This window comes from Spermophilus citellus, assembly GCF_964194105.1.
Source record: "Spermophilus citellus genome assembly, chromosome: 2".
Lineage (NCBI taxonomy): Eukaryota > Metazoa > Chordata > Mammalia > Rodentia > Sciuridae > Spermophilus > Spermophilus citellus.
In genome coordinates, this window is record NC_138183.1 from 196,486,162 (window position 1) to 196,547,109 (window position 60,948).

Below are 60,948 nucleotides of genomic sequence, written 5' to 3' on the forward strand. Positions count from 1 at the left end.
GAATAATGTCTCTGATTGTGCCTTTCCTGTGTTTATGTACTATATGGCAGTTGGTATGTGTTGTGTATTTATATGAGAATACTGATATATGCATCTGTATGGTGGGAAATGTCTTTATGTGTGCCTGGTGAGAATGCCACCTCTGTCTTTTCTTCATATTTGTAAAATGTGGGATGTGGTGCACAATCTTGTGGAATGTGTAGTGTTGGGATGGCTGTACCTTTTAGCATGTGTGCTGTTTATCCTTGGGTATATGTGTGTTGTGCATAGAATTTTTGATATAAATTCATTTTATGACACACACAAGTACATCACAAAAATATGGGTTTTTTGATTTATTGCATTGGCCAGGAATACCAGGACACAGAGAAGGTAACTATGAACTGCCTTTATTATTTATCATAGTAAGGGAAAAAATTCAGTCTTTTACTGTTAGGCATGTTCTATCAATTATTGAGAGAAGTATTGAAATTTCTTTACTATAATTTTGAATTTGTTTATTTTTTATTGTAATTATGTCACTTGTTTTTAGTTGTGTCACTATTCTTTGCTCTGAAATCTACTGTCTTGTATGAATAAAACCACTTCAGATGTCTTATGATTGGTGTAACCAAGATCTATCTTTTCTTATTTATTTTAATCTATTTGTGTTTTTATGTTTGAAGTATTTTTCTCATAGATAGCACATTGTTAGTCTTGTGGATTTTTTTTTTTTTTTTTGTATCAAGGATTGAACTCAGGGGCACTTAATCACTGAGCTATATGTTCAGCCTTTTTTATTTTTTATTTTGAGGCAGGATCTCACTAAGTTGCTTAGGGCCTACTAAATTCCTAAGGCTGGCTTTGAACTTGCAATCCTCCTGCCTGAACGTCCTGAGCTGCTGGGATTACAGTTGTATACCACTGTGCCTGGCAGTCTTACATTTTTAACTAAAATGATGATGCCTACTTTTCAGTTGGGTTTAAGATATCTTTCATGTCTGCTTTTAACTTTTTGAACCTATTTATTACAGTTATAAAAATCAATCTTAATGTCTGTGTCTTCTAGTTTTAACATCTGTTTTAATTCTTGCTAGGTTTGAATCGGTAATTACCATCTTCATTATGGGTCATGTTTTTGCATACCTGATAATTGATCCATTTACAGACACTGTAAATTTTACATTTGTGCTAAATATTTTACTCTCCGTATAGATATTCTTGTGATTTTTTTTTCAAGAGGCTTTTAAGTAGCTTGGAACTAGTTTGGTTATTTTGGGTCTCATTCTGAGATTTGTTAGGTGGAACTTGGTTACCACTGAGGCATGATCCTTCTATATTCTCAGTACTGAAGTATGCCCTGTGATCTTGAGGTTTTTCTAGTGTGACTGGTAGAAAGTCACTACCCTTGAGCACTGGACAATGTTAGCACTGATCTTTTTATGAGATTCTTTCCCTCACTTTAGGTAACTCACTCACCTGATGAAGTGATTATTACTCAGATGAATTCTGAAGGAAGAGCCTCTGCTTATCTCTCTCTATGTATCTCTCTATGTGTTCTTTCTCTATGAAGATCTCTCATATCTGATACTTTACCTTCGAATTCTAACTGGCTTGGTCTTAAACCCTTACTCCACCTTCTGTTCTCAGGCAGTGCTGTAGACAGCCTGGTTCCCCTTTCCTGATGGAGCATGGAAACTCTCTTAAGTTCATAAACAGGTAAGCTGTAGAGGTTACCTCACTCGATTACCTTGTCTCATGTCCCACCGTCCTTTGTTGCCTGATGTCTAGTGTCTTGCAAACCATCGTTTTATGATTATTCTATTCTTTTTCATTCCTTCAGGTGGATATAATTCTTGTTCCTTCATCTTGGATGGAAGTAGAAGTTCCTAGATTATTTTTCAGAAAAGTCTTTTCACCATCTAAGCCTGGGGGGTGGTTAATGGAGGCAGCAGAGGTGGCTCTAGGGTGATGACAGGGGCTATCAGGCTACAAGTTCTGCAGACACTGGGAAGATTTTATGATTGGTAATTTTGATAAAATCTGAGACAGAATGGCCTGGTTTCACATGATTTATTTTGGCATAGTTTGAGTTAACATGCCCTCTGTTGTAAATTAAAATGTTCAACTATGACATTGATCAGTGAAAAATAAAGAGAAACCAAATAAAAATCATGTTACTTTATTTATAAACAGTTTTAACTTATTTACAAATTTAAGATATTATTTTCATATTCAAATTACTCTCTAACTTTCTAAAAAATGTTCTTACTACTTTTGCCTTTAAGAGAGACACTAGAGGGCATTGGTCTTACATGGCTGGTATTGCAGGTAGGAGATGGTTAAAAAACCATATCTTCCTGCCTTGGCCAGTAGTTCAGTAGATCAAGGCCAGGGAGTGGTAGACAGAGGCACTGTCCCTGGGGATCCCTGGTATGAGTTAGTCAGACACAGAAGCCAGAACCTTGGAGACAAAGGAGTTCCTAGCACTTTGAGGAAGGGAGGATGGACCTCTTAGGTTCCATGGTCCACAAAAGGAAAGAAGGCAGAGGGTAAAGAAAGTTTCAGGGTGGAAATGGGGTGTCAATCATAGGGTTTTCCTGCAAATTAATTTTGCCTTTCTTCTGTCTGAGTTTGATAAGCCTGTGAAGAAATTGGCAGAAGGATTCTCAAGACGACCCTGGGCATAAAAATGAGTTTCTTCTAAACTTTTCTTGCTTTCATTGCACACTGAGAGCTGACATAAGTATCCAAACTGGCAGAAGCCCATTTGGGGAGGACTCTAGAGACCCATTCTACACATTGCCCCTCCTTCTCTATACCCCCAGGCACGTCCTCCTAGGACTTAGAAGCTGGGAAAGAAACTCACACCAAAACTGGCTAGTGAGGTGCATATGCTGATGGACCCTCTGGACATAACCTTGCATCCCCAGCAGGCAGGAGCAGAAGGAGGAAGGAGGGAAGAGAGAGAATAAATAATCCCTGCAAGAGAGGTCCAGAGGAGGAGGTGGAGACAGGGAGAGGGCAGGGCTTCAGTGCAATTTCCCAGACCTCTTTAGAAAGAGTTCCGGGGGGGGGGGGAAAGGCACACATTCCATCCCTTCAGGACAGCTGAGGTGAGTAGAGACCATGGGGTGTAGGGGTGTGTGGGTTACTTGTGGCTAGAGATCACTTGTTAGTCCTTCTGAGAGACCGAGAAACCAGGCTGAAGAACCAGATGTACAAGGGTGGGGCTGGGGATGTGGGAAAAGCCATCCACTCCGAGGACAGACAGTAATTTCTTTTTGTGTGATGAAGGGAAGTAGGCAGGTGATAAATGTTGCCTAAGGATAGTTTTTAACCAATTTTTCAATAATCAGTGTACTGATGTACCTGTCCAGAGGCTGGCAAGAGTATAAATGTCAGTAGGGACAAAGAACAGATTGAGGTGGGGTTAGATTGGGGTTGATTTGGGTTAGATTGTGTTTTGATGTGTGGACAGGGCCATCCCTAATTTTAAGATTGAAGTTCAGTGTATGACTAGGGATCAGGCTGCAGCTAGGGGCATATGGGGAACTCTGAGTGGGATCAGGGCTCATTCTATACTCTGTACCAGGAGTCAGGCTGTGGCTGAAACTGTGATTTAATAATCTTCCTGGGGCTTCAATGCTGGCTCAGTCTGTGTCTAGGATCAGGGTTCATCTTTCAGTCTATTTAAAAAGCAGCTCAGCATCCACACTGCAACTTCCCCTGGCTTGCACTTTTTACCCCAACCACACTAGAGCCTTGCAGCTTTCCAAACAAGGTCTGGTTTCTTTTACATTGAGTCTTCGCCTTTGCCAGAGGATGCTTTCAAAAACAAAATAGACAAAGGCTGTTTCTTAAATTCCTTTCAGTCACTCACAATTAAGCTCCTTACCATGTCTTGCAAATCATAGTGACACAAGCTGGCCCCTGTCTCCTCTGGCTCATCTTAAACTCTCCTGTGCTGTTGGTGTTCTGGCCATCTTGAGCTTCTCTCTGTTCCCCGAGCTCCCCAAGATATTCTGACCTTAATGCCATTTTCTTCTGTTGTCTCCTTTGCCTGGAAAATGCTTCCCCTAGATCTCAGAGTGGTGGGTATTTTCTCACCACAGGACTCTCAGTCATTTGTCACATCTTTAGAGAAGCTTTCTATTGTGTCTTGATCCTATCTTTCTCTATCCATCTCTCTGGTCCTTAATGCACTTTTTGATTGCTGACTAATAATGTCTTTATATGAAACTTTTTGATTGCTGACTAAATAATGTCTTTATATGAAATTTTCTTTCCTGTTTCTATATTTACTTTTAGTTGTTGTCCTCCTGGTATATGAGGTGCATGAGCATGATCTCATCTGTTGTATATACTGTTTGATCTCCAGTATGTTTCTGTTAACTGAATCCTACTATCTCTGCTTCTCCTGCTCCACATTTGCCTTCAGTTAGGCACAAGCTAGCCTAACTCCATGGGGCACTGATAGATAACTAGGTCAAACTTCGCAAGCCTGATCCTACTTATGAGGAGAATGGAAAGGGACCTGAACCCTAGGAGCTCCTCCTTGGGCTAACTTTAGGGGACCAGTTTGACTTGAGTGAGTAGGATAAGGTGGAAATTTCACTCAACTTTTTGTAGTTATCAATTGCACTATTTCATCTTTCCAGTCTCATATTGGCCATTTAAAAAATAATGGCCAAACTCCTTCAAGGGTTCATCTGCTTGATCAAATCTAAGCAAGGTATGGGGCACATTGGGTGCAGATAATTTGGGTGGATGTGATCTGGCAAGACTGCCCTTATATAGAGTTAGGATAAAGTCTCCTTCAATAATTGTAAAAAGACCCTGCAGTCTTTGCCAGCCACAGTATTGCTTCTGAGATTTGCCTTCCTTCCCTGGGTTGGCAGTGGGAACCAGAGGCTCCCAGGTATGTCTAAGATTCTCTCCAGGAGAATTTGCTTCCAAATATTCCCATTAAATCTGGAAGTAGCACAGTGTCCCCACTTTGTTACTCTAGGCATGAGACATTATGTGTCCAGATAATGACAGACAGCATAAATCCCCTCTCCCATTACCCCTTGTTTTCCTTTCACATTGAACCTAAGTGGGGAGAGCTAGCTGGAGGTCTTGAACTCTAGAGAGGCACCTGGACTCAAGGTCCTCAATTTTGGATTCAATGGAGAACAACATGAAATAGCCCTTAACAAATCACCTATTTATTCTTTTTTTTTTTTTTTAACAATGCCTTTATTTTTATGTGGTGCTGAGGATTGAACCCGGGTCCTGCTCATGCTAGGCGAGTGCTCTACCTCTGAGCCACAATCCCAGCTCCCATCTATTTATTCTTAAGGAAACTGGGTTATGAGCAGGGCAGTAGCCTGGCATTTTGGAAAACATGTAGATTTGCCACTCTGTGCTCTAACCTTTAATGTTTTATCTGCCAAATGGGACTAATAATACTAACTTGATGGGTTGATGAGAAGTTCTAATTAGATAGCAAGGAGATACTTGGCAGAGGACAAATCTTTTAATCTCCACTATGGTTCCTCCCTGTGTCACAGACAGTAGAGTTGGGGCTGGAAGAGGAGGATGCCGCCTCAAGTCCCTGTCCAGGAGAGTCCTCTTTCTGCCCTCCTGGTTTCCCTCTGAGATTATACCTGGGCCAGGTATTACACCTATCAAGCTATTCTTTTACCTTACCTCCTGGGAAGATTTTTTTTTAGCTTTCAGAAGGTATAGCACAGTTAAAGGGAGCCTGGATCAGGAAAAGTGTACAGGTCTTGGAGTTAGTCTAGGTCAAGTTTCTGCTTTACTCATCAACTGTTAAACCCCGAGAATGCTGTTTAACTCCTTGGAACCTCAGTTTTTTTCATCTACAATGTAGAAAGGACACACAAAACTCCTCTCATGCAGAGTTGTTCTTGGATTAGAGATAATAATATACAGTAGGTACTGTGTAGTGTCTGGCATTTTGTAGGTATATAATGAAATCTGCGAAAGTATTATTAAAAACAACAAAATCAGTGTTGTGGGTGATTTCATTGTTTCCTTGGGTGAGAAGAGAGGGTGAAGAGAGCCATCTTCCTCTCGGTGTGCTTTTCCATGGATCTATGAGAAGCGGTTGGATAGGGGATGAGTGCTAAGCTGGCTCTAGCTGGCAGAGTTCTGAAGGTCAGGGGGAAGGAAGGAAGGAAGGAAGGAAGGAAGGAAGGAAGGAAGGAAGGAAGGAAGAGGATTGAGGGCCTCAAAGTGAATCTCTACTCCATAGCTGGGGACTCCCTTGTTACTCATTCTGAGAAAGGGCTAAGATATTCTTCATGGTTCTCCAATAAACATTCCTGGGACTTGCTAAGATAGTTTGAATTTTTAGAGAAAATTTCAAGGGCAGAGTTATTCCTTGGGGGTTAGGGCAGTCAGTGTGTGGGCTTTCTAAAAAAAGAAAGAAAGAAAAAGAAAAAAAAATGATTTCTTTGTTTATTTTTCCTTAATTCTGTGTTTTTTTTTTCATAACAGAGTGATTTAGTTCCAACTTCCTTCTGAGCTCAAAGCATCTTTTGAGTGCATGCAAATGGTTTTAATTACTAACAGATGCTCAGGCTGGAAGGCTACCTGGGAGTTCTCTTTGTCCTCTGCTACCTCTTGGGGAGACTGTGAGATTGAGATGCTTCAGGGCCAGCAGCCTAAAGAGCACTACTTGGGCTCTCTGGCTGGCTCCCTCTCTGTTCCTTCTTTTTCTATTGCTATAGTCTTCTTGGGTCCAGATTGGTATCCAGCTTCCAGCAATAGCAGCCCATTTTGTGCTACTTATGCACATCCACCTTCAAGGTCAGCTGACTCTTCCCTTTTAGATTTTGGGCATCTGTACATCAGTGCCCATTCTTGCCATTGTGAGAGATTAACTGTTATCACTGTGTGTGTGTCTATTGGTGAAAGAATGAGTGTGCCAGAGGTTGAGTGGTAACAAATTGGGCGAAATGAAAAATTCTTGGAAACTTCAAACATTTTCATAGATCTTGTTTTCCATTTTTTTTGATGGAAAAAAGTGCTTGCGTGCTGTGATTGTTTTTACAACACCTTTTGATATGCCTTATAATATAATTTCATGGCAGCACTATGAGGTTATTATTATTCTCTGCATTCTTTAGGGAGAAGATTCTTAGCTCCAAGATTTTGCTCACCACATCACTCTACCCACCATGGTAATGGAGGGGAGGTGGTTATTGAATTCAAGGACACTCTACCATTGAACTGTACCCCCAGCCCTCATTATTTTTTACGTTGAGACAGAGTCTTGTTAAGTTTCCAGGGCTGGCCTCAAACTTGTGATCCTCCTGCCTCAGCCTCCCAGTTAGCTTGGATTATAGGAGTGAGCCACTGCACCAGACCACCAATATGTTGTTTTTTTTTTTTTTCTTTTTTGGGAGAGAGGAGAGAGAGAGAGAGAGAGGAGAGAGAGAGAGAGAGAGAGAGAGAGAGAGAGAGAGAGAGAGAGAGAGAGAGATTGAATCTTTTTTTTTTTTTTTTTTTGTAGATGGACACAACACAATGCCTTTATTTTAGCATGGGTTCCGCCCATGCTAAGCAAGTGCTCTACCACTGAGCCACAATCCCAGCCCCACCAATACATTTTTTTTCTTTCCCTGATGTAAATAGCAAAGAGGTGTTTATTGCGAACTAGCTCGGTCCTCCATGCACACACAGCAACTGGTGACGCTGAGAGGCCCTGAGTCCAGGGTTTGCAGGAGTTTTATACATTATTTAGAGAAGGCAAGGACCCCCACATACATCATAGCATCTCTTAGCAAATCATCACACACCACGGGAAAATCAAACAACAACTCTAAAACATGATTAGCACATTCACTGGCAGGAACAAGTTGGGTAGGGGTGATTGGTTACTACAAGAGGGGGATTCATTTGAACTGATTGGTTTAAGCCAAGAGGGGGTGTTTGTGCTGAACTACATGGTTTCCCAACACCATAAACTACTGGGAGGGTCATCTGGTATCCCAGGTATTTCCCTGTCTCATGCAGATTGGTGGCTGCTAGGGGATTGCTAGCCTGACTGAGTCAGGGACACCTGGTGCAGCAGATCTTTCCTGTTATTTGTAGATAAACAACTTAGCAGGGTGGGAATGTGCCTAGGCCCACCAATACGTTTTTAATGCAGCACATTTTTATTATGGGGATCTGTTTGCTCTACCATGTCTGCTCATGTGAAACTGGTGGATGGCATGGATACTTGGCCCTCTGGAGCATCAGAACCTTCTTGCTAATGTTTTCAGGTGAGGGATCCTAGGTTTTCTATCAGGTGCAAACTATGCTTCATATCCTCTTTGCATTTATTAAAGCCAAGGCATTGCAATTACTCTGTTTTCTGCATGTCCTCTTGTGCCCTCTGGCTCCCTGAGTAAGAAAGGGCTTTTCTGTTTGACCCTAAAGATTCTTGTTCTAAACTTAAGACCACCCTGCTCTGACCTTGCAGACATTCTTTCCTCCCTCTCAAAAGTCTCTAACGTTCCTACATTTGGCAGACCGACCTCCCTCTTAACCGTGTTAACCTCAGATGCTCACTGGGGGATTATTTTGTTGATAAAATTTATTTTTATAGTCAATAAACCCTGACTTAACACTAATAAATATAGTAGGATGCCTGCCTGGCATTCAGCAGTTTAAAATTCAGGGAAAAATGAATATAGCAATAATTAGATTTCTTATTATCAGAAGGGTAAATGCATAAAAAGAGACCTAAGTAAAGTTCTTTGGGAGCACAGAGCAGGAAACATTTAATTATGCCCAGGGGAAAGAAGCTTAGGAAAAGTAACATAGGAGAGAGAAAGTAAGCCAGGACATAAAAAATGAGTGTGGGAAGTTGGAGGGAGGTCTGGGAGGAACCGTTTCTCTTGATCAAAGGATGAGAAATAAAACAGGCAAAATGAAACAGTCACGAGAATCAATTTTACTTTTATGAAGCAGCATGTATTCCAATGTGGCTGGAACATAGGGGCCATGGTGAGAGGCCTAAGGCCAGATTCTGAAAGGCAATTCTTTAGCCACATCCTAAGGACTTTTGTATTTATTCTACAATCCATTTGAAATTTTCAAGCACATTTTAAAAATAATTGGCAGTTAGATCACGAAGATTGTGCTGATGAGGAAGGCTATACTAGAGGCAGGGAAGTCAGGATCAGAGTGTGTAGCTGGTGTGACTGGCGAGGCCACCACAACAGGAGAAAGACATACTGGAGGAAAACATTAAATAACAGTTATGCTTTTTTATGCTTCTTCTGTGATATATTGAGTTAAATGCTTTTCACTCTTCAACTCATTTAATTCTCACATTGACCCCATGAGGCAGGGGCTGTTATCATTTTAAAGATAAGGAAACTGAGACTTAGAAAGTTTAAATGACTTATTTGAGATCACACAGGTCATGCCTCAGATTGGAATGTAGGATTGACTTCAAAGTTCATTCTCTGAATGGCCATGGAAGAGGTTATTTTTTGGACAGGAAGAGTTTGATGTGCTTGAGAGATAGTCAGGTAGACACTTTTAGTAAGACTTTGGAATTATGAATTTGAACCACAAAAGAGAATTCAGCACACACTAAATAGATTTTGGAATTGAGAGTTTATACATAGAAAAATGGATATGTACAAAGCCCCTTCCCAACTCTTAAGGGCCAAATCCTAAAGTTCTGACCATATATATCATAGACACACACACACACACACACACACACACATATACACACACATGCCTGGCCCTCTGTGTCCATGAGTTCTACATCTGGGGACCTGACCAACTATGGATCAAAAATAATAGAAAATACTGAACTTTTGGGCCATTAAGTAAAATAAAGGTTTCCTGAGCACAAGCACTTTGAAGCCATGTCAGTAGAGGCAGTAGATCTGATAACTAAGAAGGCTACTAAGTGACTAATGGGTGAGTAAGATAAATAGTGTGGATACACCAGGTAAAAGGAAGATTCATGTCCCAGGTACACCAGAGTATGGTGGCACATTTCATCATAGTACTTTGTATCACATACAATGTAAAGCTTATGAATTGCTTATTTCTGAAATTTTCCATTTAATATTTTTAGATTTCAGTTGACCATGAGTGATTGAAATCATGGAAAGAGCAACTATGAATCATCGCATTGAGGGAAAGATGACGTGAAAAGCATGAGGAAAGCAGGATAGAGCAGGGAAGAAAGCTAAGTAAGGTTGAGGCTTCAGCTGGAGACCAGCTTCAGCCTGTTTCCAGGGGAACTGATGCACTAATTATGTTGGGTGTTGGTATACTAGAGGTGCTGTATTGTTTAATGACTCTTTACAGAGCAGTTACATTGTATTAGGTACTGTAAGTAATCTAGAGATTATTGAAAGTATATGGCAGGATATGCAGAGGTTATATGCAAATATTAGGTCAGGGAGTGGTTTGTGAAGTAATGCCAGCGAGCCATTAAGAGTGGAGATTCCTTATTGGTTGACTGCTGTATCTAGTTTATGCTAATTAAGATAAGCTGTGTGAAATGTATATATACCCCTCCTGTCCTACAATAAATGGCTCCTACTCCTGCTGTATCAATGTACACAAGTTGCTCGTCACTCCCCGGTTATTTTGCTGCAGCCGGACTGTGGCAATTTTATATAAGTAGATTGATCACTCATGGGTTTTCATACTTGTAGGGGTTTTGGAAACAATTTGCTGTGTGATGGCATTCTCTCTCTCTCTGTCTCTCTCTCTCTCTCTCTCCAGTGTGTGTGTAAATATATTTGAAAACTACAATGCACTTAGTCTAAATAAGCTAATAAATAGTAAGTATACATGAATATTTGCTCTTTAAAGGCCGCAGATTGGTTAACTTACTAGAGATGCAATCTGTAATAACTCAAGTGTCTGACATCTCCTCCCTCAACAAAGTATCTATCTCCACCTCTATCTCCATCTCTCTTATCTCTATCTCTATATAACTTTGATAGCCAGGTTCAGTTCAGAGTCAGCCTGAACTCCACTATAAGACTGATTATCTAATGCTATCAGCTCTGGACTAGTGTTCTAATTGTGTCAATTCCTCTGTTTTAGACTGAGTGAGTCTCCTGGAAACAGACGAGGGGTTTCTGATCAAATGACATACTCACCCTTTATCTGTGGGCATTATAGTCAAAGACCACTAATGAATACCTGAAACTGAACCATACATATACTATGTCTTTTTGGATACATACATAACTACAGTAAGCCTTTATCTTTTCACTTAAAGGGAGCCTTCGTGGATTCTGTTTGGCAATTCCAAATTACCAGCATCACTACCTTTACCACCTGGAGTCAAGGAGGCTGACCTTTTGTACCCTTATGTCAGGTAGTCACTGGCCTCTAGATATGCCTCTTTTGGGCCTTGTGAAATCTTCTGGAGGAAGTGCCTCCTATTTGATCAAGGACAAGTCTGTGGATAAAGGGGGAACTGTGAGCTCTTAGCATTTAACATCCACTGCATATTGGAGCTGGTGCTTTGGCTTTGTAAGTGGGATCTGATAAAGTCAGTAGTGATATCTACTGTAGATAATCTGAGTGGTCTGGACAAGTTTAAAACTTTGAACATTTGGGCAAAGTTGAAATGTATAGTTAGAGTTCAGAGTAAAAGTTAATTGGGGTATTTTTTACAGTAGGATTTATCATAGTAAAATGGCTGTTATTAATATCAGGCTAAAATTGAAACAGTTATTATGATTAAGTATTGGGTTAATGTTAAAGGGGTTAAGGCTGGAATGGGGGATGTCATCAGATTAGTGATGAGGTTAAATTTTAATGTGATTCTTTGTTAATACTAACATTGCTATATTTGGTTTGGAATTTATTAGTCTAATGATATGGTAAGAATCACAGTCAGTATTAAGCATAAAAAAGCATAAGGCTGAACAGGATAGAGGAACTGATGGTATTTTAAAAAATCATCTGAAGGAAACCCTCAATGTTATACGAAATCACATATAAGAGGTTGTGAGGGAAAAGGGGGGGGGAAAGGGAGAGAACTGAACAACAACAGATGAGGTAGAGAGGGAAGATGGGAGGGGAGGGGAGGGGGGATAGTAGGGGATAGGAAAGGCAGCAGAATACAACAGTCACAAATATGGCATTATGTAAAAATGTGAATGTGTAACTGATGTGATTCTGCAATTTGTATTTGGGGTAAAAATGGGAGTTCATAACTCACTTGAATCAAATGTATGAAAGATGATATGTCATGAGCTTTGTAATGTTTTGAACAACCAATTAAAAAAAAAGAAAAAAAATCATCTGAGTCCAATGTATGTATACTCAGTTAGTAGCCTTTCTTTTAGAACTAAATAACTTAAAATATGATTAGAATTTTGTCCTAGTATTTTACTTGTTATTAAGATTGACTGTACAGATGAGGTTAGTAAGTAGGACTGGGTGAATCTGCATATGATACTTTTCTATTAGATTGAGGTTAGAACGGGATCGAGAGTTTAGAGTTTGGGTAGGCAATGGAATTATAATTTGAGTTCAAATAGGACATCAGGATTAAGGGAGGTGTGCCTTGGGATTCTGGAAGATCTGACGATGGCTTATCTTTGCATTCTAGCCTTTACCTGCCTGGCATTGGTCACTGCTCAGTTTCTTCACTATGGTGGTCCCCAATGGCAATGAATCTAGTGCCACATATTTCATCCTAATAGGCCTCCCGGGCTTGGAAGAGGCTCAGTTCTGGTTGGCCTTTCCGTTGTGCTCCCTCTACCTTATTGCTGTGCTAGGTAACTTGACCATCATCTACATCGTACGGACCGAGCACAGCCTACATGAGCCCATGTATATCTTTCTTTGCATGCTTTCTGGCCTTGACATCCTCATCTCCACCTCATCCATGCCCAAAATGATGGACATCTTCTGGTTCAATTCCACTACCATCCAGTTCGATGCTTGTCTGGTACAGATGTTTGCCATCCACTCCTTATCGGGCATGGAGTCCACAGTGCTGCTGGCCATGGCCTTTGACCGCTATGTGGCCATCTGCCATCCACTACGCCATGCCACTGTGCTTACATTGCCTCGTGTTGCCAAGATTGGCATGGCTGCTGTGGTACGGGGTGCTGCACTAATGGCACCCCTACCTGTCTTTATCAAACAGCTGCCCTTCTGCCACTCCAACAAACTTTCCCATTCCTACTGCCTACACCAGGATGTCATGAAGCTGGCCTGTGCTGATATCAGTGTCAATGTCATCTATGGCCTCATTGTCATCATCTCTGCCATTGGCTTGGATTCACTTCTCATCTCATTCTCATATCTGCTTATCCTTAAGACTGTGTTGGGCTTGACACGTGAAGCCCAGGCAAAGGCATTTAGCACATGTGTCTCTCATGTGTGTGCTGTTTTCATCTTCTATGTGCCTTTCATTGGATTGTCTATGGTGCACCGTTTTAGCAAGCGGCGTGACTCTCTCCTGCCCGTCATCATGGCCAACATCTACCTGCTGGTCCCTCCTGTGCTCAACCCCATCGTGTACGGAGTGAAGACAAAGCAGATCCGACAGCGCATCCTTCGTCTTCTCCATGTGAACATGCATACTTCAGATCCCTAGGAGTCAGTGATCACATTTCTTTTCCTTCAAAATCCTCCAATTCTGATTTTAATAGAAATATTTTGAAAGATAGTATTAAGGAAAAAGATCTTCTTTAACAACAACAACAACAACAACAAAATACAACTCAGATCCTTTGAAGATGAAACTGGTGGGGGAGTCTTCATGTGGAAAGAGATGACAGGACCATATATCGCCATTCCCCATTTTCCAATATTATCATCCTGTTTGTTTTTCACTTTATAACGAAGACCCTGAGGTAGTCATTGGTGAGTTGTTACTTCCCATTTTGCCATCCAGCAAATTGCTTCCATTGATAGTCTGCTGCATCCTGAAACAAGGATAGTTCATCTAAAGAATACTTGCTAAAGGCTTAAGCCTGACAAAAGAAAATAAACCCAAGAATAAAATAAGGTTAGATAATTTGGCTCCAAAAGATGACTTCCTCTTCAGAATCCCCAATCATTTCACATGCAGGAAAAAGATATACCTGGATTTCCTTCTTCAAAACAAACTCCACAGAGAAGAAATAATTGCTTTTCTTCTGGGTATGAGGCTCTGAGGGGAAGATTGAAAGTAAAGCCTTGAAAAGACTACATTTGCCTTCATTAAAGAGAGAGGACACACATTGTTCTGAGAGTTTTAATTTTCTTTCTTTCAGCTTCTGATTCAGGCAGGGATATTATTAGTACCCTCATTGTATCAATGGGGAAATTGATGTTCTATGGGGACTGGCAAATTGCATTAGACACAAAAACTAAAAAAAAAAAAAAAATTAAAAAAATGGAATTTTCATGCCCAGTCCTATATTTTGTGAAAGGACTGTTTGACCAATAAGATAAGGAGTAAGGTATTTCCAGAGTCTTGCATTTTCTAGAGGAAGTATTTATTCCTGTCTGTCACTAACCCCAATTATTTAACTCCTGTCAATTGAGTTCATGGCCTTAATTCCAATAGCTCTTGCTTACTGTCCTGGTCCAGTTGCCACTGTACTTGTGTGTGGGGAAGCAGGAGTCTGTGTGGGGAGTTCCCAAAGAGTGGCTTATTTGGGAAGGGTATGATTAACACTGGAGGCACTAGGATATCTGAGAGAAACTTTAGGAAGAGAAGCAGCTAAGAACATCCAGGAGCCTGTGACATAATGTCAGGACTTGTTATCACAGACCAGAATCAAGCGCAAAGGGGACCATGAAACTCAGTAGGGCCAGTGGCTCATATGGCTGGCCAGGAAGCAAGGTTAGGGGAAAAATGAGTCCTCAGAGAGTGAGGAGAGCACATAGGTGGATACAACACATCCCTAGGACTTTGAGTTGTCCTGCAGGAGAAGTTTGTCAGATGATTATATAACACCACCCTGAAAGAGGCCAGTAAAAATCCTACAGCTTGGATATGGCCTTGATGTCCACCCAAGAAGCCTACAAGCCAAGCATAGCAGTTCCAGAAATGGGTTGGGCACTGTACAGTTGCAATAGTGGCCTGGGCAGGATTTGAGATCAACACCTGAAGGGAGAGTCCTAGTCAGATCCAAAGAGGAGCAGGCAAGTTTGGGGGGCAGGGAGCATAGTGGGGAGCAGGGCACATGGCTACTCATAATTTTCTGGCTATATTGAGTAGCACAGAGGCCTACCTGATAGAGAGAGCATAGAGGTGGCATATCCAAGTTCTTGTCCAAGAACTCAGAAGAATGAGGATTTGGGGCACTTTGGAATTAACTAAGTCCAGGTGAGTGGTGGTTAATAGAAATGAGAGCATAAGCTGGGGTTATTGCAAGCTATGGTCACTTTAAACTGTATAGAGGATCAGCTGTTGTCCACAAGGGCCTTGGCATTGGAGCTGAGAAAAAGAATGAAAAGAGAAAAGAGATTTTTTTTTAAATGAGGAAAACAATATAAATCTCTATAAACAAAAATCGTAGACACCCTGAAAATCTAAAAGAAATAAAAATGTAATGAAAATCTTCAATAAAATTGTCACCTTTGAATATTTTTAAAACACATTATTAGCACTTTGGTGTTAATTCTTCTGGATTTTTAGTATGCATTTGTGTGAGTGCTTCTCCATGGGCATGTGATAACTGTATGTGTCTGTTTTGTATTTGGAATCCTTTTGGAGGCAAACATAGATGGATACTAGATGAATCAGACAGACATATTTAAAAACTTTTCTAAGGAATTCCTAGTCTCTGATAGCGAATATGCCTATGACAAAGACTCATGGCTATGATCCTGAATGGCTTTACTGTTCTGTGAATGTAAATATACCCACCACCACCACTCCCACCCCTTTCTCCTTTTTCCCAACAAGTACTAAATTCCAAATACTGGCAAAACTAGACCAGATCTCTGGTGATTTACTTTATAAATACTTTCTGGGGTTCCTTGGAAGGGTCTGGAGAAAGAAGTAGGATGAAAGAGAAATGTTGCTTCTTTTAGGAGATTTGGTTGGAAAGTTGGGATATGTTCTGGACAAACCTTCATTACATGCCTTTCCCATGGACATCCTTTTAACCTCCGCTGGGTCCTTTGTTCAGATCTTTCTGCCTCTGGCCCTATAATCCCAGATATTTGTTGGGTCCTGGAGAAGTCAGAATAATACTAAAACTTAGTATCTAAGTCATTTCTAGGATTTTTTCAGGTTTAATCCAGAAATGATTCTTAATGTGTCTTATGTTCTCCATTCTGACTATCAACACTGGGGCCCAGATGCTCATCTTCTACAGTGGCAGTTGCCACAGCCTGCACACTGCTCTCCTGATCTTCAACATCTTTGCTTCAGTCCTAAATCCCATGTAGATTACACAAGTATTTCTAAACACATCTCTGATTATCTTACTACCCTGTTTGGAATCCATTAAAGATTGCCTCTCGAATAGTATAAATTTATTTTTTTATTTTTAATTTTTTTATTAGTTGCTCAAAACATTACAATGATCTTGACATATCATATATCATACATTTGATTCAAATGGGGTATGAATTCTTATTTTTCCACATGTACAGATTGCAGGATCACATTGGTTATACAGCCACGTTTATACATACAGCCATACTAGCAACAGACACTAGCATACAGATTTCTTAGAATAACAGTAGGTTATCATACAGTAGTTCCTCTTCCCTTCCATATCTGTTCTTATCCTATTTTTTTGGTTTATTTTTTCAACATATCATGCATTCTGATACTTTACAATACTTGCTGACTCTCAATGTTTCATGTACTTTAAAGTCTCTGGTTCACTGTTTCTTTTGTCTGAATTGACAGCTGCCATTTTTCTTTTAGCAATACCAAAGAAAATAAAGCTCTTGGTGATTCATTAGGACCCCAAAGCCTTCATGCTATAGTGTTCCCAGATCTCTTTGTTCAACTTTACAACCTGACCATTTCTAGTTCACAAGAATTGGAGAAAACCTGTCATCACTGAGTCTACTCAGGTTAATAAACTGCCTTATTCCACTCCTCAAATTGAAATAAGACCCCCTTGGATGTGATGGACACACTTGAGGAGTGCTATCCCCCTCCATTGTATCTGGGTTTCTGGTTACAGGCAGACCTGAATTTGGGAAAGAACTATGTTATACCATTGATTTAGGGTTTCAGTGCTGATGTGTGTGATCTCTCTTTTACATATGAAACCCTCAAAGTTGGTCTTGCCTGGATTTGTATGGGTTTTTATTTTAGACTTGATTCAAAAAAGGTGAATCTGATACAGAATAAAATTGTGGTCTTGCCTTTTATACTGCAGGGTTTTCAACTCTAGGTAAGTTAAAGTGAAGGATGTGGGTGTGGAGAATCTAGACATCTGAGATAAGGACCCAGAAGAGAGAGCAATCTTCAATATCAGCCTTCACTGTGGAAGCTGAAAGGCAAGGGAGTCTTTTGGAGAAATGGACATTCCCGAAAGAAGTTTCAAGAAGAATCAGTGCTAAGGCATATGACACCATATCATCTGATCAACACATTTATTTATCCACTTATTCAATAAACATGTCTGGAAGAAAAAGCTAATAAGGTGAGGCAACGAGTCAGAGCGGCAAGGGCTAAGGAGAAGAATAAGACAGAGAACCTAACCTTAGGAGACTTTTAGCTACTACATAGTCTCTTAATAGTAAATAGTAATCTTGTGAGCTAGCTTCCTGACTCCAAAGCATCTCTTAATTTCTTCCACTGAAGTTGTAGGGTGGAGTGGTGGTATTAGATAAAGATCGTTCCTCCTGGATCCAGTCTTTTGCATATGCCCAACAAACTTTTAATATACAAACTTCTTAAATACAAAATACGAACTTATTTTACAATAAAATATCTGATAAGTGATTTTTTTATGTACTAGGTACAAGCCAAATTATTTAACATAGTCTGTGCAATTCTGTACAACCTGGTCACGTACCTTTCGGGCTTTAACCCCTTCTATAAGATTCTAAGCTCTGGAGGTATTGTTTAGTTTAATCCTCCTTACTTCTTTGGAAAGTAAATGCTAGACATGGATTTATAACATAACTGAACTTTATGGTATTCCCACTGTCTTAGCATGGACTAGGGATTTTCAGTGCTCGCTGAGCCCTACAGGTTCCCATGAGTCTATAGGAGGGTCTTCTTAGTCTTTCTCTGTTATTGGTGCACATTAATTATAAATAATAGTAGGTTTCACTGTGTCATATTTGTACATAAACATGTCATCCTTTGATTAATTTTACTCACTAGTACCTCCCCTTGCCTCCTTCCTTCCTCTGCCTAGTCTTCTTTCTCTACTTTCTACTTACTTTCCTAAGGGAACAAAAGGGTATACAGGGTTTTTAACTCTAGGTCTTTCTTCTATTTTAATGAGATCCTTTCCCCCCTTGCTCTAGCTTCCACATTTGAGAGAAAAGAGATGATACTTATCTGAGTCTGGTAATTTCACTTAAGAAACTGTTCCATCCATTTTCCTGCAAATAACATAATTTCATCCTCCTTTATGCTGAGTAAAACTCCATTGTGTGTATATACCAGATTTTCTTTATCCATTCATTTGCTGACTGATGTATAGGTTAGTTATATAACTTGCTATTGTGAATTGTGTGTTTCATAAACATGAAAATGCATGAATCTGCTATCTTTAATTATTTAGATAAATGTGGGGAAATGCAATAGCTGGATCATATGGTAGTTCTATTTTTAGCTTTTTTGAGGAACTTCCATACTGATTTCTACAGTGGCTATACTAATTTACATGCTCAACAAAATGGTGTAAGGATTCCTTCCCTGCTCCCACATCCACAACAGTGCTTCTGGCTATTTGTGTTCTTGATGATTACCATTCTGATAGAATGAGATGGAACCTCAGTATAGTTTTGATTCCTGTTTCCCTAATGACTAAAGAGGTTCAACATTTATTTTCATGTAATTCTTGGCCATTTGCACTTCTTTATGAAAAGTATCTGTTTATTTCATTTGCCCAGGAATTGAATGAGTTATTTGGTATGTGGGTGTGTGCTGAGTATTTTGAGTTTTTTAAAAAAATCTAGTTTAGAAGTTAATCCTCTGTTGGAAGAGTAGCTTGCAAAGATTTTCTCATTTAACAAAAAAATCTATTATATCTTAAGTTTTATCACCCTTGGTCTTTCTTCCTCAGAACCCTGAGCATGGCTCCCCGGATGGGCTTGGACTTGACACTGTAGATGATGGGGTTGAGCACAGGAGGCACCACCAGGTACACATAGGCAACAAGAGCATGTACAATGGGGGGCAGGTGTCTCCCAAAACGGTGGATCATGGACACACCTATGACTGGGATGTAGAAAACCAGGACAGCTAAGATATGAGAGACACAAGTGTTGAGGGCCCGGGCACGCTCCTTGGGAGAGGCCAGCCCCATCACTGTGTGAAGAATAAGGGTGTAGGACAGGACAATAAGCAAGGAGTCCACACCCACCGTGGACAGAACCACGTAGAGCCCATACAGGATGTTGACAGTGATGTCATCACAGGCCCTTTTCATGACATCTCCGTGGAAACAAAATGAGTGGGACAGAAGGATCTTGCCAGGGCAGTAGTTTAGTCTTTTCAGCAAGAAGGGGCCTGGGAAGAGGGACAGAGTGGCTCGAGCCACAATTGCCATCCCAATCCTGATGATGACATTATTTGTGAGGATAGCTGCATAGCGCAAGGGGTTGGAGATGGCCACAAAGCGGTCAAATGACATGGCCAGGAGCACTGAGGACTCCACTACAGAAAAGGAGTGCAGGAAGAACATCTGGACCAGACATGCATTGAAACCAATGAACCGATGGTCAAACCAGAGCACAGCCAGGGTTGTGGGCAGTGTGGACAAGGTGAGGCCCACATCAGTGAGAGCCAGCATGGACAGGAAGTAGTACATGGGCTGATGCAGGCTGGGTGTGCTTCTCACAGCCAGGAGGATGAGGCAGTTTCCAGTGAGTGCCACAGTGTACATGGAGGAGAAGGGGATGGAGATCCAACCATGAAAGTCCTCCAGTCCTGGGATGCCAATCATGAGGAAAGCAGGTGGCTGAAAGAAGGAGATGTTGCCATAGGACTGGGAAGGGAGCATCCTTAGAAGGCAGCTGAGGGCTCCTTAGAATTGTGACCTCTCCAATCTGAATAGACACTGTGATGATCTTAGATGACAAAAAAGAACAAGCTAGTGCTAAATCTAAAGTTTTAAAAAATCAAGTTTCAGAGCTGGTTCTACCATTTACTGATATGTGTAAGAAAGCATAATAATGATAATGATTCAAATCCTCGTAGACTATCTGATCTTATAAACTCTCATTTTGAAGATCTGGCTCCTTTCAAACACAGGATTGGGCCCTTATAGCCATGTCAATGCTACTTCCAAAATCTTATTTTGCAACGATTATTATCTCTAAGGTTGACACTGGGTCTGAACTGGTGGGATGAGATTCAGTCTGCCAGGAAATAGTAACTAGAGTTAAGAGAATGTAGTTGGTATGTACTTTTTGCTCAAATTGAGGATGCGTTATTTTCACATGCATAGATGGAAATGAAGAATGCCTGTTTGGAAAGAGACAAAGACAATTGATTCAAATCAGTAGAGAGGAATGAGGAAGGGTAAGAATTCATGCAGGGTATAAGCATAATCTGAGAGAATGAGAAGTTGCCGTGCTTTTTCTAAAGTCAGTTATTCCTGATATCATCTGTTTATCTTGCCCTTGATTTTTCTATAATACACTTTGATATGTAATAAGTTACATGATTTGTGATTAAACATTTTGGGCCAAATTTCTTCATACTCAGAATCAACAGAGACTTTCTGTAAGGCAGATTTTTTTTTTTTTTTTTTTTTTTTTTTTTTTTTTTTTTTTTACGATATAAGGCTGTAGTGACTGACCAATGGTGAGTGACTCATGTGTTATAGTCTTGGAGTTTGAATATGTGTGTCTGGTTCAAAATTTAATATTTTTTCCTCTGATGATGGCCTCTTCTGATGGTACAAAGTATGAGAAAAATCTCCTGAAGTGCAAAACACCCCAAACATTATTTTTAAAATTGTACTAACACTTTGTATTTCTCAAGTTCTTTCATTGCATATAATTCATTTAATCCTCACAGTTATTCTTAAATGTAGACCTGAAAGATTATTATTCCTACTTCAGGGATGATGTAACTAAGATTCAAGGAAACACTTGTCTGTGTTACTCCTCTACTATAAATCTTTCAAGGGTTCCCTTGTGCTCTCTAGCAAAATGCTTAGGATATGACCCATACACTCCAATGATCTAGGGCCTGCCTAGTCTCCACTCTCATTGTAAACTAAACTATCTCTTGCTCAATGATCTTTAGCCGTGCTGCTCTTATTTCAGTTTTTTGGATAGGCCAAATTACTTCAGTTTGGAATTTTGTGCTATCTCTACTCACCTCTTGCTTTTGATGTGGCTGGCTCCTCATTCTTTTAGATCTTAAACATTGTCTTCTCCGAGCCATTTAGGTAACACCAAGTAGATGCTCTGAGCCATACACCCATTTATTATGTTCACTAAATATTCTTAATTTCCTTTATACTACTCAGTTCATTTTTAATTTTATGATTATTTCTTTCTGGAATGTTTTCCTACTTCTTTCACATTAGATTGTAAGATCCATGAACACAGCAACCATATGGTTTTGTTTGCTAACACATAATTCTTGTATAGTGCTGTACCTGGAACAAAGGAAATTCTCAGTCAACATTTGCTTGTTTGAATGAATAAATAATAGAACGAATAACCAAACCTATAAACACCTGAAGGAAAAGGAAGTCAGGATAAATTGTGAGTCCCTAGGTTTTAAATACTAGGTTCAGCACTGGCTTGGAAGATGAGGGGAAATGAGGCCCTATCTCTGAAGATCATGAGTTATTATACACTTGCGATGAATGTGACATACGTTAAATTGATAGGTGATTTCAGACAGAAGAAATTTCCCAAAATGGGCTTAGTTAATTTTCTGAAAAAATGGATTTTTATCAAGCAACAAGGAATCTCAAGTATTTGATGGATCTATACCCTACTCTGAGATGCCTGGTGGGGATGCATCCTTACATAAAAAAAATTTGGTATATATACACAATGGGGTATTACTCAGCCATAAAGAAAAATGACATTATGACATTTGTTGGTAAATGGATGGATCTGGAGATTATCACGAAAGGTTGAATGTTTTCCAGTATATGTGGAAGCTAATCCAAAATAAGGGGGAGGGATAGAAGTTCAGTGGAGTAACAATGGGGATTGAAAGGAAGGGAGGCAGGAAGGAGAAAGGAAAGACAGTGGAATGAATCTGACAGAATTTTCCAATGTACATACATGAATACACCATGGTGAATTTCACCATCAAGTACATCCACAAGAAATTAATGAAAAAGCAACTATAGGTAAATGGCAGAAAGGTCAATAGAAGGAAGGGTGCAGAGGGTGGGGAAAGGGAAAGGGAAGGAGAGGTACTGGGGGGTCTGAAATAGACATGATATATTCCCTGCTTTTATCATTATGCCAAGATGAATTCTACTGTCATGCATAACTTAAAAGGACCAATTAAAAAAGCATCCTTACAGCTTGCTGTCAGATTATCTGCGCAGGGTTAAGGCTGATGGACATCTTCTTAGCAATTCATTTTCTCTGACCAATATGCCTTGCATCTATGCTCTCCTTCCCCTTGTTCAATCCCTAAGTAAACTGCTCATAATTTCATTGTTTCTCTCAGTTTCTTAAGCAGTTGCTTTACTGTTATAATTTTTATCATCAATTACTATGCCAGGCCATCAGTGTCTTCAGTTGGAGCTCAGCTCTGGCACTTGCATGCATTTCTTTGCACGACTCTGGAACTGGGATATTTGAGATGACCCCAGTTGAAGAATCCCTGAGGCTTTCTCTCCATGTCTCACTATGGTTGAGAAACACTAACAGACAGTATGAAGCAGAAGGAATGAAATTCAACACTTTTTACAATGTTGAGAGAGAAGAGGCTGCTGATTCAGTACTCTATTGTAACATTGTTATGGTGGATATATATATATATATATATATATATATATATATATATATATATATATATATATAAAGAATCCAGTTAAGCTTTGAGGAACAATAAATTCAGTGATGCTACTTTCTTTTCAGTAATTTTAATGTGCTTCACATGTGCTACATAACTGCTACAATAACTTCAATATACTGTCCCTCAGCTCCAATGCAGCACTGTATGGTAGATACAAGATATAACTTTCTTTATTTGTACATAAAGACAAAGATGTCAAATCTAGGGAATCAAATGTCTTATTGAATTGGAAGGGCAATTCAATCTTGGTTCTTTTTGACAAAAATTACCTTGTTTTTTCAAATGAACTGCACTGTTTGTTGCATATGGTGCTAGGTGCCAGGATCATTTTCTCCTTATGGTTCTCAATTTCCTTATCTGTAAAAATAGAACTAGGTTTTTCTTTCAACCCCTGGCATTTGGTGATTGCAATATCCTGTGTTCCTAAAATACAATTCTATTTTACTTTCCTACCTCTTCACTTAGCTCTTAATTTTATCCTCTGAGTCTCTTCCTCCTAAGATTTCTTTGCTCATTCATTCATTTATCCATTTTCTTTTCTGTTTATTTTGAAACAAACCTATGAGCATTTTTTTTCCTTCTGTTCATCAGTTCATGACTTTAGAAAACCCTGCATATACATTTTCTCAATAATTTGTGATTTCTCTTTCTTCTCAACAGTTTGAATTTTCTAAAACTAGTATGTCTGATTCTTATTGATAAAGCTCTGCTTAACAGCATATGGTACAGATGATGATTGATTTTGTGTCAATTTGGCTAAGTGATGCTACCCAGCTTTTGGTCAAACACCAGTCTAGATGTTGTTGTGAAGGTCTTTTTAAATATGTGATTATCATATTGTCTCCATTTTTTAGCTTCTGTAGAAAGAACAATTGTGCTCATCCATAAAACAGAATAGTTTGGAAGGTAAATATTTTGTCTGGTAATGATAGTTTGTATTTCACTGATATGTGGAGTGGTAGTCAGGAAGGGCCACACTTGTTCAATGTTCCCCATTTACCCTTCCCAAAGCCACACACTGATGGAGGGTAGAACCTTTCCTGGTGGGTAAAGGAATTGTTCTGCAATAAAAGTTAAATAAGGCCCTGTCCTTCGTTTTTTAATTTTTTATTTATATATGACAGCAAAAGGTGTTACAATTCTTATTATACATATAGAGCACAACAATACAAATACAGATTATGGATAATCTTAGTATATTTATTACTTGTTACAAATAATAACTAACATTTAATATATGCATATGGAATTTGCCAAGCATATATTTGTATGTATTCATTACCTGAATATTAAAAATAATAATTGCTTGTCTATTATATGCATACAAAATTTGCCAGATGCTTATCATCTGAAATTGGGATTAGTATGAAAATCTACAGGAAGTTATCCATTATTTGGCATAGTTTATTTGATTCATCAAATGTTATAGTCTAGGTCTCAAAATAAAAAATAAAAAAGAGCTGGGGATATGGCTCAGTGATCGATCACTTCTGGGTTCAATCCCTGGTACCAAAAACCAACCAACCAAATAAAAAACCCCCTCATAGTCTATAAAATAAAGTATTAATTTATTTAAATGTAACAACAACTCTGTGAGTTAAGTACTTTATTTTATCTGTTTTATATAAATGCAACTGAGACACAAATGCAGCCAAGTAGCTTGCTCAAGGTTCCAAGTGGTTAGGTTTTAGAGGCAGGATTCAAAGCCAGGCAAAGTGCTTCCAGTACCTGTGTCCTTAACCTGAATACATTTCTGCCTCTCAAATGATTGGTGTCTTTTGGTTTGGTCATTTATTTCCCTACCTGTGTATGTTCTGTCCCTAAATTGTTAAAAATATGTCTCAATATCTCTCTTGTTGTACCCCTAGTTAAACTTAAAGCTAATGGAAGCCACTCAATTTCTGACTTTGGTATGAGCAGTGGGAACCATTTTATCTTCTCACTATCTTTGTTCTTTGTTTTTTAGATCTGTTCTCAAATCCTGAAGAAGTTCAACATCACAATTGATTTAGTGATATGACATTTTTATCATTAACAACAGATATGATCTGTTATCATTGTTTACTGATTTCACAAATTGTACCCATACTATGAGACTGAGTTACAGAATTGGGAGACAATTAGAATGAAGAAAGGCACAACTTTGAACAAAACTAAAGAAAACTGAGTTTCTCATTCCAGAATATTCAATAACTAATTCAACTTCAAAATATTTCCTTATGTTCTCTTTATTCTAAATTGAAATTAGATGACATGTAGGATCTGACAGATTAATAGCTGAGAAAGAGAGAGAAATACCTCATTTCCAAATAGCATAACAAAAAACTTTTTTCACATTATCATTCTCACCTTCACTATCAAGTTAAAATATTCATGTATATAGAATGATCAGATCTAATTCTACTAACTTAATATTATATAGTGATATATTATATATAATGATATCATTACTCTATCACACCAATTGGCACAAATTTATCATATTATTCAAAATACTAACATGACAATTTCAAGCAAATAGTATGCTTTTCTTCAATAATTCAGCTCAAGTCAATGAGTTAAGGTTACTGTTCCCATTAGTTTGACTATACAGAGTCTACATGATATGTGTATGTTTAAGATAATCAGAAAGAAACAGGGTCCCATGATTAAGGTGAGATAGTTGAAATAGGTCATATTTGTTAAAAGTGAAAAATAATTGTATAATTTTTCCATGTCTCTATATAGAATTCACATAATTAGGATGTGAATTTAATTTCAAAAAAATTGATTTAATTAAAAAAATCACAATAGTATTTGAACATAATTGGAAGACATAGAGTGGACAATTATAGACCTTGTTTGAACTATTGAATTCCTACAGAATCATACAACTCAACTTAGAAACTATTTCATAATTATTGCAAATGAAAGAATTATGGATGGACTTGAAAACATCATTAATGCCAAATAATTAACTTCTTCAAATAAGTCTTGCTATTTTTATTCATGGCAACTTTGTCCAGAAGCCACTGGACATATGCAGAATCACACATACCTCTTTTCCCAATGTTATGACTTGTAAATATTTGTGGATGGATGAAGAGGATGAAGAGGAAGTGAAAAATTCTGTATTCTTCAGATGAATAATTTACTTGTTTGGGTTAAATAAAACACATTGAAGAATATGAAAAAATATGTGATTATCATACAGGCAATTACTCTCTCTAATGTGGGTGGACCTCATCTAATCATTTGAGGGAAATTCTGCTCCAAATTGCTTTCAGACTCCAGACTGTAACATCAACTCTTCCCTGAGTTTCTAGCCTGCCCAACATATTTAAGATGTCAGCCCACACAGCTGCACAAGCCAATTCATAAAAGCCCATTCAACCCCTCTCTCCACACCATTTATTGGTTCTGTTTTTCTGGAGAGCTTTAATTAATATACAACACCTATCAAAAATCGAATCATTTAAATGAAAGCATAAAAAAATCACTGGAGAAATCTATGGACCATACTTCTGTGTTGCCAATCATGAACAATTATATTTTTCCGGAATACAAGTCCATGTATATAGACTTTGAGTAGCCCCTCAGTCTAACTACTTTGGGTCATCAACATAGGTATCTTGCTTTGAAGCATTGTCAGGGCATCTGAGCACCTGCCTGAGCTACTTTATCCATGGGCCACAGAAAGGGAGCTAGTCTTCTTGGTATTTTTTATTTTTCTCTTATGCAAAGTATGTAACTGCTAACTGGAGATATTCAATACTTAGGTCTCTTTATTTCCCTGATATTTCTGCTTTTTGGCTTTTCTTTTCCTTTGGCTATTCTTTTGAGGGAAGGGAAGAGGATCCCTCCAGCAATCTGGAAAGTAGAGAACAGCCTAAGTGTGGGCTGGGATTACTTACCCTAGCTGCTGGTCTAAGCTGTTCTGTTGTATCACATCTATAGAGGCCAAGGAACCCTGGACAGCTAAGATACTATTTTATTCTGCAACAGGAAAATGCATCCAGTCTCCAGGGAAAACAGGCTTTAGGTCACAGAGAAATTGTTCTCTGCTCACCTTTACTCTTGGGATGGCAATACTTGAGGAGAGGGTAAGGTGGCTTGAGGGAGCAGTGAGGAGAAAAGAAAGCTGAGAGGTATTAGAAATGAGAGCAATCAGAACTGTCTAGCTCAGCTTTCTCCAAGACACAATTCCTGATTCTTTGGTGGCCCAATTAACTTCTTACCTTGGTTTTAGAAAGTATATCTTTCTATTTACTGGAAGAAGGCAGACTTAGCTAACCCTGAAATCAGACTGCATAGGACTAACAATAAAGATTCAATAGGAGTCTGAGGAAGGAAATAATGGATATGCCACAGGTGGAAAAAACACGATGCACCAAAAGAGCTTCAAAACCCAAAGAAACATGATATATCAATATGGACAGGGAGATTGCTGAACAAGGTATCAGAAATCACCAAGTAGCAAATGTCTAAATGTCCCAGTAAGACACTGTTTCGATGAACTCCTCGAAAATTCAGCAGCTTATCACATTAGTGAAGTTCTTATGGGTTCAGTGGTCTTTGTCCTGGTGGTGCACCTTCTTCAGAGTTAGGGGAGGTTATTACTCCTTATACTTCTTACCACCAGGAAAGAGGCCAGGGAGGAGGCACTGGCACATACCTTTAAACCCAGCTACTCAGGAGGCTGAGGCAGGAAAATCATAAGTTTGAGGTCAGCCTGGGCAACTTAGCAAACCCCTATCTCAAAATAAAAAATATAAAACAAAAACCAACCAACCAACCAAACAACAACAAACAAACAAACAAACAAAAAACCCAAACAAAACAAAGCAAAACAACAACAACAAAACTGAGAATGTAGTTCAGTGGTAGAACTACATTCTCAGTTTTGTACACCTTGAGTACTGCAAGAAAAGAAAATGAAAGAAAAAAAAAGAGGCTTAGCCCTTGATAGTTTTCTTTGGATTTCAAAGATAGCATGTAATGCACTTAGAAATAATTCTGTGATTCATTTATCAGGTAATCAGGTTAGTTTTTTTTAAACATCAGAAATTTATTAGTTGCTCAAAACATTACATTGATCTTGACATATCATGTATCATACATTTGTTTCAAATGGGGTATGAATTCTTATTTTTCCACGTGTACAGATTGCAGGATCACATTGGTTATACAGCCACGTTTATACATACTGCCATACTAGTGTCTGTTGTATTCTGCTGCCCTTCCTATCCCCTTCCTATCCCTCTTCCCGTCCCCTCCCCTCTCTCTACCTCATCTACCATAACTCATTTCTCTCTCTCTCTCTCTTTTTATTTTTTTTGTTAGTTTTTAAAGGGCTGAGAACAAGAGAAGGCTGTATATCAGATAAAGTCTGTGGTACAAGCAGTTTTGGTGTTAGTATTATATAGTCTGGTAAAACCATAGCTCCAGTTTTATCTGTGGTAGACAAAGACATTGTGTGGAGTCTTTTTTTTTATTGATTATTTAAAGCATTACATAGCTCATGATATATCATCTTTCATACATTTGACTCAAATTGTGTTTTGAACTCCCATTTTCACCCCAAATACAGATTGCAGAATCACATCTGTTACATATTCACATTTTTACATAATGCCATATTAGTGACTGTTGTATTCTGCTACCTTTCCTATCCCCTACTATCCCCCCTCCCCTCCCCTCCCCTCCCATCTTCCCTCTCTACCTCCCCTGCTGTTGTTCAATTCTCTCCCTTTTTTCCCTCCCCCTTGCCCCTCATAATCTCTTATAATTTTATGTATCATTGAAGGTCTCCTACTATTTCCATGTGCTTTCCTTTCTCTCTCCGTTTCTCTCCCCCCATTCGTCTTTGTTTACTGTAGTCTTTTCCTCATGCTCTTCCTTCCTGTTCTGTTCTTAGTTGTTCTCTTTATATCAAAGCAGACATTTGGCATTTGTTTTTTAGGGCTTGGCTAGCTTCGCTTAGCATAATCTGCTCTAATGCCATCCATTTCCCTGCAAATTCTATGATTTTGTCATTTCTTAGTGCTGCATAATACTCCATTGTGTATAGATGCCACATTTTTTTTATCCATTCATCTATTGAGGGGCATCTAGATTGGTTCCACAGTATAGCTATTGTGAATTGTGCCGCTATAATCATTGATGCAGCCGTATCCCTATAGAGCGCTTTTTTAAGGTCCTCAGGGAATAGTCCGAGAAGTGCGATAGCTGGGTCAAATGGTGGATCCATTCCCAGCTTTCCCAGGAATCTCCATACTGCTTTCCAAATTGGCCTCACCATTTTGCAGCCCCACCAGCAGTGTACAAGTGTACCCTTTTCCCCACATCCCCGCCAACACTTATTGTTGTTTGACTTCATAATGGCTGCCAATCTTACTGGAGTGACATGGTATCTTAGGGTGGTTTTGATTTGCATTTCTCTGATTGCTAGAGATGGTGAGCATTTTTTCATGTACTTGTTGATTGATTGTATGTCCTCCTCTGAGAAGTGTCTATTCAGGTCCTTGGCCCATTTGTTAATTGGGTTATTTGTTATCTTATTTTTTAATTTTTTGAGTTCTTTGTACATTCTGGATATTAGGGCTCTATCGGAGGTGTGGGGGGTAAAAATTTGTTCCCAGGATGTAGGCTCTCTATTTACCTCTTTTATTGTTTCTCTTGCTGAGAAAAAACTTTTTAGTTTAAGTAAGTCCCATTTGTTTATTCTTGTTGTTAACTCTTGGGCTATGGGTGTCCTATTAAGGAATTTGGAGCCCGACCCCACAATATGTAGATCGTAGCCAACTTTTTCTTCTATCAGACGCAGTGTCTCTGATTTGATATCTAGCTCCCTGATCCATTTTGAGTTAATTTTTGTGGATGGCGAGAGAAAGGGATTCAATTTCATTTTGTTGCATATGGATTTCCAATTTTCCCAGCACCATTTGTTGAAGATGCTATCCTTCCTCCATTGCATGCTTTTAGCCCCTTTATCAAATATAAGATAGTTGTAACTTTGTGGATTAGTCTCTGTGTCTTCTATTCTGTACCATTGGTCCACCTGCCTGTTTTGGTACCAGTACCATGCTGTTTTTGTTACTATTGCTTTGTAGTACAGTTTGACCTCTGGTATCGCTATACCTCAGATTCACACTTCCTGCTTAGAATTGCTTTTGCTATTCTGGGTCTTTTGTTTTTCCATATGAATCAAGCCCAAATAAGATATAACTTGGAGGTATGTAGACATAAAAGAGGAAAAAAACCTCTCTTATTTGGAAGTGGTTACAAATTTATAATCATTAGAATACAGAGCAGATGATAGTAAGTGCTTTTTAAAAGAACAAGTATTCTTTTGGGATCCCATTTGCCTTTCAGATGGGATCTGACTAATGAAGCCAGACTGTAGCTCATGTTTAAGAACAGATCCAACTCTCTTGGCACAGCCTGAGAAAGCTCTCCTTGAGCCAGTCTGGCCTTCCACTCCAGCTTCACCCTCTGCCACCTCACTGTCTTCTCTCCTTATACTTAACCACCCATGCAAGTAGGGTACTCACTCCTCAATTTGCAATGTCTTCTCCCTCTACATTTCTCTACTTCTCCATACTACTTCATATCCCTTCATCAGCAAAGTATGCCTTTTTTAAAAATTGTTGTTTCAAGTTGAATTAGAACCTTCAGAACATTTCTGAACTCCATGTTCCTGTTTGCCCCGCCCCATTCTTCTGTTCTCACCCAGTACCATTATCTTGTCATTGTAGTTCCTTACTTATTTCTCTCTTTACTCCAATGGACTATGTGAGTCTCAAAAGCAAAAAACATTGTGTCTTACTCATTTCTGAAGCCTCAGAACCTTAAATAGGTACAAATAAAGTATTTTTTGATGAATGAACAATGAATACAATAAAAAGAATAGAATATCTTTATATTTACTATATGTTATAGGTCACTTAATATAAAATGATCCTCACAAACACTATAAGATAGGTGCTGGAATTGTTTACATTTAATCATAGAAGGAACTAAATAACTTGTTCTTGTGCTTACCTAGAATTGTAACATTGTGTCTATTACACTGTATTAAACATGTACCCATATATATGTTTTGGATGTATAATCAGATTTGAGCTTTTGAGGGGCAAAATAATGAAGAAATCATTTTTGAGATTCTTTTACCTAGCATGGGGCAAGAAAATAGTTGTCACAAAAATGCATGTGAAATAAATAATATAATAAAGAAAAATAATTTTTCAGGGCTAGGAGGGTAGCTCAGTGGTATAGCACTTGTCTGGAATGTATAAATCCCTGAATTGGATCCCCAGCACATATAACCCTGTAAATCATAGTGCCACTTATATCTGATTAGACCAAAGCATTGCATCACACAAACAAAAAAATAACAATAATTTTTCACCACAATCTGACACCTTCCCTCTCATGTACATATAATGAAGTCATGGGTAGAATTTGATCTAACCAGGAGCTGGCTGCTTCATTTTTATTTTTTTTGCAGAGGTGAGGGTGAGATGGGATTAGCAACTTCTTTACAGAGCTCCAAGTCCTGTAAGCATCCTACATCATCATCTCTGGCCTGTCTTCCTCAACACCCTGAGCATGGCTCCCCGGATGGGCTTGGACTTGACACTGTAGATGATGGGGTTGAGCACAGGAGGCACCACCAGGTACACATAAGCAACAAGAGCATGTACAATGGGGGGCAGGTGCCTCCCAAAACGGTGGATCATGGACACACCTATGACTGGGATGTAGAAAACCAGGACAGCTAAGATATGAGAGACACAAGTATTGAGGGCCCGGGCACGCTCCTTGGGAGAGGCCAGCCCCATCACTGTATGAAGAATAAGTGTGTAGGACAGGACAATAAGCAAGGAGTCCACACCCACTGTGGACAGAACCACATAGAGCCCATACAGGATGTTGACAGTGATGTCATCACAGGCCCTTTTCATGACATCTGCATGGAAACAAAATGAGTGGGACAGAAGGATCTTGCCAGGGCAGAAGTTTAGTCTTTTTAGCAAGAAAGGAACTGGGAAGAGGGACAGAGTGGCTCGAGCCACAATGGCCATCCCAATCCTGATTATGATGTTATTTGTGAGGATAGCTGCATAGCGCAAGGGGTTGGAGATGGCCACAAAGCGGTCAAATGACATGGCCAGGAGCACTGAGGACTCCACTACAGAAAAGGAGTGCAGGAAGAACATCTGGACCAGACATGCATTGAAACCAATGAACCGATGGTCAAACCAGAGCACAGCCAGGGTTGTGGGCAGTGTGGACAAGGTGAGGCCCACATCAGTGAGAGCCAGCATGGACAGGAAGTAGTACATGGGCTGATGCAGGCTGGGTGTGCTTCTCACAGCCAGGAGGATGAGGCAGTTTCCAGTGAGTGCCACAGTGTACATGGAGGAGAAGGGGATGGAGATCCAACCATGAAAGTCCTCCAGTCCTGGGATGCCAATCATGAGGAAAGCAGGTGGCTGAAAGAAGGAGATGTTGCCATAGGACTGGGAAGGGAGCATCCTTGGAAGGCAGCTGAGGGCTCCAGACAGATGTGACGTCTCCAATCTGGGAAGAAATGTAAGGAGATAAAATAAGTTATTGACAAAATAAATTCTGATATCTGGTGACATGGGTTCAAGCAGAATAGCAAGTATGACCAATATTAAGCAGATTAAAAATATAGTTTCATTCAAAAGAAAAATGCCTATAAGCATGCTATAAACCCAAATACTACAAAGTATCACATCATTGTGTGGAATACAGTTCTCTCCATAATTGAACAAAGCAACATTTGCTTTACATACATGCAAACTAATTCTGAGGAGCCCAATGAATAACACTGTATTTTGAATAGCAAGTAGTGACTTCATGGAAATAAACCACAAACATATGTGGACATCCAAAGGGTAGATATTAGGGACTTATTTTTCTTTTCTTGGATTGCTTTTTAAATTTCAAACAAGAAACAAGTAAAGAAGAATATAAAAAATAGCTTGAAGGTAGGTCAGTAAAAAACAAAACAAAACAAACAAACAAACAAGAAAACCCAAGGGAAACAGTCACTCTTACATATCTTAGCACATATTTAAAAATATGCCAAAGACAGAATTATAGATCTGTGAGCTAAAAATTTATTATGATCACTGAAGTCTACATTCAATGCCAAATCTGGGCAATGTAATCAGCTTACTCTGAAGGAATGGTAAAAATGACCCATTTTTTTTTTTTTTTGGAGTGTGGGAGCAGAATGATGTAGAGGTTGACAAGCTTTGGTCATCTGGGCCTATGGGATAGAAGTTTGTGTATATATTAGTAGAATTTTAAGAAACATGTAGTAAAATTGCTAGTTGTGTTTGTCCAATCAGAAAGATGGGCAAGGAGCAAAGAACTTCCAATATAGAATTTGTATGGACATTTTTTTAAAAAGCTTAAAAGAGACAAAATAAGGTAACAATATGTCAAAGTAAGTTTTTGAGGTAAAGCAATATTAAAAGAAAGAAGAAATTTCTCTATGTAATTTTTCTAATAAATTAAAGAAAGCATGTACCAAATTAAAATGTGCTATATTAAAGGGTAAAATTGAATTGATAATAAAGAGAGAGAATGAAGATTAACATAGTATGCTAAAGAAAATAATTTATAAGATTCAATATGAAGTTAAATATTTTTATTACAAAATGACACACTGGTTAAAACACTAAGATTTATGGAGAATATGATTGAAGATAAACAAAATAATACCAAAATGATGATAATATTTAAGTTAACATGAGATACATTGAATAGAGTAGAATTACAAATATAACATATATTCCTGAAGAGAATTAAGTATAAAAAATTGACAATATATTTCAATTTTTAATAAGATTTTTCTGAAAAATTAAGGAAATCTTTATATAAATATTCTTATCATATATTGGGAAATAAACACTAATCTAAGGAAAAAAGGATGTGTATTTAAAATCAAACAAGTTAGTTGAAATTTTGTCATCATTAAATCTGTAAAATGCTTTTGGTAGTATGGCCATTTTGACCACCTTAATTCTGCCTATCCAAGAACAAGGAAGATCTTTCTATCATCTAAGGTCATCTTCATTTTCTTTCTTTAGTGTTCTGCAATTTTCATTGAAGAGGTCTTTTATCTCTTTTGTTAAATTTATTTCCAAATATTTTATTTTATTTTTTGAGGTAATTGCAAATGGAATAGTTTTCCTAATTTCTCTTTCAGAAGATTTATCACTGATGTATAGAAATGAATTTGATTTATGGGTGTTGATTTTATATCCTGCTACTGTGCTAAACTCATTTATTAGCACTAGAAGTTTTCTGGTAGAATTTTTTGATCTTCTAAATATAGAATCATGTCATCAGCAAATAGTGATAGTTTGAGTTCTTCTTTTCCTATTCAGAGCCCTTTAATTTTTTTTGTCTGTCTAGTAACTCTGGCTAGAGTTTCCAGGACTAGGTTGAATAGAAATGGTGAAAGAGGCCATCCCTGTTAAAATATTAATGTTGTTCTTCATAGAAATAGAAAAAGCAATCATGAAATTCATTTGGAAAAATAAGAGACCCAGACTAGCCAAATCAATCCTTTACAAGAAGAATGAAGCAGGAGGCATCACAATACCAGATCTTAAACTATACTACAGGGTTCTAGTAACAAAAACAGCATGGTAATGGCACCAAAGTAGACATGTAGACCAATGGTACAGAATAGAAGACACAGAGATTAACCCACATAAATACAGTTATCTCATACTAGATGAAGATGCCAACAACATATATTAGAGAAAGGATAGCCTCTTTAACAAATGGTCCTGGGAAAACTGGAAATACATATGTAGAAAAATGAAATCAAAACCCTATCTCTCACCCTGCACAAAACTCAATTCAAAGTGTAAGAAGAACCTAGGAATTAGACCAGAGACCCTGCATCTAATTGAAAAAAATGTTGGCCCAAATCTTTATTATATCAGCTTAGGACCTGACTTCTTTAACACTACTCCAAAAGCACAAGAAATAAAATTAAGAATCAATAAATGGGATGGATTCAAACTTAAAAGCTTCCTCTCAGCAAAGAAAACAATCAATAATGAGAAGAGAGAGCCTACAGAATGGGAGAAAATCTTTAACACATGCACATCAGATAGAGCACTAATCTCCAGGATATATAAAGAACTAAAAAAACTTAACACTAGCGCACTATAGGGGTACGGCCACATCAATGATTATAGCGGCACAATTCACAATAGCTAGACTGTGGAACCAACCTAGATGCCCTTCAATAGATGAATGGATAAAAAAATGTGGCATCTATACACAATGGAGTATTATGCAGCACTAAGAAATGACAAAATCATAGAATTTGCAGGGAAATGGATGGCATTAGAGCATATCATGCTAAGTGAAGCTAGCCAAGCCCTAAAAAACAAATGCCAAATGTCTTCTTTGATATAAAGAGAGCAACTAAGAACAGAACAGGAAGGAAGAGCATGAGGGAAAGACTAACAGTAAACAAAGACGAATGGCGAGAGAGAAAGGGAGAGAGAAGGGAAGGCATATGGAAATGGTAGGAGACCTTCAATGATAAACAAAATTATAAGAGGTTATGAGGGGCAAGGGGGAGGGGAAAAGGGAGAGAATTGAACAACAGCAGAGGAGGTAGAGAGGGAAGATGGGAGGGGAGGGGATGGAGGGGGGATAGTAGTGATTAGGAAAGGTAGCAGAATACAACAGTCACTAATATGCCATTATGTAAAAATGTGAGTATGTAACAGATGTGATTCTGCAATCTGTATTTGGGGTAAAAATGGGAGTTCAAAACCCAATTGAGTCAAATGTATGAAAGATGATATATCATGAGCTCTGTAATGTTTTGAACAATCAATAAAAAAACAACTTAACACTAAAAATACAAATAACCCAATCAATTAATGGGCTAAGGAACAAATAGATACTCCATAGAAGAAGATATACAATTGATCAACAAACAGATGAAAAAATGTTCAACATCTCTAGCAATTAGAGAAATGCAAATCAAAACTACTCTAAGACTTCATCTCACTCCTGTCAGAATGGCAATTATCAAGAACAGAAGCTACAAGAAGTGCTGGTGAGGATGTGGGGGAAAAGGTACACTCGAACATTGCTGGTGGGACTGAAAATTTGTGCAACCTCTTTGGAAAGCGGTATAGAGATTCCTTAGAAAAGTTGAACTGGATCCACCATTTGACCCAGATATCGTACTCTTGGTTTATACCCAAAGGACTTAAAATTATCATACTACAGTGACACAGCCACATTAATGTCTATAGCAGCTCAATTCACAATAGCTAAAGTATAGAACCCAACCTAGATGACCTTCAACAGATAAATGTATAAAGAAAATGTGGTATATATACACAATGGAATATTTCTCAGCCTTAAAGAAGAATGAAATTATGCCATTTGCTAGTAAATGAATGGAACTGGAGATTATCATGTTAAGTGAAATAAGCCAATCCCCCAAAAGCAAAGGCCAAATGTTTTCTGAGATGTGTGGATGCTGATCCATAATGGGTGGTGGTGGGGCTAGGGAAAAATGGAGAAACTTTTGTTTGGGCTGAGAGGAGTGAGAGGAGGGGAGGGGGTGTGAGGTGAGAAGGATGGTGGAAAGACATGGACATTATTACCCTATGTGCATGTATTATTGCATGAATGATGTGACTCTACATCGTGTACAACCAGAGAAATGAGAAGTTGTTCTCCATTTATGTACAATTAATTGAAATGCATTCTGCTGTCATGTATAACTACTTAGAACAAATAAAAAAGTAAAAAAAATGTTGTCATCATAGAGCAATGGAATGAAACACATTAAATATGTACTCATTAGTCACTCTGCATTGGTCAGTGATGCTAGGAATTCAATACTATGAATACTGGTAAATAGCCAGCCTGCTCTTTATTCTACAAACTGCTACATGATATAAACAAAAAACAGACAAGGGAAATTTTCTCTTTATAGAAGAATTATAACTAATACAAATAATAAAACTGGGTACTTTAGCAAAATAAGAAGTCTGAGTCATAATTAACTACCAGTTTGTGTAAAATATAGGAGAGAGCAAACAATTAGGCATGTTAAAAGTTACTAGCAGATTGAATCAGAAAAATCCAATAGAGTTTTATTCAGTCATAAAGAAGAAGGAAGTTATGTCATTCGCAGGAAGATGGATGGATCTGGAAACCATGGTTTTGAGTGAAGTAAGTCAGGTACATAGAGAGAAGTATCCTGTGTTTTTTGTCATATGTGAAAGCTAGAAAGAAAAACCAGGAGAAAAATGGCATGCCAGGAAAGTAGAAAGGAGTCTATTAGGGTAGAGAAAGGGGGCCACAGGTGGAGAGGTAGGGATGGAAGGGGAGATTTGGGGAATAAAATTGTTCAAATCACTTTTTTAATGTATATACAAACATGCCACAATGAAACCCACCATTCTATATAAATAATATGCACCAATAAACACAAACACACACACACACACACACACACACACACACATACACACACACTACAAACCCAACAAATTTGAGAGGACAAAATGCCAGTTTCTTCCACAAATAAATGACAATAAAATTAAAAATGAAAAGGGAAAGACCTATAGATTTAAAGAGACCTGACTCCTATCAACCAAGTGAGATGTGTGGACTTTGTTAGGATCTTGTTTTGAGCAAACCAAATGTAAAAAAGTGAAAAATGAACAAAGAAAAATACTTTCACAGGATAATCAAGGAAATGTGAATAAATATTGGTTGAATGTTATAATATCTGAAAACATTTTAAATCTATAGAATGACACAGTGACTTGTGTCATAATTTCAAAATAATTGGAACATTTACTACTACAAGAGTGGTGAGGAGCTAATGATTATAGCATTTGCATACAGGTGTACAAAGATCTATTTTATCCTTTCTATAATTTTAATTACTTAATTTTTTGTGTAAAATATTAGTAAAATTAATAGCATCCTCTCTATATAGTAACATTAAAACTCTATAACAAGTAACATCAGTGGAAAGAATCAAATTAGGAGATTTGTACAAAAATTTATCACTACTCTTTCGAAAACCTCATTTAAGTGAAAGTGAAATGTAAAGTCATTAACTCATAAAAACAGGATGGATATAAGGGATGCAAACAACATTATGGCTTATGGATGAAAATAGGAAGAGTGGTAAGAAACTGGCAGAAATAGTCTACTTTCTTGTAGAGAGGTCACACTACAGATCCACTTCAAAAAAAAAATAACTGGATCTTCCATTTTTGCAGAAGACAGAATATTTCCTGGAAAAACTCCACTAGCAAGGCTGTGGGCCCAGAGATGCCAGAATGAAAGGAAAGATACACAATATTAAAAACAAGTGACTTGAGGAAAGGCAAAACTGCCAAGGTCTCCCCACTTGGTTCACAGAGTCCCCACCTGAGGGGCACCTTGGGCCCTCCCAGCTGGAAGAACATGACCAGGAATGCCTTTGGATCAATGCAATTCCAAATAAAGGTAGATGAGATGCTGAACCAGTGCTGAGAATGGCACTCTGAAGAGAATGGAAGAGAAGTGCACATATCCACTCATTTACTCTATGAGGGGCATCTCTCTCCAAAGATATGGTCTGGGATTCCAATTTATATCTGAGCTATAAACTCCAGGACCTTTGAAGGCATTCTCCTTCAGACCTTCTTCTTGGGATAGGACTAACTCTCTCTCATTGTCCTTGATTTTGTATTTCTCCTCTTTTTGTTTTATATCCAGCACTTTCCCATTGATACTGCCATCTGAGGCTGAGATATAGTAGCCATCCATCTGGGAAGTTGAGGCCCCAGGTACTCACCCTTGGCTGCTGTTCCAGGCTGCCCTGACACTCACATCCTGCAGGAGCCCAGGGTGAGCATAGCAGAGAGACTGAGTTTTATCTCATTGCACAGGGCACCTTGGCAGAGCACCTGACTTCAGAGAAGGCTAGGCGTGAGCCACAGAGTAGTAATTCTACTCAGGTCCCTGTGGAGTGGGAAAGCTGAGGCTGGCTTTGTAATCATGGGTCAAGTGTTTGGAGAAATAAAACCATACAAAAGAAATAGAATCCAGAATCATAGGCTGGATAATATTCCATCAAATTAAGTTGTCTTTGGAGACTTGTTATCTTCAATGGCCCCTCTGAATTTGAGATCCTCCAAAGACAATATTCCTGAAGCCTCCTCTGAGCCAGACCACAGAATTAACCCTACAGGAACTTGCAGTTTTTTTGCAGAGGGCAGGGATATGGCGAGATGTGGTGCGGGGCCCAGTGGTGACCTGACTTAGCCTAAGGGAGTCAGGGAGAGCGTTAGAGGAAGTGGAGAGGGTACAGGTTCTGGAAGGCTCAAAGGTCCCGTGACAAATTTAGAGCTCTCATTCTGGGACAGATACCAGGACTGAGAACTTGAGTCCCTGGAAGGAAACTAGCACAGATTCTGCCCACATTCCTCCCTGGGACTGACCCATTGAATCAAGCAGTTCAAAAATGAGAGAATTTGGACAAAGGAAGAACAATTACACACAAGTAATTCTGGATTCAAACACTTCACTCTGTTTCTGGTACACATATGAGGGTTTTTCCCCCCATCCTGCCTCACTTTCTAGAGAACTTCCATAATAGCTCTGACCTTAGTTCTTTGCTAAATCAAACAAGACCATGGCTATTCACCTGGAACTGCTTTCTATGGGCACATTTGACATACTCTCGTCTTTGACTTTGGCAATACGCTCCCAGGATGAATGAGGCCTGTCCTGGTTACCTTTCTCTTTATGAAGAGATAAGTAAACTTACAGAAAAATCACATAATATTGAAAAGTTATATCAAAGGCTTGAGCTGAGATCTTATAGTTACTTCATAATTCTTTTCTTTCAATCTCTAGACCATCACCATTTTTCTCAAACTCTTTACCCAACTTGCCCACTCTTCTCTCAGTAGCTAATTTAGTATAGCTCCCATTTCACACAGAGTGGGCCTTTTCTAAACTTCCTGCCCAACCCACCTGATATTTATTTCCATTCCTATATACACACCTTATCAGAGAGACATGAACATGTTGCTTCATGCAAACTACTTTTCCACCAGTTTACTTCTTTTTTTGTCTATCACTTTCTGAAAAAAAATTTTGAATATCATATTATGGCACTGAAAGCTCTTTATGATTTTTTAAAAATAAAAATAAAGCTTATTATGTATAGATGGTTGTGGATGCTCATGTACTTCTAATTCAAAGAGATCCTATGTGCATTTTACTCAACTTCATCAGTGGTAACATCTTGCAAAACAATAGTACAACCTCAGGATAAGGATATTGATGGTCCAAAAGGAAGCTACATCAGCATAAGAAAGACCATATATGGCAAGCCCATAGTTAATGTCATCCTCTGTAGTGAAAAGCTGAGAGCATTTCCTCTAAGCTCAGAAATAAGACCAGGATGCTAACTCTCTCCTCTTATGTTCAACATAGTATGAGAGTATTTAGCCAGAGAAATTAGACAACAAAAGTTATCTGAATCTGAAAGAAGAAAAATTGTCTATGTTTGTAGATTAATATATAGACAACCCTAAACAGTCCACCCCAAAATTTGTCAAATAAGTGAACTTAGTAAAATTGCCAGACACAAAACCAACATATAAAAATCAGTTGCATTTTATACACTAACAGTGTAGCACCTGAAAAAGAAATTAAGAAACCCCATCGACAACTTTTAAAAAATAAGTATGTAGGGGCCTGGAACTGTTGTTTAGTTATAGAGTGTGGGCATAGAACACATAAAACCCTGGATTTAAGAAACATTACCCAAACCAAAAACAACAAAACAAAACAGAACAAAATACCACCCAAACTATAAATTCTCCCAAATAAAAAATTAAGAACAAATATAATCAAAGAGGTAAAAGGCCTTTACATTGAAAATTATAAAATATCTTGATGAATAAAATGAAAAGACACAAATAAATGGAAAGATGTCCTATTTCTTAGAAGAATCAATATTTTTAAAATGTCTGTTCTACCCAAAATAAATTATAGACTCAATAAAATCCCTGTCAAAATTCCAATGATATTTTTCATCGCAGTAGAAAAAAACAATCTTAAAATTCTTATGGTACCACAAAAGATCCTGAATAGCCAAAGTAAAATGTTGATCAGGAAGAAAAAAGCTAGAAACATCACACAAAGCTATAGTAACCAAAACAGCCTGATACTGACATTAAAGCTGACATACAAAACAATGGAATAAAATAGAGCGCCCCAAAATAAATCCACATGTTATAATCAGTTGATCTTTGGACAACATTACTGAGAATGCAAACTGGGGAAAGAATAGTCTCTTCAATAAATCATGTAGGGAGTCTGAATATTCACAAAATGAAATTGAATCCATACCTCATCTGTTATACAGGAATCAACTCAAAATGAATTAAAAACTTGAATTTAAGGCCCCAAACTGTAAAACTATAGGGAAAAAAACCAGGGAAAAACTTTCCAACATTGAACCATGTGATATTTTTTGTTTCTGGAGATGATATCAAAAGCATAGATGACAAACGTAAAAACAATCAAATGGAATTCCGCCAAAGTAAAAGGCTTTTGTACAGAAGCAATCTGTTGAGTGAAGAGATGACCTATGGAATGGGAGAAAACACATTCAATAAAAAGTTAATATCCATAATATATATAAAGCATAAACAACTCAATAGCAAGAAAACAAATAACCCAGTTAAAAAGTGAGCAAGGGTCTTGAGTAGATATTTCACAAAAGAAGACACACACAAATGGCCAATGGGTATATGAAAAGGTGGTCAACATGACTAGTCATCAGGGAAATGCAAATAAAGACCACAGTGAGACATCACCTCACATCTGTTAGAGTGCTTAGTCTAAGAAATAAAAAAGATAACTAGAGTTGGTGAGGAAGTGGAGAAAAGGAGACACTTACCTTATATAGTTGTGGTGGGAACGTAAATTGGTCCAGTCATTATGGAAAATAGCCTGGAGTTTCCTCCAAAATTAAAAATAGAATTACCATATATAGGAAATGAAACCAGTACTCGGTGAGCTGCCTGCATTCTCAGATTCTTTTAGTATTATTCACAATAGCTAAAATACGGTATCATATTTTATCCGAATGGTCAATCAACAGATTAATTGATAATAAAAATGTAAAACACATATACACACAGAGGAATATTGTTCAGCCTTTAAAAGGAAAAATCCAGTCATTTATGACAACATGAATGAATCAAAACAATAATATGTTGATAAAAACCAGGCACAGAAAGATGAATACTGAATGATCTCATTTGTATGCAGAATCTCAAAAGGTCAAACTCATAGAAATAGATGAAACTGATTCATAAAATGGCAATTACTTGTTCCTTAAAATTGTTCAAGATGTTTTTCAAGATGCAGATACAGAAGCCTAGGACCTGACCTAAAAGACATTAAGAGACTTGCAGAACCCGAGGAATAAGAACAGGGCCTCATGGAGCTGGATTAAAAGCGAGGAGTGCTGACAGTTTTAAGATGGACTAGAATTATCCACAAGTTCCATGAGGACCCATGTACTGGGTGGTGCAGACTTTTCCACTGAGATTCCTGTTTACAATTAATTAGCCCTATATTTCCCCTAACCCTAGGGCCATCTAAATTCCTTCACCACTGGCTAATGGAGAGACAGATTTGTGTGTGCTTCCCATCTCCATGTTGGTTCACCTGCATAAAATAAAGCTCTTTCCTTTTGTAAACACTGGTGCCATAGTATCTATTTGTATGAACATCAGGAAATAAGCCCTTGGTTGGTAGTGTGGAGAGAGTAGAATGGTGGTTGCTAGGGACTGGCAAGTGGGGTGGGAAAAAGTGTTCAAAGTATACAAAGTTTCAATATTTTGTGGGATAAATAAATTCTACAGTTCTCCTGTACAGCATGGTGACTATAGTTACAGTGCATTGTATGCTTGAAATTTGCTAAAAGAGTAGAACTTAAAATGTTCTCACCACAAAAATGTAACTTGATATATCAATCAGACTGTGATAATCGTTTCATTAAGTACCTGTATATTAGAACTAAAAGTTTTATATTATAAATACTTATATGTATTTATAATATAAAATATGGCATCATATGTCAATTATCAATTATATCCCAATAAAACTGGAGAAAACTATTTCTTTTTTTTTTTTGGCTTAGCTCCTGGTACAGTTGTAAGCCACTTAAAATTCATGAATATATATTTTTTATTGCAATCACTGTTATGTCCACTAGTTCTTAGCAGGCTCTGGTCAACTCAACAAGGTGCAAACTGTCTGAGTTTCACTTCAGCCTCGAATATGCACCTCCTCCCTTCCACCTGGGGTTTCTCCTTTGATGCTATGTCATGGGGACGATGGGAATCCACTGAATATTTGCTTACAGGCAACATGGTAGTGGCAGGAGTTAGTGCTCTGTGGGGCAATTCTTTACTACCAGGGTATAAGAGGTAAAACTACTTCTCCTTTCTTTTTAATAGGAAGAAGATTCTGAGACAAATTTTAGGCAGTCTTGCAATATGTATCAACAGTTGCCTTTTGGATGGACAACTCTATCATGCATTATTTTTTGGATTTCTCTTTTCCCTGCTTCAGTTCTACTATCCCTCACATCTGGTCACTGGATTTGAGCTCCAGAAGAGTAGTACATAGGCTTTGATTTAAGGGGAACCAGGGGAAGACACAGACTGTGCTTTGGCAATCAAAACTCTTGTAATGTCAGAGTTCATCTCACTGTTTCTTTCCTCTATATTGTCCCTATGTTTATCCATTTACTTTCCTCAACTCCAGACTGGCCTCATTTTAAATATCACCTGCTCATGAATCTCTCCCTAGTTCTTATAGTAAAGCTACTTTCTCCCTCCTCTGTGGCCACTATACCTCATAAATCTGTCTGTGGGGGCACTGAGGGCTCAATATTAATAAATTTTGTTTTATATCTGATATCCACTATCATTTACTTTTGCTTTTCCTTTGTGTTTCAGGATGTTGAACATTATAAATGATTCTTGAATGTTTATTATTGAATGATATTAAGAAATGGATAAGGGCTGGGGAGGTAGCCCCATGGTAGAACATTGCCTAGCATGGGTAAGGTCCTGGGTTTGATCCTCAGCACAACAAAATAAATAAAAGAATATTGGGCATGAACTTTAACATCAGGGAGAAGAATTGGTGATTACTGTTGAAAAGAATCCCCAATTTGTGATGCTGGTAAAATCTGGTTGTAAATATATATTGAGTGTAAATCTTAAAAAAAAAAAAAAGCTAGGGAAATTTCTATCCTCAGAAACAAATTTAAGTTTTTCTTTTATTTCTGACCAACCCAGTCTGGGATAAATGATGTGTTGCTTAGAGATGGGGGCTACATAAAATTACTGGGGGATGGGAGCTGTTCTATTAATTGGGCAACCTTGACTGTGGCTCTCAAAGGGAATTGGCTACCTAAATGGGTGCCCTCCACTGACCAGGCCAACATAAACATGGCTGGGAACACGGCAGTGTTTTTATGGTCCTCAGTCCCTAGAGACGCTGTTTTACTGGGAAAGATATTCTCATTATAGTGACCACTTGCCTGAGACTCCCAATTTCAGAGGCCTCTCACAGCACAGGCTGCCTCGGGCCATCTCTGTGAGCTGACTCAGCCTCCCAGGCACCCAGAAATCCTCTTACCAGGAAACCCTTCCAGAAAATGGGAGCAGACATGCACTCTCCCAGGACCCTGGTCTGTGTGAAAGAGGAGTAAGCCGTGGCCATTACTTCTTCCATAAGATTGCCACCTTCTGCAATGCAAACACATTTTCCTGGGAAAACTTTAGGAATTGGTTTTCTTATTAGCTTCTTCCTCCAGTGCACAAATCAGTCCTTTCAATTCTATTTGAATCTCATCTCTCTTACTCGCTGTGCTCTCCTCTTTTTTCCCAACCCCCAACCTTAGTCCTGGTGCTGGTGAGAAATAGATGATAGATAAGATGGGATGATAAGATAAGACAGAACAAGACAAGACAGAATTCTGTTCTTAAATTCTAAGCTCCCTGCTAATGTCATCAAGTGAGTTCTTTGAATATTTTAAGAAAATCTGTGTAGCTTTCTTGTCACAGTTCCAATGCTAATTCATAGCCCTTTGACATCCCTGAGAGGCTGAGATTTTTGCCTGCTCCGAGGTAATCATAATAAGTATTTTTTGAGTTCATACTATGTGCTAAATACTGTACTAAGTAAGTATTATCCATGAGTTATTGCACATAATTCTCACAAAAGCACTGAGAGGTAGATATCATCTTCTTTCTTTGAAATGAGGGAAACAAGTCTCACAGAGAATGAATTGACAGGGTGAGTCACAGAACATCTGCTCTTTCTATTGCCCCAAGCTTCCTTTTAGAGAGTCTATGAATATCTCCCAGGTGGAAAATCACAGTCTCTGGGAGCAGCGTTGAAGTTTAGAAACAACCATAATTGGCAGGAACAGTGGGTAGGAGATCAAGTTGAGAAATGCCATATTTGGGGCAAATAGCAGGTGTAACCACAGGGAAGAGGGCTGGCTCTTTCTCCTGTGGGCCAGGGGGCAGTTCCAAGGAGGCCTAGGAGTGTCAGTCTTGCAGGGCCTTGGAATTATCTGGGGATTCTTAATGGTATTCAGAATGTATCATATATATTCATATATATATATAAATGGGGCTGGGAATTAGAGATTATCTGATTCAGGCACCGTATTAATCCAAAGAGATTGTATAAATTATATAAAATCACCCACTGAGTGGCAGAACAGAAAGATAGCTCAGAGCTCAAAAACCCCATCTCACAGCTCCTCATGCAGAGTCCAGGGTAGGCTAAGCTTCTGTCCCTCTCCAGATCTCTCTAGTCCTGTTCTAGGAGCACACAATATGGGGTAGGAGAGTAGGTAGTTCTTCACAAGCAACTGGATTCAAGGCCTGTGAGTCACAATACTGTATTGTATATTTAAAAATCTGTCAAGAGAGTAGATCTTATGTTAAATGCTCTTACCACAGAAGGAAAACAACAACGAGGAGCAGGAGGGAGCAGGAGGAAACTTGGAGGTGATAAATTTACTGTGTGTTTTTTTTTATTGATTGTTCAAAACATTACAGAGCTCATGATATATCATCTTTCATACATTTGACTCAATTGGGTTTTGAACTCCCATTTTTACCCCAAATACAAATTGCAGAATCACATCGGTTACACACTCACATTTTTACATAATGGCATATTAGTGACTGTTGTATTCTGTTACCATTCCTATCCCCTACTATCCCCCCTCCCTTCCCCTCCCCTCCCATCTTCCCTCTCTACCTCCTCTGCTGTTGTTCGGTTCTCTCCCCTTATTTTTTCCCTCCCCCTTGCCCCTCATAACCTCTTATAATTTTGTGTATCATTGAAGGAAATTTACTGTGTTGATTGTGGCGATAGTTTCAGGAGTGTGTGCTCATATCCAAATGCATGAAGCTGTATACATTAAATCTCTACAGCTTTTCATATGTCAATCCATGCCTGCCTGATGAGGCTACAGTCTCAGCCAGTGCTATAATAAAGTGTGAAAGAGAAGACTCCAATATCAAAAAGACCTGGCTTCAAGTCTGGACTCTGCATTTTACTACTGAGTGACTTTGAAAAAATTATAATTCCTTTGTGCTTTAACTTACTAGTTGGCTATAAGAGTAAGAAGTGATGGACAAATGCTCTCACTTTCCTTTTAGATAGACATTTCCCTTAACATATCTTTACAGAAGTCCTGAGAGAGCCAAGTACCTACTGTTCAGGGCTGCAACCTTGGTAATTAATAGCTTTAGAAGATGTGAATCATGTAGAGTTGGTGATCAGTCTGTCCTTGGTCTTGAGACACATGATTTGGACATACTAACATTACAAAATTTTGAACTTGAATAGATAGCTTGTGATGTCTATTGAATATTGAATTTGCACAGTTAATCTGTTTTATGTTTGACATGACATAGTACAGATGGCTTCTCTTTCAATTTTCAGTTCTCCTTTCATGGCTTGGCTGGCCACAGGGATGATTTTTTTCCTTTTTTCAATTCATATATCTCTTTTATTCAGGGTTTGTCAGAGAAGTAGAACTAATAGGATGGATGGATAAATAGAAACAGAAATAGAGAAATGGAGAGAGAAAGAGAGGCTTATGTTGAGGAACTGGCTTACATGTTCATGGAGGCTAGTAAATCCCAAACCTGCAGGGTGGGCAGATAGATTCAAGGAAGTATCAGCACTACAGTTTAAAGGTTACGGCTGTGTCTGCTGCAGAATTCCCTCTTGCCTAGAGGAGATCCATCTTCTGTCTCTGAGGACCCTCAACTGATTGGATGTGGTACACCCACATTATGGAGGGCCATCTGCTTACCTCAAAGTCCATCAATTTACATGTTAATGACATCCAAAAACATTCTCATGGAAATATCTAAAAATGCATCTGACCAAAATGTCTGACTCTATGACCTTGGCAAACTGTTACACAACATTCACCATCACAAGGTCATATGATTGTCCCATACACGTAATCACTGCTTAAATATTTGAGTTAGAAAAAACTTGCTAACTTATTACCTAATATTAGTGGATGGATATATAAAATGAACTTGGAATTTTTTTCTATTTCTGTATTTTTACCTCAGAAATGAAGCTTATTATAAAGTTATAGGCAGAAAAAGATGAGCTGAGAACGTGGGTGATTTGCCCAAGTATACACAGTAACAGTAACACTTGCTGTCTGCCTTTTATTGATTCATTTTTAGGCTATATGCAGATATAAATATATATAGTGTCCTTCATGATGGGATTTGAAGCCTGGAAATATTGCTACTGAAATCATGGGCCAATTACAACATTAGTAGTCCTGCTATTAAAACTTTGTTACTTTGGAATACATACCATCCTTTCAGAAATAATATTTTCCTCAATCCAATAAAGCCAAAATAAAATTATTTCAATATGTTCTTGACATAAAATTAATAATGAAATATTTTCCATTAAGTTTTGAAGATTTTTTATTGTGGTAAAATATAGATAATATAAAATTCACCATTTAAGTAATTGAGCATTCAATTCAATAGCATCAAATATATTAACACTGCTTTGCAACCATCACCAATATCCATTTCCAGAGCTTTTTAACATCTCAAACTGAAACTCTGTAACTTCCCAAGCTCACATAGGCCCAGAAATTGTATTCATTCCAGTTTCAACTACTCATTAGAGCTTCTAATCCATACAATGAGAATATTCTACCTTGAAATAAAATGCATTTAACATCTTTACAGTTCTGCAAACAATACATGTCAGGGACCCTTGTACTGATGGAAAAGAAGACTGGAGACTCTCACATATTTCCAAATATCAATTTATAGGATTCTATAAAAATAAAGAATCAAGCATAACAAAATTTAAATTTTTTTCTGACACCTATATTAAAACTCAGTATCATTCAAAATATTGGACAGATACAGGACACACTAAAAAAGGGAAGACATGAGCCAAGAGATATAATATATGAATGAGACAAATAGACAAAACCATTTTCCTTTAGCCTGGAAAGAAGTAAGCCATCAGATCATGGCTACTAACCATGAAGCGTGAACTAACCTGGTTCTGTCACCCTCAACCAGGACAGGGTTATCTCTCAGGCACAAAAAACAAAGATAACCATCTTAGCACACAGCAGAGAGAAAACAGGGTTTGCACAGGCAGAGGAAATAAATGGCAGATGTTAAACAGGAAGCAATATAAATGGCAGTAAAGTAACTGGATTCAATTATCAAATTTAATTTCAAACCTTGGCACAGCACACAAAAGCTACGTGATTAGTTAAGTCACTTTGCTATTATGAGCTTCATTTCTATCACCTGTAATGAGTAGACAAAAATGGCACCAATCCCATAAAGCTGTGAGGATCACAAAAAAACTATAAAGCACTTATCATAGAGACTGGAACATTGCAAGCACACAAGATAAGTGTATAAACACTATTATTAAGGGTTTGGATAAATTCCCAGGTAGTGCATTATAAACCAACAGTGGGGACTGTGGCAAGCCCTGGCTTCCATAAATTGTCAGTTTAATTTCCCACATTAAAAACAAAACTGTACATGTCAACTAAACAATAACTACATGACAAAAAGTTTAAAAAGCAGGAATAAAACTAAATCATCAATCATTTGAATACATTTCCTCCAAGGCATAGGCTGTTTTTCAACCTAGTTTCAATCAAATATCCTTATTATTTTAGTTAATATTACAATGTTTCATTTTTATCAGTCTTTTAACCAGATAATATTCCATTAATATGGATTATCCCACTTATTATTCCATGAAGCGACTAGACTGTAGTTTACTATTCCAGATGGAGAAAAGCACTGATGTGTTTACAGGCAACTGGAATTAAATTAGTGTTATGAAATAGTTATATTAAACCAGTAATAATAAGGGGAATTAGGATGGCAAGGGTCACCTATGTTCCACAGCTTGAATGTCCTTGTCACAACTGATCTTGAGCATAGCCAGCACCCGTGTTCTGATCTGCTTGGTCTTGGCACCGTAGATGATGGGATTGATTACAGGAGGCAGCAGCAGGTAGACATCCCCCATGAGAACATGCACAATGGGATCAAGGCTGTTTCCAAAGCGGTGCACCACCGAGAGGCCGATGAGTGGCACATAGAAGGCCAGGACCACACCAATGTGTGACACACAGGTCCCAAAGGCTTTGGCCCTTTCTGACTTGGAGGGCAGTTGCAGAACTGTTCGTATAATCAGAAAGTAGGACAAGGAGATGAACATGACATCCACACCCATGACCAGGAGAATGGCAGTAAGACCGTAGACCATATTGGGCAATGTGTCTGCATAGGCCAACTTCATCATATCCTGGTGCACACAGTAGGAGTGTGAGAGCACATTGGAGTGGCAGAAGGCCAGCCGCTTGATGAGTAGTGGCAGTGGGAAAAAGAAGAGGGATCCGCGGATCACAGCCACCATGCCAATCTGGGCTGTTACTGTATTATTGAGCACCGCAGCATGGCGCAGTGGGTGACAGATGGCCACATAACGGTCAAAGGCCATGGCCAGTAGGATGGTGGATTCAATGGCTGAGAGAGCATGAATGAAGAACATCTGGACAAGGCAGGCATCAAAAGAAATCTCCCGGGAGTCAAACCAGAAGAGGGCAAGGATCTTGGGCATGGTGGATGTGGACAAGGCCAGGTCAATGGCTGCCAGCATGCAGAGAAAGAGGTACATGGGAGCATGCAGTCTGCGCTCTGTTCTTACAATAAAGACTACAATGCAGTTTCCAAACAAGGCCACAGCGTACATTGAAAGCAGTGGGAAGCCGAACCAGAAATGGGCTTCCTCTAGTCCTGGGATACCAATAAGTACAAAGGTGGCATGTGTGAAGTTGCAGGAACTCATAGCTGGCACTGAGGAGGGGAAACTGCAGAGGTCACACTGGCAGCCTGTTAAGACATAAGCACAATCAGAGAGTCCCCTGGAAACCTGGGAGTGGTTTGTTTTCTTTCCTTCCCTCCTGTTCCCCACCACCACTTAAGCTCTTTTTTAAGCTCCAAGTCCCTCTTTTGCAAAGGAAGGACTGTGACAGCTCAAATTCTTTGATTATTCACTGCCCTCCAGGAAGATTTAAATTTTTGAAAGGGGACCCAGGGAGACACATGACTATCCCTAAATGAAGAATTCCCAAATTTTCTCAGGTTTTTCCTCTGGCCCATACCTTCATTGTCTGAGAAGGAGGTGGCTTTTTTTTGTTGTTGTTTTTAAATAGGTACACTCCTTTTAGGTAAACCTATCTTCTTTCCCTCCCTCTCTCTGCCTCTCCCTCCATTCTTTTTTTCCCTCCCTCCCTTCCTTTCTTTCTTCCTTATATTTATTTTGAATTCCATAAACATTTATTGTATGATATATTATTCAGCTTTTTGTCACTGGGACAAAATAACCTGAGAAAATCAATTTAAAGGAGGAGACATTTATTTTGGCTTATGGCATCATAAGTTTCAGTTCATGGTCAACTGACTTTTTTGCTGTAGGCTTACAGTGAGGCAGGAAATCATGGCAGAGAGGGTGTAGTGGAGTAGAGTTTCTCATCTCATGGTGACTGGAAAGCAGAGAGAGAGAGAGAGAGAGAGAGAGAGAGAGAGAGAGAGAGAGAGAGAGAGAGAAGCAAAGGACAAGACCTATTCTTCCAGGGCATTTACCCTCAGTGACCATCGTCCTTATAATTCAATCACTTCCTAAAAGCCTCACTTTTAAACAGTGCTTCATTGAGAACCAAGGCTTCAACACATGGTTATGTTGATTTAGAGATGAAAAACATTTTCCTTGCCTTCTACATGGATTGCTTAGGGTGGAAGACAGACAAACAATCAATGAATTTGAATATTGTGATAAGTGCTAGCATAAAGTACACATTTAATGCATTGGAGGGGGAGAGGCATGATCAGAGGAAACTTCCTGGAAAAAAAATGATTCTTTTGTTCAGTCTTGAAACATGAGAGAAAGTTAGAGAAGGGAGTAAAAGCAAGGCAGTGGGGATAGGCAACACCACAGGCTTTCTAGGTAAATAGTTGGTCCTTAGTTCTAAGATCAGCAAGTGGGCAAACAAATGCAATTGCAATGGAAAAATAAGAAAAAGAAAACAAACCACAGGTAAGAGAAAAAAGCCCAAAGTCAATCTCTTAAGGAAAAAAGAAAACTCATCTGGAATTGTAAAATCAAAGGTAGTTACTTCCTGTGATAACTTCTTCACCCCAAGGTTGCCTCCCAGCAGATCCTAGCATGTTCCCTGTGCAGACTCTTCACTCTGCTCCTGCCTGTTAGATACCACCCCACCTGAAAGGTGCCTCTAAGCCATTCCCATTTCCCCCAAAGAAAGCTTGGTTTGAGTCCTGATTTTGGAAGTCCTGATTTTACAATGATATTTTGAGATCTTTGTCTTTCCTAGAATCTGTCTCAACAAATTGCTCATGTCAAGGATGACATTGCATTTTTGGAAGCCCTATGTTGCTTTGTCCCAACCTCCTACTCCACTGAAACACCTGGGCTCTGACCTTATTAATCTTTTTCTCTGCTACATTCCTTTAGTACCAGGCCTTAAGAGGTAATTGTCTCTAAAAAGCCATTTTAGAAGGAGGCTCTGACTCTTGGAAATCAATTCTTCAGGTGTTTCCACTGACAGTATTCAGGTTTTCATGTGATCCCTTGAAGGATTTTTTATGTCTAACCTGGGTTTTTACTACAGCTGGGAGATACCCTTCAATATGCCTTAATGGAGAGGGGTTTAGAGACCAGCAGTCTTAAAATATGATATGATAAAGTGAATACTAACAGATTTGAATTGGATTCTCCCCGTCTTGGATGAGCAAGGACAAACAGATCCAGGGTTCACGTCTATTTTCTCTTCTCCATGTTTAGAATTTGTACAGAGGCACAATAGCTTCTCTTTCTAGACAAATATCAAATCCCAATTATTCTACCAGTGTTATTGAAATACAAAGAGCACTTTTCAGAGGCAAACAATTATATTCTTCAGGAAGATAGAAGAGCTGGTATCTTGGATCCATCCATCTATGTCTCCATCATAAAGAACTTGTGGGGGGGATGTAGTAATTCAAACAAATCATGCTGAACAATGTGAGACAGAGCCAAGGAACCATTTCTGGAGAAAGGCCAGGTCACTAGGCCCAAAAGCAGTGGGGCCCAGGGTGAAGAGTAGTCCATCATGGACGGGTATCAAGGAGAGCATGATATTTCCCTGTGCTGATAGACGCAGGGCCACTGCTGGCCACAGGATCCTGTACTTCCTTAACCCCTCTCTTCACAGAGCACCTTTTCTGCTTTGCTGGTACATGTACTTCCTTACTGAAGTCCAGGAACTCTGGCCAGTCATCTTGTCTCCCAGTGTCTCTATCCAAGAAGACCTCATGTTTTCTGGCTTCCTGCCTGAAGAGTCTCCTTGCTATACCCAGCTTCAGCTTCTCTTTGGATCTGAATGTGACAGCTAGGTTCATTCTCACCTGTCTTTCTGGACTGGCAGCCAAGGGACTTTTTAAGTCTGTGAAGGTGTGGGTAGGTTACAAGTGTTGTCCTATCATGAATCAGTTTGTGGGAGCTTCAAGGTCTGTGAGACTGGCAGGAGCCTTAGTTTGTCAGGCTCCAGGTGAGGATATACTCACCTGATAATGGTGAGTCCAATTCAGAGAAAGCAGCTGGAGTTGGCCTTCTATTTCTGTAACAGGCTTTTTTTTTATAACGCTCCCTGGAAGGCCCATGGTAACAGGCTGTGGGAGTAGGAGCTGAGGCCCCAGGGACTTGGCAGCAGAGGAATAAAATCTCCATGTCCACTGTGTGCCACTCTCATAGCTTCCCACTGTTTCTTTCTAGCAGGGCAATCTCAAAGGGCTCCTTTCCTCTGCCATTACCATCACACAGGTCTCTTGACAATGTGGCCTGACTCTTTCAGCTTACCCAAGCTCTCACAGTTAGCCCCAGGGGTAGTGTGTTTCTTCATTAGCTACTCTGCAGGACACCACAGGTAAATGGGTGAACAGTTATGCTTCTTGGGCTCTTGGAGTTCACATCTTCTTTAAAAACCAAGATACACAAAAAAGAAGCCCTACAATTCAAAATAGGGTCAGGCACATCTCCATATGTTTCCTCAGTTTCTCTTTCAGTTGAAAAACAGCCTTTGAGGTAGTGAAATCTTTCCTTATTGCACCTGTGTCACAGATAAATGACAGATGCAATAAGAACTCTTGACTGTAGGTTACAGTGTTTACAATGGTTGGAGAAATCTATATGCAGACTTTTCATTCATTCACATTCAACAAATATATATCAAGTGCCTATAATATCATAAACAAAATAGTCAAAAAATCCCCACCTTATGGAGTGTACATTCTGATGAGGGAGGCAGACAATAAAGAAATTAATACATAAACTAAATAAGATGTTAGGTTTTCATAAGAAGAACAAATATCATCGAGAAGGGAACAGATAACTATCAGGGGGAAGGAGTTGAACTTTAGATGAAGTTGTCAAGGAAGGCCTCACATAATGGAGCGATTTGAGGAGAGGCCCAAAAAGTGAGGAATATATCTATGGATATACAGGGAAGACCATTCCAAGAAGGAACAGATATTACAAGTAAAATCCTTGAGGAGGGAGTGTGTCTGGTAGAAAGCCAGTGCTCCTGAGCAGAGAGAATAGGTAGAAAGTAGAAGGGAATGAATCGAAGGTTCTGGGAATTGGGCCATATTGGGCCTTATGAGGACTTACAGGCCATTTAAGGACTTTTACTTAGCCTCTGAGTGTGCTGAGGGTCCATGGGAAAAATTTATAAAAAGATTTATTAAAAGGAAAGATTTATAAAAAAGGATCTGAAGAGAGTTAGACTTTAAATTTTATCAGAATGGTTTTCTCTAATTGCCCTCTAGACTCATTTGCATTGGTATGTCATTGCCCATTCTGATCTTTCTTTCCTCATTTCCTTTCTGTGACTTCTTCATGCTCTGAGCCTTTACCACCTAGCTCCAGCAAGCATCCCCAGGCCCTCTGACCCCCTGATCTTTATCCTCCAATGACATGTGCTCTGCATCATACCCAACAGGGCTATCTTTGTACTTTATGTAGTACTTTATCCCCCAGCCTCTCCACACTTAGAGAGCTAAGCACATTAGTCTACACTTATCATTTCACTGCAATCTCTGAAAAGAGGAACAGAAATACTTTCTTATCAATGAAACACCAAGAGTTTCTTATTATTCACCTGTATCTGGCCTTAGAGTTTATTCATTGTGTAACAAACATTTCCTTAGTACTAGTTTATGTGGGTACCATTGCTGTGCTTAGATGCTGCAGAGGTAAATAAGATTAAGTCCTTGCTTTAAATGTGATCACAGATATTGATTTAATCTTGAAATAATATGGAAAAGCAGCAAGAGTCACTGTTTTTTTTTTTATGAAAACTTGAGAAGGGGCTTTTATTTAGACAGGAGGTAGGTCCAAGAGGGTATTTGAGCAGAGAAAAAGTAATGCAGGAAGGAAACAATTTTCTTTGGGGGGACTATTAGGTGTGGTTCAGTGTTGCTGGAGCATAAAAGAAATACAAATGGAAAGAGAGAAACTGGAGAGGCAAATAGATGTGAGCAGATGGTAGTTTGTGAACTCAAGGACTTCTGTTGGAGTTGGGGGGAGAATGAATAGGTCTTAGCAGGGACATCATATCCAGATGTGTGTTATAGATTGAATTTCCAGACTGTTGGGAGGGTGAATTTGAGGACGATAAGATTGGATATGTTTACAAATTTAGTTAAGAAAAATGAAAACTTAAATTACATAATTTTCTTTATTCCTCACATCTAATTCTTAATCTTGTGTAAATTTTCTAATAATCTATTGAATGTTTGCTTTTATTCTCATCTTTACCCCCACAACTGTGTTCAAGTAGCTGTAACAGTGGCCTATGACTGCTACTGCTCTGGCTTCTGGGTCCCTGCACACTGTGAGCTTGTCCATCCTGGTTGAAGCATGGCATTTTCTCTGCAGCTCACCCATTCTGTAAGCATCCAACTTGCTCACTTCTTAGTGATGAAAGCTCACCATTTTCTAGGATTGGATTGCTGGACTGTAGGGATGTGTACAGGTTAGTGCATAGGAGGGGAGCTGCTGGGTTGGGGAGAAATCTGTGGAAGTGGTGTGAACAGTCAGATGTTTGGTTCTTGAGACTGAAATTCCTTCTTCTCCTTTTTTTAGGACTTTGAGTACTTCCATCCTTCTTCTCCAGCCCACATCATTCCTTTTCCTTCCCCACTTTCTCCACACCCCGCTTTATGTAGTATGTGGAAACAATTAAACAAAAATCTAGTGTCTTATCCTATGTCATCTGAGCTCTTCTACTTTCCATCCTGGACCTTCTGCAGCTTTTTGGGGTGTGTGTAATGAGGATGATCCATAGGGTACAGGTGAGGGAATAGAAAGGGATAGAAATAAGCAGAAACTGGCTTTTGATTCAAAATATAAATTACCTCTTTAAAATGGCCTTCTCACTTTTATGTTTTTATCAGTACTCATTAGTGACTAGATAAGGTGTGTTGGAGAGAGGAAGAACTAAGGCTGTATGGCATGAGGGCAAGCTTACATGAAGCTACATGAGTCATGGTGAAACTTTCATATTGAAGGGGGCATCTCCTAATGTCTCCTTCAAAATGTGGAGCTCCATGAAAATTTATCTGTAGACACTAAGAATAATTTTCTGATATTGGAGAGATTTGTTATCTTCTTGTGTACCTCCAAAGCCTTATGTACCTTTTAAGATGTAGTTTGTTTATTCGTTAATCCAACCAAGATTAAAAGCTACTGTGGGACCGACACTGTGGATAGAAATGTAGGAACAACAATGACTATAACACAGTTCCTTGTCTTGAAAAGTGAGCTCAGAGCCTGCTGTGGGGAGAAAGGATACTGGAGAATCTGAAGAGGATTGTCAAGAAGCACAAGGTGTTACAGGGGTATCTGGGAGGACACCATGAAGACAGAAGGGGTCAGGAAAGGTTTTGAAGTAGGGTCACCTCTCCTGTAAATCAGGGGGAGGGAGACAGAGTGCTATCAGTAGAGGTAACAGTTTGTGCAAAGGCTTGAAGGTGATAGCAGTCAGTCAGGATTAAGGAAATGCAGGGTGTTCATTGTGCCTGGAGCATTATGCGGAGGAGAAGCAGTGAAACTTGAGAGGTCAATAGAGTCAGGTCATTGAAACATTTTATTGTTTTTACTATGTGGCAAATCCTTGGAAGATAGCATGTATGAAATAATTCCTTATCCTTAACAAACCTTATTTCTGATGATGAAACCAGAAAAAAATATTAATATTAATATGTTGGTCTATAAAAGTGCTAGAAATTAAAAACAACAGGTAAGAATGAGAGTGGATACAAGGCCTGAATTGAGGGAGAGGTGATGGTGTTATTATTTTCATACCTCAAGAATCCTGCAATAAGGCACTCGAACAGGGAAGGGACCTGCATGAAGTGAGGAGGTCAGCCATGTGGGTTGATGAGGCAAGAACATTCCAGGCAGAGAGAATAGAAAGTGTGAAATGTGATGATGAAACCTGCTTGATGAACTAAAAAAAATATTCAGATTAGTGTGGGTATAGTAGAATTAGTCAAGGGAGAGTAACAGGGGGTGGAGTTGGTTGGCATGGTGGGGGGAAGTCAGATCAGACAGATTGCTCATGAACTATTACTGTGAATTTTCCACAGATAAAACAAGAGACCATTGGAACATGCTGAACAGAGAAAGTGACAAGATCTGCCTGTGTATTAAAACAAGCACTCTGCTATGATTGCTATTAAACCCCATGCTGCTGTGAGGGAAAATGGGCTATCAAGCAAGGATGAATGAAGGAAGACCCTCTAGGAAGCTATACACAAATGACTTCAGGTCCAAGATGATGGCTGGCATTGTGGTGGTAGCAGTAGAGGTGAGGTAAGGGGGTGAATTCTTGACTTGCTGATAGGTTGGTTTTAGAATAAAAGTGAAAGAGAGGCATTAGGGTAATTCTTGGTTAGGGACGACTGGATGAGCCTGTGTTTTCCTTGATGGGAATAGTAGGATTTTGTACATCTTGAGTCTAAGAATTTTGAGACATTTTAGTATAGATATTGATGCACAGGCAATTGGGTGAATGTGGAGTATAAATACTAACTTGGGTTTTGTCAGGATATGGGTGATATTTAAAGTCATGATGTTAGGTGAAATGGGAGTATGACAAAGGGAAAAGAAAAAGGTCTGAGGACAGAATACCAAGGTATTCCAACACATGAAAATGAAGACTAATGACAACCAAGATGAAATTATTCTTGTATACATGTTGAGAATTCTTACAACACCCTTATTATTTAGTAGCCAGTACTATAGTTACTTAATAAATTCCCTGTAAATATGAATGAATACTTCTGTTTTCTTTCTGGACCTGATATCAGCTCTAGAGCCCAACTTACCTGAGTGATATCAAGGAGGAGAAATTCTAGACTTAAGGCTTAGAATGTTCATGATGCCCATGTCATTGAAGTATCTGCTTTAAAAACTTGAGAATTAGTGTAAATACACAGGGTACAGATGATTAACATTCTAGAGTAAGCTGTCACATGACATGACACAGATTTGAACATTTCTAAGTAAATGATGCAAATTTTAGTTAATTTGCAATTTATGGTTATTTCAAGTGAAAATTGATGGAGGGCTGAGAGAAATTTCAGTATATGTTTCAGTCAGGAAAGATCATCTGATAGGACATACTTGTAAGGTCTGAAGATTTTGATTTGAGTGTTTTCTTCCTAATTTGGTTGAAAATTTCTAGAGGACAGAGGTGTATATTTCTTGAAAAATTATTTGTATTTTTACTTCTTTATGTCCTCCAGAACAAATCATGTGGACTGATGTACATATACTAATTATATATACATATATATTGTATTACACTATTGGTAGCAGTATAACACTTAATTTAAGAATGTGGGGACCCTGGAGTCAGATTGCATGGGTATGCTCTGCCACTTACTAGATGTTTAACCAGCTACTTAATATTTTATGACTTAAATTTCTTGTTAGTAATGGAATAACTATCTTATAATGTGGATTTGGAAATAAAATATTTTAATTCATGTAAAAATACTTAAAACTCATAACCTGTCAAAGGAAATAATAAATATTAGTTTGAATTCTTAGTATAGTTGGAAAACATCTACTTTTCACAAAGGAGGGACTTCTTCATGTGCATTCTAACTTCTATGAGGTGGTTGAGGCAAGAATAAAATGGCTATCGAAAGGGATCAAAGGCAACATTTGAAGAAAAAGTAGTAAGAGGGAGAAATTCTAGACTTCAGGCTAATAATGTGCATGCTTCCCATTTGTATATCTATGCCTCCTCTTCTATAAACTAGGGAGGTTAGAATAGCTGATGTTCTAGAAAACATTCCAGCTTTAACTTTAAATAATTGTATATTCAGCTTCAATGAGCAACAGATTTTGTTTTGATTTCTTAATTGATAACATGGCTGGAGGTAGAAGGATCCATCTATCTCTAGGCTACTACGATTCTATGTTTCTTTAGAATGGAGAATTTTTATCACAGCTCTCCGTATCTGTTTGGTCTTCACACTGTAGATAATGGGATTCATTACAGGAGGGATCAGCAGGTAGGTGTTGGCGATCATGGTGTGTACATATGGCGGGGCTCCTTTTCCAAATCTGTGCACAAAGGACAGACTGATCAATGGAATATAGAATACAGCCACAGCCCCAATATGGGAGACACATGTACTAAAGGCTTTCCTCCTCTCTTCAGGGGAAGCAATGCTGAGCACAGTCCTAATGATCAAAACATAGGACAGGAGGATGAGGACTGAGTCCACACCAACAGTAGAAATCATGGCAGTCAATCCAACTGCACTGTTGATCCTGGTGTCTGTGCATGAGAGCTTCATCACATCAGGGTGGAAGCAGTAGGAGTGGTGGAGCACGTGGCTGTTGCAGAAGGACAATCTTTTAAGAAGTGCTACCATTGGTGTCAACATTAGGGTTCCCCTGATGACAATTGCCACTCCAATTTGAACTATTCTATAGTAGGTTAAAATAGTGGCATACCTAAGGGGATTAGAGATGGCCACAAAACGATCAAAAGCCATAGCCAACAGTACTGAAGATTCCATGACAGTGAAGAGTTTGATAAAGAACATCTGTGACAAGCAGGCATTGAAGCTGATCTCCCTGGCATTAAACCAGAATATTCCCAGCATGGTGACCAGAGTGGATATGGACAGCCCAAGGTCTGTGGTGGACAGCATGGAGAGGAAATAATACATGGGTTCGTGGAGACTGGGCTGCGTGATAATGACGAAGAGAATCAGGCTGTTCCCTGAGAGGGCAGTTGCATAGAGAAAGCAGAAGGGAATGGAGATCCAGGTGTGGAAGGCTTCCAGCCCAGGAACGCCAGTAAGCAGGAAAATGATGGAAGAGGAGGTGAAGTTCTGGAAACTTGACATACTGGATTAAAAGTACTCAGAACAAGTCTGAAACAAAAAAGCTACATTAGGATTATTTCTAATTATAAATATTCAAACAGAAAACTGACCAAAGATTAATATCTATATAATATATAAAAATATGAATGGATCACTTAAATTGATAAAAATGACATGTAAGATTTCAACCACTATGGTAGATATCCTAAAAATATTTGCCTCAGCCCACAATTTTCCTTCTCTGGGGCTCTTTGCTGTTAGCTATATTTATCTCATGTGACCTCTCTTCCACTGTTACAGCTGTAGATGACTGGACTAAAATTAGACATTTTATCCTAGATTGCCAAATCATATTTCATTCTTCCTGGGATTTTTTTTTGTAAGAAAGAGGTAGACATTTAATTTTTTTCTATATAGTTGGCACCAGAGAAAAATGGATTGGGAATGTGGAGTTAATGGTAATTAGCTTAAGTATGGAAAGCAGAGACAGACAATATTGGAAGCCAGAAATTATAGAGAAAGAGATAATTATTACAGAAAGTAACATATATGAAATTACAAATAAACAAACTAGAAACTAGGGCAGTCATGCACTTGCCTGCAGCATCCAATCATTAAAGGGGCCCTTATGCCACAGCACCTGCCATCACATTTGGAAGAAAGAGAGAGGAAGAA

At 38.7% G+C, this 60,948-nt stretch overlaps 4 protein-coding genes across 5 annotated transcripts; 1 reads left to right on the forward strand and 3 right to left on the reverse strand.

Annotated features, from left to right (window-relative positions):
• Positions 1-2,944: 2,944 nt before the first annotated feature.
• On the forward strand, positions 2,945-15,549 carry LOC308642059 (olfactory receptor 51E1). Of its 2 annotated transcripts, XM_081280662.1 has the most exons (3): positions 10,174-10,196; positions 11,065-11,216; positions 12,587-15,549. In XM_081280662.1, the coding sequence occupies exon 3, from the start codon at positions 12,629-12,631 to the stop codon at positions 13,580-13,582; it is 954 nt and encodes a 317-aa protein (XP_081136788.1). In that variant the 5' UTR covers positions 10,174-10,196; positions 11,065-11,216; positions 12,587-12,628; the 3' UTR covers positions 13,583-15,549. The 2 variants fall into 2 exon arrangements, with proteins under 2 accessions (XP_081136787.1, XP_081136788.1); XM_081280661.1 differs by lacking the exons at positions 10,174-10,196; positions 11,065-11,216 and adding an exon at positions 2,945-3,095.
• A 3,617-nt stretch (positions 15,550-19,166) lies between these two features.
• On the reverse strand, positions 19,167-20,144 carry LOC308642144 (olfactory receptor 51I2-like; the record flags this gene model as incomplete). The annotated part of the gene is made up of 1 exon (XM_081280748.1): positions 19,167-20,144. The coding sequence occupies exon 1, from the start codon at positions 20,127-20,129 to the stop codon at positions 19,167-19,169; it is 963 nt and encodes a 320-aa protein (XP_081136874.1). The 5' UTR covers positions 20,130-20,144.
• An 11,511-nt stretch (positions 20,145-31,655) lies between these two features.
• LOC308642025 (olfactory receptor 51I2-like) lies at positions 31,656-32,849 on the reverse strand. Its single transcript, XM_081280626.1, has one exon. The coding sequence runs from the start codon at positions 32,842-32,844 to the stop codon at positions 31,687-31,689; it is 1,158 nt and encodes a 385-aa protein (XP_081136752.1). The 5' UTR covers positions 32,845-32,849; the 3' UTR covers positions 31,656-31,686.
• Positions 32,850-48,075: 15,226 nt separating this feature from the next.
• LOC308641717 (uncharacterized protein) lies at positions 48,076-60,425 on the reverse strand. Its single transcript, XM_081280326.1, has 2 exons — positions 59,354-60,425; positions 48,076-50,768 (listed from the first exon to the last, which is right to left on the reverse strand). Exons 1-2 carry the CDS (start codon positions 60,292-60,294, stop codon positions 49,691-49,693), a joined length of 2,019 nt encoding a protein of 672 aa, XP_081136452.1. The 5' UTR covers positions 60,295-60,425; the 3' UTR covers positions 48,076-49,690.
• Positions 60,426-60,948: the final 523 nt, after the last annotated feature.

What these genes read in the sequence shown, in the direction of transcription:
- LOC308642025 (XM_081280626.1), bottom strand. Translation starts at nt 32,844, where the DNA reads ATGCTTATAGGCATTTTTCTTTTGAATGAAACTATATTTTTAATCTGC.
- LOC308642059 (XM_081280661.1), top strand. Translation starts at nt 12,629, where the DNA reads ATGGTGGTCCCCAATGGCAATGAATCTAGTGCCACATATTTCATCCTA.
- LOC308641717 (XM_081280326.1), bottom strand. Translation starts at nt 60,294, where the DNA reads ATGTCAAGTTTCCAGAACTTCACCTCCTCTTCCATCATTTTCCTGCTT. An exon ending in ATTCTCCATTCTAAAGAAAC is followed by an intron (nt 50,769 to 59,353) that starts ATAGAATCGTAG and finishes GGTGGGGAACAG; the next exon opens with GAGGGAAGGAAAGAAAACAA.